The 70,256-nt window shown below is 50.8% G+C and overlaps 4 protein-coding genes and 1 long non-coding RNA gene across 5 annotated transcripts in view; 3 read left to right on the top strand and 2 right to left on the bottom strand.

Moving 5' to 3' along the window:
• Positions 1 to 11,690, top strand: part of acadvl (acyl-CoA dehydrogenase very long chain) — a 61,803-nt gene extending 50,113 nt beyond the window's left edge. Inside the window, exons 18-20 of the mRNA XM_052044719.1 lie at positions 1,194 to 1,266; positions 7,132 to 7,207; positions 9,492 to 11,690. Coding sequence (XP_051900679.1) covers positions 1,194 to 1,266; positions 7,132 to 7,207; positions 9,492 to 9,629 — 287 coding nt within the window. The 3' untranslated portion in view covers positions 9,630 to 11,690. The remainder of the gene's footprint in view (positions 1 to 1,193; positions 1,267 to 7,131; positions 7,208 to 9,491) is intronic.
• Positions 11,691 to 21,452: 9,762 nt separating this feature from the next.
• On the bottom strand, positions 21,453 to 23,316 carry zgc:194312 (uncharacterized protein LOC794943 homolog). Its single transcript, XM_052044727.1, has one exon. It carries the CDS (start codon positions 23,230 to 23,232, stop codon positions 22,246 to 22,248), a length of 987 nt encoding a protein of 328 aa, XP_051900687.1. The 5' UTR covers positions 23,233 to 23,316; the 3' UTR covers positions 21,453 to 22,245.
• Positions 23,317 to 41,423: 18,107 nt separating this feature from the next.
• LOC127586618 (60S ribosomal protein L35a-like) lies at positions 41,424 to 41,756 on the top strand. The gene has a single exon (XM_052044729.1). The coding sequence runs from the start codon at positions 41,424 to 41,426 to the stop codon at positions 41,754 to 41,756; it is 333 nt and encodes a 110-aa protein (XP_051900689.1).
• A 9,135-nt stretch (positions 41,757 to 50,891) lies between these two features.
• LOC127586614 (aurora kinase A and ninein-interacting protein) lies at positions 50,892 to 58,537 on the bottom strand. Its single transcript, XM_052044723.1, has 4 exons — positions 58,330 to 58,537; positions 56,428 to 56,540; positions 53,849 to 53,993; positions 50,892 to 52,087 (listed from the first exon to the last, which is right to left on the bottom strand). Exons 2-4 carry the CDS (start codon positions 56,515 to 56,517, stop codon positions 50,979 to 50,981), a joined length of 1,344 nt encoding a protein of 447 aa, XP_051900683.1. The 5' UTR covers positions 56,518 to 56,540; positions 58,330 to 58,537; the 3' UTR covers positions 50,892 to 50,978.
• A 392-nt stretch (positions 58,538 to 58,929) lies between these two features.
• On the top strand, positions 58,930 to 70,047 carry LOC127586622 (uncharacterized). Its single transcript, XR_007958713.1, has 3 exons — positions 58,930 to 59,556; positions 68,665 to 68,751; positions 69,081 to 70,047. It is a non-coding gene; the product is annotated as an uncharacterized LOC127586622 (long non-coding RNA).
• Positions 70,048 to 70,256: the final 209 nt, after the last annotated feature.

The raw sequence follows: 70,256 nt of genomic DNA, 5'->3' as shown, positions 1-70,256 counted from the left end.
TGGCACAGAAGAGATGAGGTCTGGGGCAGATCAGCTACGATCATGTTGAACAGTGGGGCAGGCTTGAGGGGCCAAGTGGCCTATTACTACTGGGGCCCTTCACGTTGGTGAGGAAGTTCGCACACTGCCAACAGCTTGCACCTCTGACTCCACGCCAACATTTCTCCCTCCACCAGCACCACACAGAGCAGATGAACTGTCCGTTCATTGTATTGCTGCCTGTGGAAGCTTGCTGTGCGTAATTTGGTTCTGTCACTTCCCACATCGTAGCAGTGATTACACTTCAAAACCTGCAGATACTGAAATTCTGAAATAAAAACAGAAAATGTTGGAAACACTCAGCAGGTCAGGCAGCGTCTGCGGAGGGAAGAGCAGAGGTAACGTTTCAGGTTGAAGAACCTTGCTCAGAATTGGGAAAGAGACAACAAATTGGTTTAAGCTGCAAAGAGGGCAGGGGAGGAATGGACAGGACAAAGAGAATATCTGTGACAGGGTGAGGCCAGGGTTACCGTGGGGATAAGCCGTCAAAGAGATCTTTGACTATTAAAATAGTTTTCCAATGGTGTGCTACAAAAAAGTAGATCCAGTCTTTGTTATTTCAAAGGGGAGTTTATGGGCATGGCTGAGAGAGGATAGGTTGCAGGGGAGCAGGGAAATAGGAGAGGAGAATGGGACTGCTGGGGTTGATCCCTGGGATCCAGCATGAATCCGATGGCCGAATAGCCTCCTGTTAGAAATACAGGATAAACCTCACTCACAGCATCCCACCCCCTCCTGGGACACAATTCTGCTCGGAACCAACACAACAGATAAGATGATCTCTGAGTCAGCACTCCTCCCTCCACCAAGGTTGGTGTAGGCAGGTGAACAGGGCAGCTCAGCTAACCATCGGGCAGAGCTGGGGAACAAGGGCAGAGGAGCGAGAATGTTTTCATCTCCCTTAGCTCTGCTGCCACGCTCTACACTGTATCAGCACTGGCCTTCAGACAGTGTGGTCCTCTTTATTAGTATTGCTGGTAGTGTCAGCCTGCATTAGGTGATTGTGCTCCTCTGGGCAACTTGGGAGACAAATGACCATTTGTGTCAGTGTATAGAACATAGTCAGCTGCACCAGCTCTTCCCCAGGGCGCTGAGGTCGGTGCACTGTGAGCTCCTCACAGCCCCTAACCCTCTGCTGTCTTGGGTCTTTGCAGATGAGCAGTTCTTGCTGAAGAGGGTGGCAGACAGCGCCATTGACCTATACGCCATGATTGTTGTACTGTCGAGGTAAGCCCAGCCCGTCCCTGCCCTGCCCTACCCTGCCCTGCCAATCCTCGTCTCCCATCCTTCCCCTTCTTTTGAAGAAGTTGGCAGGCAGGAGCACCATGTTCTCTGAGGGGGGTGGTGCGGGGGGAGCGCCGCGCTGTGGGAGAGGCAGCGCCGGGGGGAGCGCCGCACTGTGGGAGGGACGGCACCAAGGGAGTGCCACGCTGTGAGAGAGGCTTTGCCTGTCAGAGGGCTGATCTTTCAGAGGAGCTATTAAACCCAGCTCTGCTCTCAGGTGGAGTTCAGCACGACTGAGGTTTTCCTCCGTCACTGCCTGCTGATGTTTATTCTGGACCAGAATCAGTAAACACAGATTAGTTGGTGACCCTTCACATTGCTTCTTGGGGAGCGTGGTCTGAAAACAAAACGTTTCCTCTCGCAGAGCATCAATGACACTGCCCAGCTGTGATTTGTCCTGAAGTGCTGCGAGATGTTGTAGAGGAACAAGCTGTGGCGGCTGCAGTGTTGACACCCCCTGGGCGGTGAGATGGTACTCGCGCGTGGTATCCTCACCGTAAACTGTGTCCATTCTTTTCCTTTCCATTAACCTCCCCCGCAGCAGCGCCGCTGGCAGCACCTCTCCCTCCCACACACCACCTCGTACTGCAGCGTGCAGTTTGCTGAATGGAATTTTTTTTATTGAAGACTGCAGTTCAGATCCGTTTCACTGAACCACTCAGCACCTTTGAAACGGTTTCCTTGACTTGTTGTTTCCATAATGGTATTTGTGCTCAGTCGTGGTTTTTGCAACCTGTGTCTGATCCCTGTTAGGTTGTCTCACATGTAGACAAGGTTTAACATACTGCTCCTGGGTGAGGGGCTTCTGTTTCGTGGGGACACCGGGGAACTGGGGCTGCTCCCTCAGAGCAGGTTCGGGGGAGGTTTAATGGAGACGTTGGGAATCAGGGAGGGTTGGGGCGGAGTGAATGAGGGGGAACTGTTCCCGGGGCAGGAGGGTGGGTGCCCGGGGGACACAGAGTGAATGAGGGGGAACTGTTCCCAGGGCAGGAGGGTGGGTGCCCGGGGGACACGGAGTGAATGAGGGGGAACTGTTCCTGGGGCAGGAGGGTGGGTGCCCGGGGGACACGGTGTGAATGAGGGGGAACTGTTCCCGGGGCAGGAGGGTGGGTGCCCAGGGGACACGGAGTGAATGAGGGGGAACTGTTCCTGGGGCAGGAGGGTGGGTGCCCGGGGGACATGGTGTGAATGAGGGGGAACTGTTCCCGGGGCAGGAGGGTGGGTGCCCGGGGGACATGGTGTGAATGAGGGGGAACTGTTCCCGGGGCAGGAGGGTGGGTGCCCGGGGGACATGGTGTGAATGAGGGGGAACTGTTCCCGGGGCAGGAGGGTGGGTGCCCAGGGGACACGGAGTGAAGGGGGTTGGCAGAAGAACCAGAGGGGGGAGGAGGAGAACGTTTCTCCGCGGCGAGTTGTTGTGATCAGGAACGCGCTGCCTGGAGGGGCGGTGGGAGCAGATTCAACAGGAACTTCTGAAGGGAATGAGGGGAACACAGGAATGGAAAGGGAAATGTGCCGGGATGTGGGGAGAGAGCAGAGGAGGGGGGCTGATTGGACAGCTGGGTCACAGAACTGGCACAGGCTCTATGGGCTGAATGGCCTCCTCCTGAGCAGCTTTAAACTGTTTGGCTTCCATCTTCACAAGATTGAACCTTGGTTAAGAGGCTTCTTGCTTCAGACTAATGCTTAGTCCTGGGACAGTGACCAAGTGGAGGAGTTTGGGACAGCACCCACCATAGTGTCGGGAGGTCGGTGTGACCAGGAGGATTCCCCAGAGACCTGCCTGGTCAGCAGAGCCGCTGGGGGAGCCCTGGGTCAGCTGGTTAGTGCACTCTCCTGTACAGGTAGCAAGCTCCACAGGGCGGGCCGTTCTCCCAAGTTCCACCAGTAAAGCACTGGGGTTGTGGAACCAATGGCAGGAAAATGGGGTGCTGATGTCAGGAGCATCCTAGCCCACTGATTGCTCTGAACACACAACAGACCTTTATTTTCATGACTTCTGATACTGATACCAGATTTTTAATTCCAGATTTATTTCATTAATTAAATTTTAATTGCCTAACTGCCACATTCAAACGTACCTCCAGGCCTTGACCTATTAGTGCATCAACCTAACCACTCCACTACTGTAGACCATGAGGGTTAAACAACAAGGACACACTAGCTAAACATGGCTCCTTCCGTTAATTTTAGGAGACTGAAAAATCTGATTGAGGTACCAAGATTAAATGGTTAAACGGTTCAACAGCGAGAAACTTTCTTCTTGTTACACTATGAGGAAGAGTGACCATAACCTGATACAGTTCTTTATTGTGAACTAATTCAGGCTGAAACCAGGGAGCTGGTTGCAAACAAAGGAAAACTACGAAGTGTGAGTTGGCTCTGATAAATTGTGGAGCTTCATTGAAAGGAACTACAACTGTTAGTCCCAGCCACAAAGGAAAAGCAACCCGGCCATTGTTAACACAAGACGTTAAGGATTGTATCAGATCCAAAGCGGAGGTATATAAACTTGCAGCCCTGACGACTGGGAGCAGTGCAGAATGCAGCCACAAAGTACCAGGGAGAAATAGAGTAAACTTCCAAAACAACAAAAGGTTCTCCAAGTATGTGAAAATATGGGGTGGCACGGTAGCGTAGCGGTTAGCGCAACGCTATTACAGCACCAGTGATCGGGGTTCGATTCCCGTCACTGTCTGTAAGGAGTTTGTACGTTCTCCTGTGTCTGCGTGGGTTTCCGCCGGGTGCTCCGGTTTCCTCCCACATTCTAAAGACGTACAGGTAGGTTAATTTGGGGTTTAAGATGGGCGGCGCGGACTCGTTGGGCCGGAAGGGTCTGTTACCACGCTGTAAATAAAATATTTTTTTTTAATTTTAAAAATAATTTAATATTTTTTTAAAAAATTAGTGAAGACTAATGTAGGTCTATTAAAGCAAAAAAGCAAATTGCTGGAGGAACTCAGCAGGTCAAGCAGACCTGTGGAGGCAGGGGCATGGTCGACCTCTCGGGTCAAGAAAGTCAGAAACAGGTGGATTTGTGCTGGGGATCAAAGTGGCAGAGCAGTAAAACTAGTACTTTGGCTGTGTTGTTACGGAAGAGAACTCGTGTGAGGGAACCAAGAGTCAAGTGAAAGGGAGGAATTAGAGAAAGTTAGTATCAGTTCAAATAAAGTGCCGGAGAAATTACTGGGACTGAGAGAGAGAGAGATTCCAAGGGTCTGATAATCTGCATCCCAGGGTGGGAGCCATGGAAATGATGGACACATTGCTCGTCATCTTCCTGCAGATCCCCAGTGGCAAACGGAGCCCCACAGTAAAGGAGGGTCAGAGAAAACAGAAAACTACAGTTAGCCCAACAGCCATTGTAGGGAAGGTGCTCGAATCTGTCATATGTGGGATTAGATAAAGACGGGGACATAGTATCTGGCAAACGTAATGGATCCTTTTGAGGATTTAACTGGTAGAACCAGTGAACATGGTGTATTTGGACTTCAGAAGGCCTTTGACAAAGTCCCACACAAGAGGTTGGTGCATAAAATTAAAGCAGAAGTGATTTTGGGTAGTATCGTGAATAGATGGAGAGTTGGTGTACAGGCAGGAAACATTTGGATTAAATGGGACTTTCTCAGGGATTTTTAAGATGGTGATGATTAGTGGGTCCCTGGGAGGATCAGGACTTGGGTCCCAGCTATTCACAGTATAAATAAACCATTTGACTGAGGGAGCTGAGTGTAATGCAGGTCGAAACTCTCCAGTCTGACATTCTGGTCGGGCAACTCCTGTGGTCTGGCATGTTTTGAATCTGTAGTTCAGACCTATTCTAAGTCACTAATTATAACTGAGATCTAAAATTAATCAAGATCTGTATTATCCTGTAGCTAACTAATCTACCAGTGCAACTTCCGTGACCTCAGCCAACAATGTTTCCGATTTACAGGTTTCTTTGAACCCTTGTGTGACCTGGAGAGTGTCAGTACTTGGAAAAACAGTTCTCCTGCTAGGGGGGAGGGGGTTCTGTGGTCTGCCACCAGTCGTGTGTCCCAAGGCTGCCGGACCAGAGAGTTTCAATGTGTGGATTTTAGTTTGCCAACAATACAAAACTGGGTGGGGTTGTCAGTTGTGAAGAGGATGCAGAGAGGCTTCAAAGTGATCTGAGACAAGTTGAGTGACCAAGCAAATGCTTGGCAGATATAGTATGTAGATAAATGTGAGGTCTGTAAAAGGGCAATACACTGCTAGTGGCAACACCCCTGTCAGTGCAGAGGGATATTGGGGAGTTCATGGCTCCCTGAAAGTGACTGCACAGGTGAAGAAGGGCATACAGCACGCTTGCCTTTATTAGTCGAGGCACTGAGTTCAAGAGTTGGGAAATTATGTTGCAGCTTTATAAAACTCTGGTTGGGCCGCAGTCCTTCCTGCAGTCAATTCTGGTTGCCCCATTATAGGAAGGATGTGGAGGCTTTGGAGAGGGTGCAGAAGAGGTTTACCAAGATACTGCCAGGAGTAAAGGGCATGAGCTATGAGGAGAGGTTGGACAAATTTGTGTTGTTCTCTCTGGAGTGGTGGAGGCTGAGGGAAGACCTGATAGAAGTTTGAGAAGTTATAAGATCATGAGAAGCATCGATAGACAGTCAGTATCTTTTTCCCAGGGTTGAAATGTCTAATACTAGAGGGCACACATTTAAGGTGAGGGGGGGTAAGTTCTGAGGAGATGTGCGGGACAAGTCTTTTTACAAAGTGTGGTGGGTACCTGGAATGCACTGTCTGGGGTGGGGGTGGAGGCAGATACAATAGGGGCATTCAAGAAGCTCTTAGGCACATGAATGTGCAGAGAATGGAGGGATACAGACATCGTGTAGGCAGAAGGGATTAGTTTAGTTAGGTGTTTAATCACTAGTTTAATAAACTCAGCACAGCATCTTGGGCCGAAGGGCCTGTTGCTGTGCCATGTTTTATTTCCACTTGAGTTTGCAAAACAGAAAGGGAGAGTATTGTATAAGTGGTGATAGGTTAGGGAATGTTGATCTACAGAGGGCCCTGGGTGTCCTTGTTCAGCAATCACTGAAGGAAACCTGCAGGTACAGTGAGCAGTTAAAAATGCAAATGGTATGCAAAAGGTTTTGAGCACAGGAGCAAGGATGCATTGCTGCAATTATACAGGGGCTTGGTGAGATGGCAGCTGGATATAGTGTGCGGTTTTACCTTCCTTACCTAAGGAAGGATGTACTTGCCATTGGGGGAGTACAGCAAGGGGTAGATTCCTAGAGACAAAAAAGCACCATGGCGTAAGGGGTGAGAGCAATAGGGGCATTCAAGAAGCTCTTAGACCAGCACATGGATGTGCAGAGAATGGAGGGATACGGACACCGTGTAGGCAGAAGTTGTGATTCAATGGCAGAGCAGCTTTGAATGCTGTCCCCTACTCCTGCTCCTGTTTTCTAAGTCTCTGCTTTTGGGAGGGGTCTAGAACAAAGGACAGAGCCTTAAATCAGAGGTAAAGTCATGGGGGAAGTCTGCAGCTCTCTCCAGGAATGTGTTCCTGAGGATCAAGGGAGCTATCCAGAATGGATATTGACAAATTTTCATCGGGTAGTGAGCAAGGGCAGGCAGATGGTGATAAGGTGCAACAGAACAACGATTTAAGTGAAGGATAGGATAGGCTTGATGGGCTGAATGGATTATTGTTCCTACTGTGCCTGAGATGTGAGCCTGTCATCCATCAGGAGTATGTTTCTGATTTGACTCGGTATCTTGGGGGTTTTGTTTTGCCAGAACTGTCTAACCCTGTTGTCCATTGGTCACGGACAGGGCTTCCCGATCTCTGAGTCAGGCCCACAGGACTGCACAGCACGAGAAGCTGCTCTGTGAGACCTGGTGCATTGAGGTTAGTGCCTTCACCGTTGTTTCTTCATAACCGTTTCGCACTTCACCTGCTGGAGACCCAACCTGTGGCAGAATCCCACAGAGGGTGGAAATTTGAGCTAAAAGCCAGCAGAACAGGCAGCATCTGCAGAGGGAGAAACAGAGAACGTTAAAGATTGCCCATCTTCCTCCATCTCTCACCCACCACCACTTGTATCACTCGGTCTCCTCCCTTTCACCTTCCCTTTTGATCTCTGGGCTCTCCACACCATCCCTGCTTCTTAATGGCATCTAGATTTTCACACTGCTCAACCACAGAAGCTGCTTGACCTGCTGAATATTTCCAGCAAACTTCTGCTTCAGATTTAGAGCTTGAATTAATCAGATTCTATTTTTGGTTCAGGTTGGGGATATTTCCCAGTCATCATTTAACAAAGCTAAGTATTTCTAGTTACTTGAGGAGAAAACAACATGAGGCAAATGCATAAGCTTTCGGTTTCTGTAGCATATTGCAGTTAAATTGGTGAAGGCAATGAATAATCATGGTTTATTAACCTGAGGGTCCGTCCCCTCCCTAGAGTCACAGGTCACATCGCTGATTCCATTCCACCTTCACCAGAGGTGATTGATAATTACTCTGCATTGAAAGGGCTGCATTTTTAAAGCAGAAAATACACTTGATACTATAAAATACATTGCCCATAGATTATTAGAATTAATTTTTGAGTAGGGCTTCTGGGGTATCTCTCAGGAGAGAGAAAAGATTCAGGCCACGTTTAAACAACCCCCACTCCTTCAATACAAAGGGACTGATCCTTCCACAACAAGCTGTCTGTTCCTCAGTCACCCACCCCTTCACCCAGTGTATCACTGCTGGTGTTGCACCACTTCGAGCTCCTCCCTTCCTACCCATGCTCTCTGTGGGAGATTTGCTTCTCCCTGCCCACCGATCACTGAGTCCAGGCACGGGCTGGGTGATCACTTTGCAGAACATTCAACCTTCAAGGCTCAAGGACCTGAATCTCCAGCCCCGCTCCCTGTTTACTTGTCAGCGTCCCTCCCTGTTTGCTCCGCCATCACAAGGTGAACAGACCTGGTTCCCAACCTGCATCCACAACAGGCAATAGAGCCACGGTGCCTTTGTTGTGGGCGATTTCCCACCACCACGTCCCACTGACTGCAGCCCGGAGTGAGATATGACGTAATGAAGGCCACCCCAGTGATACCAAAGAGGAGGCCATTCAGCCCATTGAGCCTGTAACATGGGAACAAGAGGCCATTCAGACCTTGAACCTGTTTCACCATGGAGTTAAACCATGCCTGACCTGTGCACAAGAACACAAGGAAATGGGAGCAGGAGTAGGCCACTCAGCCCCCCCAGCATGTGCTGCTGTTCAGTATGACTGGCTGATCTATGCTGGCCTCAACCCCACTTCTGTGCCAGTTCCCCAAACCCTCAATTCCTTGTTCAAATATTTATCCATCTCCACCTTAAATATATCCAATGATCCGGCCTCCTCCACCCTTGGGCAGAGAATTCCAGAGATTCACAGCGACCCGGGTTCAATTCCGGCCGCTGTCTGTAAGGAGTTTATACGTTCTCCCCGTGTCTGCGTGGGTTTCCTCCGGGTGCTCCAGTTTCCTCCCACATTTTAAAGATATAAGGGTTAGGAAGTTGTGGGCATGCTATGTTGGCGCCGGAAGCATGGCGACAGTTGCGGGCTGCCCCCAGAACACTCGACACAAAAGATGCATTTCACTGTGCATTTCGATGTACATGTGACTAATAAAGATATCTTAAGACATTTCTTCACACCTCAGTTTTAAATGACCGGCCTCTTACTTTGTAACCATGTCGCCTCGTTTGTGACTCTCCCACTGGTGACAGCATCTCAACATCTGCCCTGTGAAGGCCCCTTAGGATCTTGTATGTTTGAATTAGTGCACCACTCATTCTTCTATAAGGATCACAGGAGCCAAACTGTCCAGCCTCTCCATTGCCTTAACTCCATTTCCCCTCCGTAGTTCATTAATCCATTTGGGAGGGTGAATTCCCAGGCCACGGGGCTTCCTGACTCCACCCTACAGGTCCTGCCCCCTTGTTTCGGACTTTTCCTCCCCCTCTCCCCCACCCCCACCCCCACCAAAGGAAGCAGGTTCTGCCTCACTCCAGTCCCTCCATCAGAGCCCTCCCTGGTCCTGTGTCCCTGAGGGAGCACTCACCCAGTCAGGAGGTGGGGTTGCAGTAGGCTGAGGAGTGGTTCCAGCAACGCTGTGGTAATGGCAACTTCTCCCTTTTGTTTTAGGCTTCGGCACGCATCACGGACAACCTGACTGCCCTCAGTTCCAGCTCAGCCAAGCTGCTCTTCAGGAACATGAGGGCCATCTCTGCTGCGGTCGTGGGCAATGGGGGCACCGTCACTCCTCACCCCCTGGGCTTTTAAGTGGTGAACCTTGCCGGTTCATTGCAGCAGCCGTGGGCCCACTGACTCGGTCTTGTTTATCAGGGTTTAACCACACACACTGCAGACAGCAGGTCTGATTGGGACTCTTCACAGCAGTGATTTCTGCAAAGGTTTAATTGGTGTTAATCTACCCAAATCAAGTTTTCATGGACTTGTAGACATCAGCATCATCACCAGGGTTGTGATCATAGGTCTGTTGCCCTATAACGTTAGTTTTTATACTGGTGACTACAAGTCTGGGACAGTGTAGAGGGAGCTTTACTCTGTGTCTGACCCATGCTGTCCCTGCCCTGGGAATGTGTGATGCTGATGTTTGCCAGTCCTTGATACTAGTAAATATTCCTGGTAAAATTAGAAACGAGCAATTATCCTGGGCTTTCCAAGGGATTTTCCAGAGGCTGCAGCCTGGTTGGGTCTGCCCTGGTAAGGTGGAGTTGAATTCCACAGAATATGTGGGTGCCAGTTCAATGCAATGTCCCAGCTGGGTTCATGGCTGTGGTGTGAAGTGGTGGCCTCTCAGGTGCTGCCAGCTTTGTCCATGCAGCTTCTGAGCTCAGCGTCTTCCATTTTGCTGATTTAAACCCATAAATGAGAGGCAGGAAGCAGAGAGTGATTCAGGGGGTTGTGAACGCTCCTGTTTTGTGTGTCTGTGTGCCCGGGGCAGTGGTTGTACATATTGTCAGCCCTGCTCTGAAGACCCCTGACTGTTTACACCCACAGACTCCAGTAGTCTTGTGAGCTGTGATCACCCCTGAGGCTTCTCCAACTCCCACCTGGGGCTGGGGAGAGCCTCCCAGCTCATCGACCCCTCATCCTGTTGGGGATCTTCAGTAGGTCAGCTCCTCATCCAGCATCCTCCCTGTTTGTCCCAGGGGTGTCTCAGGCCAGCTTCACAAGAGGGTTCAAACCCAACCTTTCGCTCAAAGAATTAACCCATGGTGCTTCATTAACTCAGAGCCATACTCTTACATACCAGAAAGAATGTGTTTAATCTTTGAATTCAGGTGTGGCCTTTTTTGGGTTGGAGTTAGGAGAGGGAGGTTTGTGATTAACCCAATCCATGCTGGCCCTCAGAGAAGCAATGTGTTGGTGTGGAGAGATGTCCCTCCTGGATTGGTGCAGAGCACGCACACCAGGACAGAGCAGGGAGGGGAGTGGCTGCGCACCTCTCTGGGATCTGTGTTCTGTAAACCCTCCGCACATACATTCTATTGTGGATTTTGTAAGTCGTCAGGAGATGACCTCTGTCCTGCAGGGTGCGTCAATTTTAAAACCAAAACGCCTTTTTGTCAGGTTTAATTCATGTGTCAACTTTACACCCTGTAGTTTAACCCCTCTTCACCTTAGTCTGAGAGTTGGGGAGAAGACTGAACCAGGCATTGAACTCTCCTGGGTCACAGCTCCCTCCATCTGCCCTTCTCCTGCCTCTGACCCAGGTCCTCTCAAAGAGAGGAGGCCATTCAGCCCCTCAAACCTGCTCTGTCATTTACTGAGATCATGGCCAATAATTCCTCATTCCATTTGCTGCCATCCCTTGATCATAAATTGAAATTTATTCACTCCCTCCAGTTTCACACTTTATATAATGGACAGTTTCTGAGTCCCTCTACTGATGGGATTGGAGCAGGACAACCCCTCGTTCTATGGTTCCATCCATCAAGAGGACACATCTCTCTCTGTCCATCCCATCAGTGCTTCCAAAACCCCGAAGATCACCTTGACTCTTCAAAGCTTCATGGAGCAGAAGCTAAGTTTCTGGAACCTTGCTGAGGTTGGCAGGGCCGTGGGGATGATTGGAAGCCTTACACAGGGACAGTGAGCTGAGTACACGATGGTGAGCAAGGATGAGTAGGAGCTGCTCGAGGTTCTCCCTTTTCATCAGGGAAGCGACCCATCCTACCCAGTGCAGAGCTGGGTCAGTGGAGGGGGAGGGTGGTTCCTGGGTGCCTGCAGCCCCTGCCTTAAATACAGTTCTCAATCCTTACAATTGTTTTGTAGAGAAGATCAGGTCTAAAATAAAACAGCTTCCTTTCCAAATCATGCCCACCAGAGTCTTGTTCCGAATTGACAATCCTACAGCAGGTTATAAAAGTAAAACCCTGTGGGTGCTAGAAACTAAATAAAAACCGAAACTGCCAGGAATTCCCAGCAAGACAGGCAGCATCAGTGGAGAGAGGAATGGTCATGTTCCAGACTAGCACTCTTAAATATTGAGAGTCTCTACCTCTGCCGGGGGAAAGTTTCTCCCTGTTCACCCAGCTGCTGTTCTCTGTCACTTCCTGCTGAATTATCAGTCACTTGGAGTGAGCAAGAGGTGAGTGGGTCACAATCGGCCCCTCCTTCCCTCCCTCAGGCCAAGGAGAGAGGCAGCAAGGACTGGGCAGGGGCTTAGTGTCTCACCACACACCAGTGCCCTGTGATAGATCGTAAAGTGAGGCACTTGATGGGGGCAACTGAATCCACTCAGCCAGAGACACCACAGTCCATCAACACTTGCATTGGGATGGTGCCTTCCCGTCGTCACAGAGGGACTCCGAGACACGGAGTGTTTGAATGAGGAGATTGAGGGAAGGAGCCTCAGGGCCCAGGCAGCTGAGTTCAGGAGGTTCCAGAGACAGGGAGGGGTGCAGGGGCTGGGAGGGAGTACAGGGTTGGGGTGTAGGGGCCGGAGGGGGTCACAGAGATGGGGTGGGTGTAGGGGCCAGAGAGGTTTACAGAGACGGGTGGGGGGTGTAGGGGCCGGAGGTGGTGACAGAGACGGGGAGGGGTGTAGGGGCCGGAGGGGGTTACACAGACTGGTGGGGGGGGGGGGGTTACAGAGACGGGGAAGGGTGTAAGGGTCAGGGGGGTTATAAGGTGGGGTATGGGGGCAGCAGGGGTTATAGAGACAGGGAGGGGTGTAGCAGGGTTACAGACGGGTGGGGGGGCTTTGGCCCTGTCCACAGACAGGGCAACAGCTTCGACACACAGTGCTGACCCTCTTCCCTCCGCCCCCCCCCCCCCCCAGCTGACTGTGGGACTGGGGGTTTAGCTGAGAGCTGACGGTGGCGGGAATGTGAAGCTTTCTCATTTCCTGGAAGCTGCTGAACGCTTCCCCTGTCATCCTGTCCCGCAGCCACAGACTGCGAGATGTGGAGATAACGTGAAAACCCAACACACACACAGAACTGCGCGCTCAGCACTGTCACACAGGAGGCCGCACTCTCAGGGCAGCACAGCCCAGTTCCTCACTTCTCTCGGTCCCCCACCCCTCCCCTTTCCTCTGCTCACTCTCTCAGGAGGGTAGGTGTGCAGAGAGTTGGGGGCAGATGAGGGGGTGTTTGGGACAACAGTGGGTGGGTTGTGGGGAGGGACTGGGATCCTGCCCACGAGAGGCTGGACACACTGAAAGGAATTGGGTCTGACCGGATTGTGCAACAGAGGGATAGCACGCATTCAGGGGGCCAAATGTCTCCATCAATACTCCAAGTGTCATCTCACCAACATCTTGTACAGCTGTAACCTGATGCCCCAACTCTTGTACTGAGTGCCCTGACTGATGAAGGCAAGTATACCAAATGCCCACCACCACCTTGTCTACCTGTGTCACCACTTGCAGTGAACTATCTGCTTGTACCCCTAGGTCTGTCTGTTCCACCACACTCCCCAGGGCCCTGCCCTCTCCTGTGCAAGTCCTGCCCTGGTTTAACTTACCAAAATGCAGCAGTTTGCACTTGTCCGAGTTAAATTTCATCTGCTCTTCCTTGGCCCACTTCCCCAGCTGATCTAATCTTAGACGACCTCTTCACCGTCCACCACACCACCAGTTTTGGTGTCATCCGCAAACTTAATAACCAGGCCACCTGCGTTTGCTTCCAAGTTGTAAATATAGATGACAAACAACAGTTGTCCCAGCGCAGATCCCCACGGCACACCACTGGTCACAGGTCTCCAATCTGAAAACCACCCCCCACCACCTCCCCCCTCTCTCCACCTCCCCATGACTCTCTCCACTTTCCCCCCACCCACCCCCCGACTCTCTTCACCTTCCCCCCACCCCCCCAACTCTCCACTGAGCTAATTCTATGTCAAATTGGCTGATCTCCCAAACCAGTGTACCACGTGGGACCTTGTCAAAGGCCATGCCAAAGTCCAGGTAGCCAACATCCACTGCCCTGCCCTCCTCGAGCCTCTTGGTCACCTCCTCAGAAAACAATAAAATTCGTGAAAGACCAGTTTCCACAAAGCCATGCTGACTTATCCGTATACAGGTAGATCCTGTCCCTCAGAATTACCTCCAGTAACTTACCTGATATCCGGCTCACCAGCCTGTAGTTCCCCTGGCTTGTCCTTGCAGCATTTCTTAAATAAAGGCACAACATTAGCCACCCTCCAGTCATCCAGTACCTTGGCCTGACGTGGCGCTCCCTCAGTACTGCCCCTTTTGTTTTAAACAAACGTTTATTCGCTAAAAGCACTACAAAAGGACATCCAGTGGCAAAACAAAATATACAAGAAAGTAGAAAAACAAACTCTGCAAACTACATAACTACAGCAAAGAACTAACAACTGCTAAATGTGCCTGCAACACTTCAGAGAAGAATCGCCTTCTCACCGTCCATGACACACGCGATCCCCTGAGGGGCCCACTGAGCGCAGAACTCAACCAGGGTGCCCGCGGAGACGGTGTGCTCCCTCTCCAAGGACACCCACGCATGCACGTAAGCTCGGAAGACAGGCAGGCGGACCAGCCGGAACTCTCGGCTGCCCGCCACCGCAACCCATGGATGACCAGCTTTGCCAGACCCACCAGGAGATCCCCTGCACGACCCACCCCTCCCACAGTGTGACCCTCCCTCAGTACTGCTCCCCCACAGTGTGACCCTCCCTCACTGCCCCCCTCACAGTGTGACCCTCCCTCCTGCAGTGTGACCCTCCCTCAATACTGCCCCTCCCACAGTGTGACCCTCCCTCACTGCCCCTCCCACAGTGTGATGCTCCATCAGTCGCTCGAGTCTCCAGGTGGGGATGGGAAGCCAGGGCAGAGACCACTGGGGTGTCCCTGAGCCCAGTCACAGAGTCGGGAGAGGCTGGTGGACGGGGTCAGAGGGTGGGGAGAGGGAGGCAGTGGGAACAAGGAGCCCGGGGAGGGGGGTAGTTTGGGTGAAGCTATGGGAACGCGGGTAGAGCGGTGATCAGTGGAGGCAGTGTGTAAACACTGATCTATAGAGAGATGGGGAGAGCAGAGCGCGGTGGGTGGTGGGGAGGGAGAGGGGCAACGGGAGGGTGACATGTCAGACCAGGGGAGCAGGACACAGCTTGGGACAGCTCACCAATCAGTCAACAGAGCAACGGGAGTGCCCAGAAGATTTACGAGGATGTTGCCAGGACTCGAGGACCTGAGTTACAGGGAGAGGTCGGCCGGGCTGGGTCTTTATTCCTTGGAACGTAGGAGAATGAGAGGAAACCCTACAGAAGTGTTTAAAATCATGAGAGGCGGAGATAAGGTGGACGGTAACAGTCTTTTCCCCAGGGTAGGGGAGTCCAAAACTTGGGGAATAGGGTTAGGGTGAGAGGGGAAAGATTTAAAAGGGACCCGAGGGGCAACTTTTTCACGCAGAGGGTGGTGAGTGTGTGGAACGAGCTGCCAGAGGAAGTGGGTGAGGCAGGTACTACAGGATCATTTAAAAACATGAGAGAAAGGAGCAGGAGGAGGCCATCCGGCCCGTCGAGCCTGCTCCGCTATTCAATAAGATCATGGCTGATCTGGCCGTGGACTCAGCTCCTCCTACCTGCCTTTTCCCCACAACCCTTAATTCCCTGACTATGCAAAAATCTATCTAACTGTGTTTTAAATATATTTAATGAGGTCGCCTCTGCTGCTTCCCTGGGCAGAGAATTCCACAGATTTACTACTCTCTGGGAAAAGCAGTTCCTCCTCATCTCCATCCTAAATCTATTCCCCCAAATCTTGAGGCCATGTCCCCTAGTTCCAGACTCTCCTACCGGTGGGGACAACTGAAGCACTTGGACAGGTACATGGAGGGGCGGGGCTTGGAGGGATATGGACCGAACACAGGAAATTGGGACTGGATGGGTGGGCACTATGGTCAGCACGGACTGGATGGGGCGAAGGGCCTGTATCCGTGCTGAATTGCTCCCTGACTGTAAACAATCTGCTGGAGGAACTCAGCGAGTCAAGCAGCATCTGTGGGAGGAAAGGAACTGTCGATGTTTTGGGTCAAGATCCAAAGAGTTGTTCCGGCTCCATTACCTCCCACAGGCACATTCCCACAGCATATTAACAGGACACTTTTCCCCAGAGCTGGCCCTTCCCATCTCATGCAGAGAAGCCAAGGGGGAAACCACAATCAGAGGTCTGATGCCAACGCCCGTGAGAACGGTGGCTCATCACCACCACAGCCCCAAAATAGAACAAGATTACAGGCTGCCAAACTCCCTCCGCCGACCAGGGAACCAGCCCTGGTCTCTGGGGCACTCGGTTCAAACAAAACATTGTCCCAGTTCAGATCCAAACTCCTCAGCAGTGATGGCTGTTGGGGCCCCGCTATTGATCGTGGACAGACAACCTCAGATCAGATTCTGGTCTCTGTGCATCACTGAGTGCTCCTCACTGCACTTCACAGAAGCTCTGAGTCCAAATCAGAGGCAGGAACAGCCTCTGACCCTCCACCATCAGATTTCTGAACGATCCATAAACTCATGAACACAACCTCGTTACTCCTTTCTTTGGCACTATTTATTTATTTTTGTAATTTATGGTAATTTTATGTCTGTGCTGTACTGCTGCCACAAAACAACATTTCACGAGTACAAGTCAGCGATAATCTGACTGGGAACCACTCGGCCCATTGAACCTGTGCCAGCCCTGTAAATGATCGTCCCCTCTCCTGCTGCCTCCTCACATCCCGGCACGTTCCCCCTTCCATTACCCCCCCCCCCCCCATTCCCTTTGGGAAGTTCCTGTAGAATCCACTCCCACCGCCCCTCCAGGCAGCACATTCCCGATCACAACTCGCTGCGGAGAAACCTTCTCCTCCTCCCCCTTCTGGTTCTTCTGCCCACCCCCTTCACTCCGTGTCCCCTGGGCACCCACCCTCCTGCCCCGGGAACAGTTCCCCCTCATTCACTCCGCCCCAACCCTCCCTGATTCCCAACGTCTCCATTAAACCTCCCCCGATCCTGCTCTGAGGGAGCAGCCCCAGTCCCCCAGTCTCCCCAAATCTGACTCCTCATTTTGTTCACACATTTCCTGTCAGTTCACTGATCTCCACCCAGAACATCGAACAGCACAGGAACAGGCCCTTCGGCCCACAATGTTGTGCTGATCTAGTTAATGTAATGACCCAATCTCTTCTGCCTGCACACGGTCCATATCCTTCCATTCCCTGCACATTCATGGGCCTGTCTAAGAGCCTCTTAAACCCCTCTATCGTATCTGCCTCCACCCCCACCCCTGGCAGCCCGGTCCAGGCACCCACCGCTCTCTGTGGAAAAATCCTGCCCCACACATCTCCTTTGAACTTCCCCCACTCACTTTAAATGCATGCCCTCTTAGTCATTTTGATCCTGGGAGAAAAGATACCAGCTGTCTCCTCTGTCTGTGCCTCTCATGATTTTATAAACCTCCTTCAGGTCTCCCCTCAGCCTCCGCCGCTCCAGAAAGAACAACCCACGTTTGTCCAGTAGAGACACCGGAGGATGCAGACGCTGGAATCTGGAAATAACAACCAATCTGCTGGAGGAACTCAGCGGGTCGAGCAGCGTCTGTGGGGGGAGAGGAATTGTCGACGTTGGGGTGGATTCTCTGCATCAAATGCCTCCCTCCCCCACAGACGCTGCTCGACCTACTGAGTTCCTCCAGCAGATGTTTTGTTTCCCTAGGTTGTCCAACCTCTCCTTAGAGCTCATGCCCTCTAATCCAGGCAGCGTCCTGGTGAACCTCCTGCACCCTCTCCAAAGCCCCCACACCCTTCCTGTAATGGGGCGACCAGAACTGAATGCAATACCCCAGATGCGGCCTGACCAGAGTTTTATAAAACTGCAGCAAGACTTCCTGACTCAGTGCCTCGCTAGTAAAGGCAAGCACGCCTTCTTCACCACCAGGTGTTGGTTCTTCACCATTCCCACCGCCCCACCACCACACACAATGTTGCTGTCCAACCAATGGGAGATCTCTGTCAAAGAGCCAACAGGCTGATGGGCTGAATGGACTTTCTGCCGGCTGTAATCGAAATGTAACATTGGGAGTGGGACATTTGAACGTCATGTGAGGGGGTCTTGTTCAGAGGAGCCGCCAAGCGGAGCTCCGATGCAGATCAGGAGATAGGACGGAGGCGCTCAGGACCACGGAGGACTTGGAGGTGAGCTCAGCAGCTCAGCTTCTCTCCACAGACGCTGCTGGACCTGATGATCATTTCCAATTTTTATTGCAAAGATGCACGGTAAGAGGCCGTTTGGCCCATCATCTGTACTAGCTCTAGGTCAAACCACCCAACTAAGTCCCTGCTCCCTTCCCTCTCACTGCAACCCTACAAATCCTTTACTTTCAGCCACTTACCAGCCCTGTGGGTGTGTGATCTGCCCGCACTCCCCTTCGGAAACTTGTGAAGATTCTCGCATCAACTTGACCTCCTTTCAGTTCGGGGAGAAAGTCCCTGCAATGTCTCTGAAGAGCAGGACAAGTCCGATAGAAGGTTTGGAGCGACCTCTGAAGCAGGTTGTGAGCCGAAATGTTTCGATTGAGCAGCTTTTCCAACGCGGTGAACAACTGCCCACTGGGCGTGCAAAGGCGGGATCTTGCATTATGTAACACCTGTCTCCATTGAATCCAGCAGAAATGTACTCAGAGAACGTGGATTCAGATCCCAGCGTGGGCAGTTTCATTAACACGGTCACAAAATAAACTCCGAGTGCCTGGTAAGATTCGCTGCAATTTACAGAACATTGAGGCCATTCAGCCCATCGTGTCCCATGAGCTAGCTGGACTATCCCAAATCCCAGCTCCCAGCCGGCCAAAGCTCCCTGGGTGGGGACCTGCCTCCACTCCCTTCTGATACTTCCCAGGGCTTTGGCACCGCAGACGAGGCCGGGACCTTCTACCTGTCGTTGTTCTAGCCCTTGAGTGACGGCGAACCGCTGAGGAAGGGAGTCCAGGATAGACCCAGAGACGGTGAAGGACGGGATGTCCAAGTGAGCAGAGAGGGAGAGAAGCGGGGGACGGGGAGGTGTTCCCTGTCCCCTCTCCTTGTCCTCGGTGGTGGGTTCGGGAGGTGCTGAGGGTGTCTCACTATGGAAGGGGCGGTACTGATGCATGTCTGAGCTTCCGTCTGTGGGACTTTGGTTTTTAAAAATGACATTTTTTTGCTCCAACCCAGTTTGGCTTTTGAAACTCAACACCACCAGTAGGGAGTTCAATATGGTGAAGTTGAAGTTTATTGGTCATTTGGTTTTTAAAAACCTGGCATTATCATTGGTTAAACTAATGTCTAATAATTTAATTTGACTTTCAGAAAAAAAGGGGCGGTACTGAGGGAGCGCCTCTGTGGGAGGTGCAGTGCTGAGGGACTGTGGGAGGTGCAGTGAGGGAGCGCCTCTGTAGGAGGTGCAGTGCTGAGGGACTGTGGGAGGGGCAGTGAGGGAGAGCCTCTGTGGGAGGTGCAGTGCTGAGGGACTGTGGGAGGTGCAGTGAGGGAGCGCCTCTGTAGGAGGTGCAGTGCTGAGGGACTGTGGGAGGGGCAGTGAGGGAGAGCCTCTGTGGGAGGTGCAGTGCTGAGGGACTGTGGGAGGGGCAGTGAGGGAGCGCCTCTGTGGGAGGTGCAGTGCTGAGGGACTGTGGGAGGGGCAGTGAGGGAGCGCCTCTGTGGGCGGTGCCGAGGGACCGCCCATCTTTCCGTTAGACAGGTAGATGGATAGGAAAGGGTTGGAGGGATAGGGACCAAACGCAGGCAAATGGGACTGGCTCAGAAAGGTCAGCATGAAGGAGTTGGGCCGAAGGGCCTGTTTCCGTGCTCTCTGTGACTCCATGAAGTGGTGTCCAGAACACGACAGGGGCCATGTCCCGACAGTTTGGGGCGACATCTGTCCCGAGAGTTTGGGGCAACATCTGTCCCTCAACCCACACTGGGACCCACCCACTGGCCCCTGATTGGCTGCTTCCCGCGTCACTGATTGGCCCTGGAGCTCGCTGGGCCGGGGTCGGTGGGGAGGGGGGTCCCTGAGCTGTGGCCTGGGCTGGCGAGAGGCACTGATGTTTAACGCAGAGCCAGAACAGGTTGGATGGGCCGAACGGCCGGAAGAAGTTGCCAGTGAGAAGTGAAATGTTTTGAGAGAAATGTAAAACAGATGTCAAACTATTTTTATCTTCTACTAAATATACACACAATACTTCCTCCGAACTCTCCGAAAGGCAAAGACAAGTGTTTTCTCCTCTCAGTTTAACCTCTGCAGTGCCGGTCACCCCTCCCGGCCAGTGGGCGCACAGCAAGCTCCCACACTGCCGTGTCAGTGATCCCAGTGAGGGGTGAATATTGGTTCAATGCAGCGCCCAGGGGTCATTTCACAGCCCCAGAGAGCGGACGGGACCTTGTCTGAGAGCGCAGCTCTCCCTCGGGCCCGCCCCTCCCACAGTGCGGCGCTCCCTCAGTACTGCCCCTCCCACAGCGCGGCGCTCCCTCAGCACTCCCCTCCTCGGAGCGAGACTGACTGAGACTGAGCTGTCAAACCCGTGTGGAGCCTTGATCCTGAGAGGAAGGCCTGGGAGTGAGGAGTCTTTCCTGGGAGTGATTGAGTTAGAGGAGGGTAGGGGTGAGGGGGGGTGTGTGGGAGGTTGGAGAGGGGTGAGGGAGGTTGGGGAGGGGTGAGGGGGTGAGGGAGGTTGGGGAGGGGTGAGGAGTGTGGGACAGGAGGGGAGGGAGGTTGGGGAGGGGTGAGGGGGTGTGGGAGGTTGGGGAGGGGTGAGGAGGGTGTGGGAGATTGGGGAGGGGTGAGGGGGTTGTGGGAGGGGTGAGGGAGTTGGGGAGGGGTGAGGGGGTGTGGGAGGTTGGGGAGGGGTGAGGAGGGGTTGTGGGAGGTTGGGGAGGGGTGAGGAGGGGTTGTGGGAGGTTGGGGAGGGGTGAGGGGGTGTGGGAGTGGAGGTTGGGGAGGGGTGAGGGAGCTGGGGAGGGGTGAGGGGTGTGGGAGGTTGGGGAGGGGTGAGGGGGGTTGTGGGAGGGGTGTGGGAGGTTGGGGAGGGGTGAGGGGGTGTGGGAGGTTGGGGAGGGGTGAGGGGGGTGTGGGAGTGGAGGTTGGGGAGGAGTGAGGGAGCTGGGGAGGGGTGAGGGGTGTGGGAGGTTGGGGAGGGGTGAGGAGGGTTGTGGGAGGGGTGTGGGAGGTTGGGGAGGGGTGAGGGGGTGTGGGAGGTTGGGGAGGGGTGAGGGGGGTGTGGGAGGGGCCGGTGGGCAGGAGAACTTTCCGACCAACACTGACATTGACCCCACGCCAGGAACAACACCAACCCCGGATCTGCTGACAATCCAAACGTCCGGAAATGATGAGGCTCATGTTCCTTCCCCCTCAACCGACTGCCCCATTCCCATCCCTCCACCGCTCTGCCCCTCTCCCTCTGCCTCTCCCCCACCCCTCTGTCACCAGACACTGGGCCACCTCCGCCTGCCGTTGGGTGGTCCATTGCGACGCTCCCGGAGTTCCCGGCGCCGGTTCCACCGCGGCGGCCGCTGTTTCTGCGCAGACGGATTAACCTACAAACCAAGTGACCACCCCACCCCCGTCCCCTCCCACAGCAGCCAGACACGGACCACAATGTCGTTTAAAAACCAACACCTACTTTAATTAGAAAACACCACAGACCTCTCGCCACGAAAGCCAGTGGACTTAAGATGCAAAATCCATCCTAAATAAGTTAGTCGCTGGTGCGGTTCAGCGACGGGTGGTGCCCTTCCATTCACAGAGTGGGCTTCCCCAATCCCCCCACACTGGGCAGCCGTCCCAAGCGGAGGACCCGGTCCCTCTCGGGAGACGGGTGGGCCGCCATCCGCCGTGACCACACTCCCGTCTGCCAAGGACGTGAAGGTCAACGGCGAGTCCTCCTCGGCCCTGGTGTGAACCATCTCCTCGCTGCCCAACGCCGCCTCGCCGCGTTAATGTTCACATCTGGCTGCTGGTTGTTGGGAGGTGGGGGTGGGGGTGTGAGACGTGGGGTTCAGTTTAAGGTTGGCGCCATGAAACGAAAGAATCCCAAAGGTGGCCGTTGTTTCCTGGAAGCGGGGTTGGCCACAGACATCCCGCGGTCCCGAGGAACCTCCAGCCCACGCTGCCCCTGCCCCGAACGGCCGCCGTGTTTGATTCTCGGTCAGTGGAGACCAGGGAGAAGCGATCTGGGATTCTGGTGGCGGGGCAGTTCCACGGCCGGCCCGCCACTGGACTGTATTCCCATTCGGAAGTGTTGGAGCCGACAGCTCAGCCAGAAGGTGGGTTGCACGCACTCCCCCCTCCGGTGGGGGGACGTCGCCGGGGTCCCCTCGCCGCCGGGACACCCTGTTGCCCCGCCGGGTAAGGTGGGAACGGCCTCGGCCTCCACGCTCCCCCATCCCCTCGCTCACCAGGGCGCGTCTGTCGGGGCCGGCGTGCGCCGGGGCAGGCAGGCCGGGCTGGGCAGGCAGCGCACCAGCCGCTCCAGGGTCCGCTTGAAGTCCCAGTGGAGGCAGGGGTACTTGTGGCAAAGCAGCTCCCACAGCTCCTCCTTGCGCAGCCCGTAGATGACTGGGCTGATGCACTGCGCCAGGCTGAAGAAGGCGAAGTTGGCCACCTCGAACCGAGTCTTGGTGCAGTGGGTGAGCCTCCCGGAGCGCGCCAGCACCTGCAGGAAGAAGGTGATGAAGGTCGGGATGATGTAGACCACGAGCTGTACGCCGTGCATCAGGATGGTGCTGCGAGCGCGCCGGTTGAGCCGGTTGAGCGTGCCGATGCGCCAGCTCTCCGCCAGGATCTTCAGGTAGCTGTAGAGGATGAGAATGGTGCACCCTCCGATCAGCAGGATCTTGGAGGTCTGCTTCATGTTGTGGCTAGAGCTCAGGTTGGCGGAGGAGCAGCACCTGGCGGGCTCCAGCTGCGTCTGCGACCCCGTCTGCTGGGACACCAGGATGAGGGGGAGGACGGAGGAGCAGAGCCAGATGAGCGGGCAGAGGAACCAGACCGAGTGGCGGGCGCAGAAGGCGCTGTACTTGAGCGGGTGGCAGATGGCCAGGTAGCGGTCCACGGCCATCAGGGTGAGGGTGAGCAGGATGGTAGAGCCGCTGACCATCAGGGCGAGCAGCAGGGCCAGGCACCAGGAGGCGGAGACGGCGGCGCCCAGGTAGATGAGCAGGTAGAAGGTGCTGCTGATGCCGAAGTAGATGACCCCGGAGAGCAGCAGGTGAAGCAGCAGCACGAAGCGGGCCTGGGAGCGCAGACGGTCCTCGCTCAGGATGGCGCTGTCTATCACCAGGTTGAAGAAGGCCAGGAGGACGAAGGAGGCGACCGAGGCGAAGACGCGCACCTCCACCAGGTGCTCGTGGGTGCCCGTGCAGTTCCCGGTCACGTTCATGGTCAGCCGGGCCCGGCGACTCCAACACCAGCCTCTGCTCAGCCCCAGGCTCCGGCTCCCTCTCTCACACACACACACACCCGCTTCCGCCCTCTGACACTGCAGCAAGTTCAAGGCCAGCGTTAACACTTGCAGCGCCTCGCCAGTGCGCTCACTTGGTTTCGTTCAATATTCTTCCGAGGTTTCTGTTCAATTCCGCCTACCAGCTCGAAACAGGCTAAAAATTACCAACGTGACTTCCTGGGGTTGGGGTTCAGACACCGCCACCTCACTCAGCGGGTGGGAAGGGTTCAGGGGGACCTGGGGCGAGCTCACACGGACCCTCCCTCTCGGTGAATTCCTCACTGCCTCTTCAGCGTTCCTTTCCGCACTATTTCGGGCTGCGGGACGGTTTTGCTGCTGTAGTTATTGTCATTGCTACACGTTTACTGTGGCAGCTTCAGGTGAGGAAGGAACTTCAGTGCTCCCCTGGTGTGTCTGACAAAAAGAAGGATCTAATCTTCCCTCATCTTTGTCACCTCCTCAGACATTTCAATCAGGTTTGTAGGACACGACCCACCCGCACTAAACCATCCCGACTGTTCCAAACAAGGCCACGCTTTTCCAAATGGGAGTTAATCCTCCCCAGTCGCTCCTCTACCCCTAATGTGAGGCCCGCTGGCCCATCCTCCCCTGCATTTTCGCTGCTGGAACCACTCTGGCTTCTGGCACCTCACCTGTGGCTGCACAGGACACAAATATCTGTGTCAAGGCCCCAACAATCTCCTCTGGGATAGATCCCACCGGGCCCCTGGGGACATCCACCTCAAGGGAGCCAACTCCATCTCCTTTGTGACCTCAGGGGTGCCCCAGACTATTCGCATTCCCCTCCCCGATCTCACTATCCTCCACGTCCTTGTCCGTGGTCAATAACAATGCCAAGTACTCGTCTAGACAGGTGAGGGAGAGGGGTATCTCAGACCAGGGCTGCTCCTCAGTGCCCGGGTGACCCGGCTTGAGACACCTTCCTTCCACTGGGCCCCTTCCCTACTTGCCAACCTCTGGCCCTACCCGCGCCCCCACAGTTCGAGGGCCGGGCGGAGGGGGAGTGCCAGCACCCTGTGTTGTGGAGGAGGAATTGGTGGCTCAGCTGGAGGGACAGCTCTATCAAACATGTCCCACCTTCTGGTACGGTTTGAATTTATTGTTATTCTCTCATGTACTGAGATACAGTGAAAAACTTCTGTTGTATTTAAGGTGAGAGGGGGAAGTACAAAGGAGATGTGCGGGGCAAGTTTTTTACACAGAGTGGTGGGTGCCTGGAATGCGCTGCCGGGGTGGGGGTGGAGGCAGATACGATAGAGGCATTCGAGAGGCTCTTAGATAGGCACATGGATGTGCAGAGAGTGGAGGGATGCAGACATTGTGTAGGCAGAAGGGAGTAGTTTAGTTGGGCATTTAATTACCAGTTTAATTAGTCCAGCACAACATTGTGGGTCGAATGGCCTGTTCCTGTGCTGTACTGTTCTATGTTCTATGTTTGCCTGCCATCCAGACAGATCATTCCATACATAAGTACATCGAGGTACTGAAAATGAAAACAGAATGCAGAATGTAGTGTTACAGTTACAGAGAAAGTGCAGAGCAGGCAGACAATAAAGTGCAAGGGCCACGATCAGGAAGAGTGGGAGATCAAGAGGTCCATTCAAGAGTCTGATAACAGTGGGATAGGAGCTGTCCTTGAGCCTGGTGGTACGTGTTCTCAAGCTTTTGTACCTTCCGCCTGATGGGAGAGGGGAGATGGGAGAAAGACTGGGGTGGGGGGGGGTCCTTGATTACATTGGCTGCCACCCCTGAGGCAGCGAGAAGTATAGACAGAGTCAGTGGAGGGGAGGCTGGTTTGCTGCATTCAGAACTCCTTGCAGACACAGCACAGCTCTCTGCCCGAGATCTGCTCGAGCTCCAGAGCACCTGTAGGCTGGCCCTTGAACAGTGTCTTCCTCCCACACCAGCCAGCAGCAGTGGCGGGCTGCCCTCACGGCCACGCTCCCTGATCTCACCTCCACAGTCGGAGCAGGAAGGGGAGGAACTCTCCAGGAAGGAAGGGCGGGATAGATGATACAATGAACCAGGGAGTCCAGCAGCAGGGAGATGCCACCCACCATGAACGCCTTCCACAGGGAGGGAGACACAGCTTGCTCAGTCCTCGGGAAATATCGAGCCTTGCTGTACAATGGCTGACAGGCTAACAACCTCGGCCATTGCCTCTACACAAGTTCCAGTTGTCAGGTTGGAACGATTGCAGCCTTTGCTGTCTGAGGGTTAACGGTGACTGGAGTGCACAACTGGACAGCAGGGGGAGAGCACACAGATGGGAGCAACACAGTACACCCTGGTGGGAAGGTGGCAGCCCCACCTCCTGCCTCCCACGTCCTGCTCACTGGCACCAATGTTACAGCTCCAAGGCTAAAGTCTCTTCCTCTCCCCCTTCCCACCAACAAATCCAGTGGGGAAATAATCACCCTCTCACCAGCGCTTCTCAGTCCCAGTGTCTGTCTTATGCTCCACTGCACTGTCAGATGTTTCCAGTCAAGTAACCCCTGGTGTCCCTGCCTTGAGAGTGGAGAAGGGATTGTGTAGAGGGAGCTTCACCCTGTGTCTGACCTCGGGAGTGTGTGATGGGACGGTGCAGAGGGAGCTTCACCCTGTGTCTGACCCCGGGAGTGTGTGATGGGACGGTGCGGAGGGAGCTTCACCCTGTGTCTGACCCCGGGAGTGTGTGATGGGACGGTGCAGAGGGAGCTTCACCCTGTGTCTGACCCCGGGAGTGTGTGATGGGACGGTGCGGAGGGAGCTTCACCCTGTGTCTGACCTCGGGAGTGTGTGATGGGACGGTGCAGAGGGAGCTTCACCCTGTGTCTGACCTCGGGAGTGTGTGATGGGACGGTGCAGAGGGAGCTTCACCCTGTGTCTGACCCCGGGAGTGTGTGATGGGACGGTGCGGAGGGAGCTTCACCCTGTGTTCTTTTTTTATTCAAAAAAAGCTTATTACATTACGGAGCCTCTGACGATGATCTTTGCATCGTCGATGGAGATGGGAGAGGTTCTGGAAGATTGGAGGGTTGAGGATGTTGTTCCCTTATTCAAGAAAGGGAGTAGGGATATCCCAGGGAACTATAGACCTGTGAGTCTCACCTCAGTGGTCGGTAAGCTGATGGAAAAGATCCTGAGAGGCAGGATTTATGAACATTTGGAGAGGTATAATATGATTAGGAATAGTCAGCATGGCTTTGTCAAGGGCAGGTCCTGCCTTACAAACCTGATTGAATTTTTTGAGGATGTGACTAAACACATCGATGAAGGGAGAGCAGTAGATGTAGTGTATATGGATTTCAGCAAAGCATTTGATAAGGTACCCAATGCAAGGCTTATTGAGAAAGTGAGGAGGCATGGGATCCAAGGGGGCATTGCAGTGTGGATTCAGAACTGGCTGGCCCACAGAAGGCAAAGAGTGGTTGTTGAAGGGTCATATTCTGCGTGGAGGTCGGTGACCAGTGGTGTACCTCAGGGATCTGTACTGGGACCCTTGCTCTTTGTGATTTTTATAAATGACCTGGATGAGGAAGTGGAGGGATGGGTTAGTAAATTTGCAGATGACACAAAAGGTTGGAGGTGTTGTGGATAGTTTGGAGGGCTGTCAGAAGTTACAGGCGGACAAAGATAGGATGCAAAGTTGGGCTGAGAAGTGGCAGATGCAGTTCAACCCAGATAAGTGTGAAGTGGTTCATTTTGGTAGGTCAAATATGATGGCAGAATATAGTCTTAATGGTAGGACTCTTGGAAGTGTGGAGGATCAGAGGGATCTTGAGGTCCGAGTCGATAGGACGCTCAAAGCGGCTGCGCAGGTTGACTCTGTGGTTAAGAAGGCATATGGTGTATTGTCCTTCATCAGTCAGGGAATTGAACTTAGGAGCCGAGAGGTATTGTTGCAGCTATATAGGTCCCTGGTCAGACCCCACTTGGAGTACTGTGCTCAGTTCTGGTCGCCTCACATTCAGGAAGAATGTGGAAGCCATAGAAAGGGCACAGAGGAGATTTACTAGGATGCTGCCTGGAATGCGGAGCATGCCTTATGAAAGTAGGTTGAGGGAACTCGGCCTTTTCTCCTCGGAGCGACGGAGGATGAGGCAGGACGGAGGATGAGGTGTATAAGATGATGAGAGGTATTGATCGGATAGATAGTCAGAGGCTTTTCCCCAGGGCTGAAATGGTGACCACAAGAGGACATAGGTATAAGGTGCTGGGGAGTAGATATTGAGGAGATGTCAGGGTAAGTTTTTTCCTCAGAGAGTGGTGAGTGCGTGGAACGGGCTGCCAGCATCGGTGGTGGAGGCGGATACGATAGGGTCTTTTAAGAGACTGCTGGATAGGTACATGGAGCTGAGAAAAACAGAGGGCTATGGGTAAGCCTAGTAATTTCTAGGGTAGGGACATGTTCGGCACCGCTTTGTGGGCCGAAGGGCCTGAATTGTGCTGTAGGTTTTCTATGTTTCTATGTGTGAATTTATTACCTGATGATAGCAGTACATTACTGCACTTTCTTCAATTCATATTGTTTACATTCAAACAAACTTCGAAGTAAAACATGGTCATCCTTACCAGGATGCACTCAGTCCCCAGCCGAGTTGGAGCTAGTACAGTGGGAATGACCCCACACTCACGACCCCCCCCTCATCTCCCACTGTGACGTAATGGCCCGAGGCTTCAGCCACAAGTGTAAGTGACAAGCAGTTCTGTTCTGTGCCTTGGTCCAGCCACTCTTGTGGCCACAGCACCTCCCTCCACCGGAAGAGGAGCAATGGAGGGAGCACAGCACCTCCCTCCACCAGCGGAGGAGCACTCTGTCTGGAGGTGGCCACGTCCCAGACTCTACATAGGTCCCAGTAAAAACTAGGTAAGTCCCGCAGAACAGTGTGGCTGATGGTTACCACTGGGAGCTGTGTGTCCTGAAGGCACTGCCCCCGAAGGGAGAAATACGTTGCCGGTGCACTCCATCTGGGAGGATGCTCAGTGTACAGGTACCTCTGCAGGTTCTGAAGGTGGAGAGGCACCACCTGGGAATGGATGCCCAGCACATCGATACAGTCACAAGGAAGGCACGCCAGCATCTTTACTTTCTTAGGGGGTCAAAGAGGTTCAGCTTGTCACCAAACACTCTAACAAATGTCTACAGACATACAGTTGAAAGTATCCTGACCACTTGCATCAGGGTCTTGGACGGCAATTCGAATGCGCAAGAATGTAAGAATCTGCAGAGAGTAGTGGACTCAGCCCAATACATCACGGGCACATCCCTCCCCACCATCGGTAGTATCTACAGGAGGCACTGCCTCAAGAAGGCAACATCCATCATCAAAGATCCCCCACCATCCGGGCCGTGCATCTTCTCACAGCTCCCATCGGGCAGGAGGTACAGAAGCCTGAAGTCCCCACACCACCAGGTTCAGGAACAGCTACTTCCCTTCAACCATTCGGTTCTTGAACTGACCTGCGCACCCCTGATCACTACAGTTTAGCAACACGATGACCATTTGATCACTTTCACTAAAATACTTTCTTTTGTTGAAATTGTTTTCTTGTAAAAATTGTGTATAATTGATGTATAATTTATGTGCTGCTTGTCTGATGCTCTGTGCCTGTGATGCTGCTGCAAGTACATTTTTCATTGCACCCGTGCACACATGGACTTGTGCAGGTGACAATAAACTCGACTTTGACTTTGTGACACAGACAGTGAGGGACACTCCTCAACCGGGTGCAAAAATAACAGGGTTGTTGTCACAGGAGAGTTGAACTTCCCTAGTATTGATTGGCACCTTCTTAGTGCAAAATGTTTAGATGGGGCAGAATTTGTTAGGTGCGTGCAGAAAGGATTCCCGACACGGTATGTGGACAGGCCGATTAGAGGAGAGGCCACACTGGATCTAGTGCTAGACAATGAACCTGGTCAGGTGACAGACTATCGGTGGGCGAGCATTTCAGAGACAGTGACCACAACTCCCTGACCTTTAACGTAGCCATGGACAAGGAGAGGAGCAGAGGATATGGGAAAGTTTTTATATGGGGGAGGGCTAATTACAATGGTACTAGGCAGGAACTTGGAAGCATAAGTTGGGAACAGATGTTCTCAGGGAAAAGCACAGCAGAAATGTGGAGGTTGTTTAGGGAACACTTGCATGGTTCTGGATGGGTTTGTCCCACTGAGACAGGCAAAGGAGGGGAGGGGTGAAGGAACAAGAGAGGTGGAAGGTTTAGTCAAGAAGGAAGAACGAGGCAGACTTAAGGTTTAGGAAGCAAAAATCAGGCAGGGCTGAGAATTATAATGTAGCCAGGAAGGAGCTTAAGAAGGGACTTAGGAGAGCTCGAAGGGGACATGAGAAGGTCTTGGCGAGTAGGATTAAGGAAAACCTACCTTTGGCGTCTCCCCGAAACTTTCCTCCACTCACCTTAGACAGATGTTCTCAGGTATTCATCCTCCCGCAGCAGCTGCACAAACAGCTGGTGCCGGATGAGGAGACGCGGTGGGGGCTGCTCCCCTGAAGACCGAGGTGGGGTTGGGGGAATCTCCCACCACACCTCCCCCAGAGGACGCAGGTGGGGACGGAGGGACTAGCTGGGAATGAAGGGCAGGATATGCGGAAGGACGACCCTCTGCACGGCGGCCCCCAGCGGGTCACCCCCCACCATAATCCCCTAGCTCAGGGTCAGTGACACCGCCCCCTCGGCAGCCTTCCCGGGCACCAGTGAAGGGACAACACCCTCGGCACCACTGTCACACACACCCCACCTTCGTGCTGGGGGCACAGAGCCCTTCACCCTACGTTTAGGTGTCAGGCCGACAGGAACATCTGCCCCCACCGGACAGGATTAGTTCGACGTTGTTTTCACCGACACCCCTACAGAGACTAAAACCCCGCCGACACCGGGACACAGAACCATGGTGGGTGGCGTGGTAGTGCAGCGGTTAGTGTAACGCTATTACAGCGCCAGCGATCGGGGTCCGACTCCCACCGCCGTCTGTAAGGATTTTGCATGTTCTCCCCGTATCTGCTTGGGTTTCCTCCGGGTGCTCCGGTTTCCTCCCACATTCCAAAGACGTCCGGGTTAGTAGGTTAACATGGGTGTAATTGGGTGGCACAGGCTCGCTGGGCCAGAAGGGCCTGTTACCCTGCTGTGTAAATAAAGTAAATAATGTTTTAAAAACTAGCAGTGCAGGCAAGGCACAGCACAGGAGAGGGAGGAGAGGGAGGGAAGGTCCCTGAAGGTGGTGCGTCGATGATTTTCCTGCACTGACCCTTCACCCCGGGAGAGGCTTTTACACCAGGTCAGCCTGAGGCCTCCGAGGCCGCACAAAGTCTCTCCACCCAACGGCCTCGGCTGATCTGACCAAGTAACCGGGGTGGGAGGGTCGGGGAGGGTGGGGGAGTGACGGGGGTCAACGACTGAAACAACCACGGCCTTCCTTCCCTTTTGGCACACAGTTCACCGTGAACTTCTCGATGCTGTTATCTTCCCCAGACAGGTTTCTCCCCAGCCGCAGGCACAAACCTCACAAGGGCAGGAATTCTCCGAAAAGAAATTCCACTGTGCTCCACATTCAACCAGTAAACGTTTTTCAGATTGTTTGCAAACAATCAGTCCCTCCTTCCTTCAGTTTCTCCCAGCTTGGCGACAGAACTCCACTCTGCATGGTGCCTGGGAGTGTGTGATGGGTCGGTGTGGAGGGAGCTCACCCTGTGTCTGACCCCGGGAGTGTGTGATGGGACGGTGTGGAGGGACCTCACTCTGTGTCTGACCCCGGGAGTGTGTGATGGGACGGTGTGGAGGGACCTCACTCTGTGTCTGACCCCGGGAGTGTGTGATGGGACAGTGTGGAGGGAGCTTCACCCTGTGTCTGACCCCGGGAGTGTGTGATGGGACGGTGTGGAGGGACCTCACTCTGTGTCTGACCCCGGGAGTGTGTGATGGGACCGTGTGGAGGGAGCTTCACCCTGTGTCTGACCCTGGTATGGAGGTTGGCACGATTAGTAGGAGCTGGGGACTGGGCCTGTCTGCTTCCTTTGGTTATTTTGCTTGCAGCTGATCTGCCGTGTGAGACAGTTACTTCCCCCTGCAGCAGTTGAGGAATGACTTGTGATTCACAGCCCCTGAGAGAGTACAAACTGTGGTGTGAACTCTGTCCAGAGGGAGAGGCTGCATAATAACTCCCCTTTCACTGCTGACCCCTGGCTGGTGAGTTCAGTTTCTGGTACCTGGTGCCCAGGCAGTGGGGGTCTATGGAGGACTAGACCCTGGGCTAACCCTCTCCCTCCAACCCAGTGCAGGGGGTTCACACCTCTCCCCAGCTTGGATCAGGCAGCTCCTTAAACCACCTGCATGACATCAGACAGAGACTTTACATCAGTCACTGGGCTGTTCTCTCTCTTTCCGGCTCCTGCCTCAAAGTCATGGGTGGAAGGGATATTTCAAGGTGCCACACTGACACCCCCACTGGGACTGCACCCTGCAGAGGGCCTGCCTTTTGGATGAGATGTTTAACCACAAAGCCCCCCTGGAGCTGGGGAGATCTTGCTGTACCCTGGGGCCAATATCTCCCCTCTCATTAACCAATAGAACAGGTGATCTGCCCGCTGCTGCTTGTGTGATGTTGTACACACAGAAATGGGCCCTTCAGCCCACCACATCCATGCCATCCCTTATTGGCCATCTACACAAATCCTATTTGCCCACATTAGGAGCACCTCCTTCCACAGCTTGCCTATCGAAGCGTCTGTCTCTCTTAAATGGTTGTAGCCGATTCTGGCACTTCTCCTGCTTACAACCTTCGTGAGCGCAAACAAATTTGTTGTGTTTCCCACGTTACAACACCGACCGCAGTTCAAAGCACACACCTCACTGGTGGGGACATCCTGACAAAGTGGAGAAATGCAAACCATAAGTGAGGTAACGGTGCAGAGTACAACAGCTTTACCCACGTGAATCAGAACTTATCTGGGCTGTGGGCTGAGAGCAGAGGTAAATGAGTAATCCAACTGAAATGCATTCTCAGTATGAGTTTCTCATCACCCTTGCCTTCCTTGCACCCACCCAGTATGCATCGCAACTGTGTCTCAAGGCTTTGCTGGGGATGCAAATTTACATCAAAGCCTTGCTGATGCAATAGTTCAGTAAAGCTACAGGCACTAGCAAACCCAGCACCAGTGCCTCCAGTTTTACACGGAAACTCCCCCTCTCCCAGTGTGCCTGCAAACTCTTCACACAGGACGTAAACTTGGGTGTAAAATTAAACCCTACCCGACTACAGTCACTCAGAACCCTGAGCCTGAGGGTATAACTTTCTACACACTGGATTCACCTGTTGCCGTAAATGTAACCACCTCTGGTCTGTTTGAGGGTGAAGCAGTGATTATTGATGGACACACAGGGATAACATACCGGTTGGCACAGCTGGTCAGACCTGAGATTGGCACATGCTGTTGGGCTTGGGACTGGGGGGGATTGGTGAACTACCGAGCTGTAGCTAGTTCATCCTGTGGTACCTCCACTGCAGAACCGAGGTCCCTCCAGCCCGTGGCATCAAGCTGCTGTCCTCACATGGGACAAGTTTCAAGTCATCATTAAGTCCCTCAGCAAGTACAGGAGGATGGGTCTCCCACTACTGTTTCCAATGACCGAGACCCTTCTCCCGCCATCTTCCACAGCACGACACTGCCTCTCCCTCCTGCCCCCCCAGCACAGAACAACACAAGCAACAAGAGCAAGAGGAGGCCCCTCATCCAATAACATCACAGCTGATCCTATGCCTTGGATCCTCAACCAATCGCTTAGTGTTTGAGGATCTACGGCGCTCAATAGCAGTAGGTATTGAAGAATTGTATTGTATAATAGGTATTGAAGTATAGTAGTATCAAGTACGTATTGAAGTAGGTAAGGAAGAAGAGGGCAGCATACATAAGGTGTAAGCAGCAAGGATCAGACAGGGCTCGTGAGGAATATAGGGTAGCAAGGAGGGAACTTAAGAAGGGGACATGAAAAGGCTTTGGCGAGTAGGGTTAAGGAGAATCCCAAGGCTTTTTACTTGTACGTGAAAAGCAGAAGGATGACGAGAGTAAAGGTGGGTCCGATTAAAGACAAAGGTGGGAAGATGTGCCTGGAAGCTGTGGAAGTGGGTGAGGTTCTCAATGAATACTTCTCTTCAGTATTCACCAAGGAGAGGGGTCTTGATGATGCTGAGGACAGTTTTGGTGAGGGTAATGTTCTGGAGTTTGTAGATATCAAGAGAGGGGATGTGTTGGAGCTGTTAGAAAATATTAGGACAGATAAGTCCCCAGGGCCTGACGGAATATACCCCAGGCTGCTTCATGAGGCGAGGGAGGAGATTGCTGAACCGTTGGCTAAGATCTTTGAGTCCTCGTTGTCCACGGGGATGGTATCGGAGGGTTGGAGGGTGGCGAATGTTGTCCCCTTATTCAAAAAAGGTAGTAGGGATAGTCCAGGGAATTACAGACCAGTGAGCCTTACGTCTGTGGTGGGCAAGCTGTTGGAAAGGATCCTTAGAGATAGGATCAATGAGCATTTAGAGAATCATGGACTGATTAGGGACAGCCAGCACGGATTTGTGAAGGGAAGATCTTGCCTCACTAGCCTGCTAATGTTTTTTGAGGAGGTGACCAGAAAGATTGATGAGGGTAGTGCAGTAGATGTGGTCGGCATGGATTTTAGTAAGGCATTTGACAAGGTTCCAAATGGTAGGCTTCTTCAGAAGGTCAGAGGCCAAGGGATCCAGGGAGGCTTGGCCGTGTGGATTCAGAATTGGCTTGCATGTAGAAAGCAGAGGGTTGTGGTGGAGGGAGTACATTCTGATTGGAGGGCTGTGACTAGTGGTGTCCCACAGGGATTGGTTCTAGGACCTCTACTTTTTGTGATATTTATTAATGACAGATGAGGGGGTGGAAGGCTGGGTTAGCAAGTTTGCAGATGACACAAAGGTCGATGGTGCTGTGGATAGTGTGGAGGGCTGTCGAAGCTTACAGAGAGATATTGATAGGATGCAGAGCTGGGCTGAGAAGTGGCAGATGGAGTTCAATCCAGAGAAGTGTGAGGTGGTACACTTTGGAAGGACAAACTCCAAAGCAGAGTACAAGGTAAATGGCAGGATTCTGGGCAGTGTGGATGAGCAGAGGGATCTGGGGGTTCATATCCACAGATCACTGAAAGTTGCCACACAGATGGATAGGGTAGTTAAAAAAGTTTATGGGATGTTAGCTTTCATAAGTCGTGGGATCGAGTTTAAGAGCCACCAAGTAATGATGCAGCTTTACAAAACTCTGGTTAGACCATACTTAGAGTACTGTGTCCAGTTCTGGTCGCCTCATTATAAGAAGGATGTGGAGGCGTTGGAGAGGGTGCAGAGGAGATTTACCAGGATGCTGCCTGGTTTAGAGAGTATGGATTTTGAGGAGAGACTAAGGGAGCTAGGGCTTTACTCTTTGGAGAGGAGGAGGATGAGGGGAGACATGATAGAGGTACACAAAATATTAAGAGGAATAGATAGAGTGGACAGCCAGCGCCTCTTTCCCAGGGCACCAATGCTCAATACAGGAGGGCATGGCTTTAAGATAATGGGTGGGAAGTTCAAGGGAGATGTCAGAGGGAGGTTTTTCACCCAGAGAGTGGTTGGTGCATGGAATGCGCTGCCTGGGGCTATGGTGGTGGCAGGTACATTGGTCGAATTCAAGAGATTATTAGATAAGCATATGGAGGAATTTAAGATAGAGGGATATATGGGAGGAAGGGGTTAGATAGTCTTAGGAGTGGTTTGAGGTCGGCACAACATGGTGGGCCGAAGGGCCTGTATTGTGCTGTATTGTTCTATGGTTCTATGGTTCTATAACCTGAGCACGCACAGGCCTCTGGGATTCGAAAGATTCACCACAGCTCTACAACAATCCGTATGAGGGATCATCGCTGCAGGCTGGAACCTTACCCCTCCTTCTGGTCCCATAGAGCACAGAACAGGACAGCCCAGGAACAGGCCCTTGAGCCCACCATGTCTGTGCCAAACACGACGCCAAATTAAACTAAATCTCTTCTGCCTACACGTGACCCACATCTCTCCACTCCCTGCATATTTACCTGTCTAACAGTCTCTTAACACCATTATTGTATCTGCTTCCACCACTCCCCGGCAGCCTGTTCCACTCCCTGAGTAAAAAACTTGCCCCACACATCTCCTTTAAACTTTCCCCCTCTCACTTTAAGTACCTGTCCTCTAGGACTTGAGCTCAGGGGAAGGAGTATTGGTATTGGTTTATTATTGTCACTTGCACCGAGGTACAGTGAAAAACTTGTCTTGCACACCGATTGTACAGGTCAATACATTACACAGTGCAGTTACATTGAGTCAGTACAGAGTGCATTGATGTAGTACAGGTAAAAACAATAACAGTACAGAGTAAAGTGTCACAGCTACAGAGAAAGTGCAGCGCAATAACGTGCAAGGTCACAACAAGGTGGATCATGAGGTCAGAGTCCATTTCATTGTATAAGGGAGCCGTTCAATAGTCTTATTACAGTGGGATAGAAGCTGTCCCTGAGTCTGGTGGTACGTGCCCTCAGGCTCCTGTATCTTCTATGTGATGGAAGAGGAGAGAAGAGAGAATGTCCTGGGTGGGTGGGGTCTTTGATTATGCTGCTGCTTCACCAAGACAACAAGAGGTGAAGACACAGTCCACACACCTTGTCCAGAGTCACAAAGGTAATAGGGCCTAATATCTATTTTGGTGGTAACTACCATTTTAACATTAGTGTGCATTAACTTTGTGTGTACAGAATGAACTGTATTTCACCAGATGGTGTCAGATTAAATGACAAAGTTCATATCTTACATCCTGAGACCATGCCTCTGCCTCCAAGCTGGAGAAACAGTACCTCACCATCCACTGTCAAGCCCTACAGGACTTTATGCCTTTCAAAGAGGTGAGGTCTAATCCAACCCATGTTCTAGCTGACTTTGAAGTGCTTGTTATTGCCATGAATGCGAATCAGTTGACACAACAGAAATGCTTAGCAAGGGGAAACGTGACCTGAAACAATTATTTTGCTAAGAGGAAGTGGCTTCTGAGCCGGGCATGAGAAGAGGTTCAGCCTGTGTGGAGTGTAAATGGGCAGAACATTTTGTGGCTTACAGCTTGAACAACACACAAAGTGCCGGAGGAACTCAACAGGTCAGGCAGCATCTATGGAGGGAAATAAACAGTTGACGTTTCGGGCTGAGATCCTTCACCAGGACTGGAAAGAGGGAAGAAGCCAGAATAAAAGGGTGGGGGAGGGGGAGGAGCACGAGCTGGCAGGTGATAGGTGAGTCCAGGTGAGGGGGGGGGGGAAGGTAGGTGGGTGGGGGAAGTGGGAATGATGCGAGAAGCTGAGAGATGATGGGTGGAAGAGGCAAAGGGCTGAAGAAGGAGGAATCCGAGGAGAGGACAGTGGACCATGGAATAAAGGGAAGGAGGTGAGGAACTAGGGGGACAAAGATGTAGGTGATGGGCAGGTTGTGAGGGTAGGGAAGGGGAAAGAAAAGAGGTAAAGTGGCCAGAGGGATGAGGGTGAAACAGAGGGATGGGTTACCGGAATCCAGGCTGGAGACTACCAAGATGGAATATTAGGTGTTGCTCCCGTAATCTGTTTCCAGCCTAATGTGGCGGATAGAGGAGGCCGTGGACAGACATGTCAGCGTGGGAATGGGAAGTGGGCGGCCACCAGGAGATCCGGCTGTTGGGCGGAATGGAGCAAAGGTGCTTGACCAAGCGATCCCCCAATCTGCATCAGGTCTCACCGATGTAGAGGAGCCTGCATTGGGAGATCCAGATGCAATAAGTGACCCGGATGGATTCACATGTGAAGGACTGCCTCACCTGGAAGGACGTCCGGGGCCCTGAATGGTTGTGAGGGAGGAGGTGTAGGGACAGGTGTAGAACTTAGCACGGTTGCAGGGATAAGTGCCGGGAGGGGGATCAGTAGGGAGGGACGAGTGGTCAAGGGAGTTGTAGAGAGCGTGATTCCTGTGGAAAGCGGAGAGGGAAAGTGGGGGTAGATGTGCCTGGTGGCGGGATCCCATTGGAGATGGCGGAAGTTGCAGAGAATGATGTGTTGGATGCGGATGTTGGAGCCTTGTGTCTCCATGTGGCTTATGTCTTGTCTGGTGATCCTGCCCTAGATACCTGGACTGCTCAATCAGGTCTCCTCTCCCTTCCTCATTTTGCAAACCATCCCCCACCAACCCATGACCTCCACCACCAAGGACAGAGGCACCAAACACACCAACTGCAGACTCCCCTCCTGGTCACGCACCAGCTTGACCTCACTGTTCATTGACTGTGCTGGGTATAAGTCCTGGAACTCCCTGCCCAACAGTGTTGTGGGCACACCGTCACCAAAAGGACTGCAGCGATTCAAGGAGTCGGCTCACCCCCACCTTCTCAAGGGCAATTAGTGTGGGCAATAAATGCACCAGTGATATCTGGGATGAATTAAGGACGGGCTCCAGTGAACCTTGCAAGGTCTCACTCCCAATCACCACCAAGGTCTGAATCAAACTTTGTGAAATCTTCTTGTGTACACAGAGCCATTTGGAACAAGGTCACTGTGGCTACATGGCCCCTGCATCCATGCACCAAACAATGCTGGGCCCCTTTAAGAGGGGAGGAAGGATAGAACTGCCTACGAACAGAACTCTTGGAATATATCATCCTTCAAAGTAGAAACTGAAGGGGAAAAAAAGGGGGTGAAACGGAAAATCTAGAGCAAGTGTGAGAGTTATTTAATATTGCAACTTATTTATGGCTAAGCTGAACTTACTGGTAAGCGATTTATGGAAATATATTTATTCAAGAAGAAGTGAAATTGAAACTACTTTCCATCACTGCCTCGAAATGTCAGCATTAACTGTTGAGAGGTGAGAACCTTGGTAGTGTGTGCTGCAGTGTTCTCAAACTTCCCCTTTGTGGTGAACTCTGGGTGCTCACACACTCTCCAGCAACCTTTTTCTTTAAATTGGAAAACTTTGCCAAATTGCCCCTATCCACAACCTCCAGAGGTCAAGAAGCATTGTGAGGACAAGGTCACAGTTGTAATGCAGGAAGTGCGTTGGCCAACCTGCACACAGCAAGTACCTACAATACTGGCTCAAGGATAAGTATTGGCCATGGGACACCGTGGAGAACCCCCTCCCCCTGCTCTGACCTGGTTCAATGCCTCCATGGAGGGACAGTACCTCTGACCGTCCTGCACTCTGCCTACAATTTTGTTCTCGAGTTGGCAGAGTGAGCCTTCAAACGATGATCAGTGGTTCCTAGGCTCCCTGACCTCTCTCAGTGTAGTTCTCTCAATCTCTGACCTCCCTCTCAGCTGCTCCTGAGGTTTCAGAACCCCCTCTACACAGATCCCAGGGTCTCTGTCCTCCCTCCTGGCCAATCCGAGGGTCTCCAACCCTCTTAGATACTCCTGGTGTTTTTGGATCTGATGGATCCACCTCAGATGGATCCACCACCAAAACCCCACGAACACTACCTCGTTATTCTTTTTTCATTGCACTATTTATTTATTTTTGCAAGTTATAGTAATTTTATGTCTTTACATTGTACCACTGCCGTAAAGCAACATAAGTCAATGATAATAAATCTGATTCTGATTCTGGACTGGGACTATTGGATCCAGCAGATTTTCCCTGAAGCTGATGTGAGTGAGGAGGGAATAGTGAGACGTGAGGGCGAGAGGCAACAAAAGAGGGAGGAATTCTGGATGAGTTGGGCTGAATGGCCTCCTCCTGTGCTTTAGTCGTTACATAGTTGGAAAGGCAGCCAGCTAGCCACTGTTGTCACGCTGTAGGTGAGGGGATAGATCATGTTCTGTTTTCCAGAACGTCTCAGTATTAAGTCTTTACAGAGCTCCTGTGCATCTGTCCCAAAGTAACCCAAGGAATTGGGTTAGGCTCTGTATAAACTGCGGGATGAACTTGCAAAAAAATTCTGCCTGACCCTTGTGCAGACAATTGGGGAGGGTGATATTTACTTGTACTACTGTGGCCTTTTGATAAAGTCACTAGATATACCTGAAATGTGGAGTGAACAGTTTAAACAAAGATTTTTTAAAACATTTAAATGATCCTGTGGAGCACTTTATCTCAGTGACCGTCACTTCCTCCCCTTGTTCATTATTCCAGCTACTAAAAAAGCAAAAAGCTGCAGATGCTGGAAATCTGAAGTGAAGACCAAAAATGGTAGAAATAATTCACGGGTCAGGCAGCATCTGCAGAGGAAAAACAGCATGAACGTTTCAGGTCGATGATTGGTAAATTGGTTTATTATTGTCACATGTACCGACGTACAGTGAAAAACTTGTCCTGTATACTGTTCATACAGATCAGTTGATTACAACAGTGCATTGAGGTAGTACAAGGTAAAACAATAACAGAATGCAGAATAAAGTGTTACAGTTACAGAGAAAGTGCTGTGCAGGCAGACAATAAGGTGCAAGGTCATAACGAGGCAGATTGTGAGGTCAAGAGTCCATCTTAACATACGCGAATCGTTCAATGTTTCTTTGGGGTCATGATTGTTTCAGTGTGCAGGCAAGTCTGAGCCTGGGATTGGGTGGGCAACCCTGGAAGTCAGAGATCCCAGAGGTGGCTGAGAACACCTGGAATGAGGAGCGAACATCACCAAAAGCCTGTACTGGTCCAACCATGACCAGGAAAGCTCACCAGCGCTTCTACTTCCTCAGGAGGCATTTGGGGAGAAATTTGGCATGTCCCCTTTTATCGATACACCATAGAAAGTATCCTATGCGGATGCATCACGGCTTGGTACGGCAACTGCTCTGCCCGGGACCACAAGAAACTGCAGAGAGTTGTGGACACAGCTCAGCACATGATGAAAACCAGCCTCCCCTCCATGGACTCTCTATACTTCTTGCTGCCTCAGTAAAACAACCGACATAATCAAGGACCCCACCCACCCTGGACATTTCCTCTTCTCCTCCCTTCGATCAGGCAGAAGATACAAAAGCCTGAAAGCATGTACCACCAGGCTTCTATCCTGCTGTTAGATGACTATTGAACTGTCCCCTTGTATGATAAGATGGACCCTTGACCTCACAATCTATCTTGTTATGACCTTGCACCTTATTGTCTGCCTGCGCTGCACTTTCTCTGTAACTGTAACACTTTATTCTGCATTCTGTTATTGGTTTCCCTTGTACTACCTCGGTGCACTGATGTGATGAAATGATCTGTACAGATGGCGTGCAGAACTAAGTTTTTCACTGTACCTCAGTACCTGTGGCAATAATAAACCAATTTACCAATTTAGTAGAGCAGAAATATCAGGAGTGGTGAGGGATCCCGGGAAGGTGAAAAGAACTTCCACCCTAAACCATTATTCCATCTGTTGAAGGCTACAACATGTGAAATCATCCTTTCCTTCTGGAATTCCCCTTCCACGAGGTGCATGAGGCTTTGGCAACACAATAGGACATTTTGGGGGGTTTCTGTGAGACTTCCTTCATCACTGACTCCATAGAAACCAAACCACAATACATTCCTGAGTACTGGCTTATGGAGCTCGTGGACCGTGCTAATGCAGAGATCGAGGGTGGTGAGCTGGAGCTTGGGAAGAACTTTGCAGTGAGTCAGTCGAATATTTAAAATCAAACGCTTAACGCGTTGGAGGGGCAGTGCTGAGGGAGGGTCACTGTGGGAGGGGCAGTACTGAGGGAGGGTCACTGTGGGAGGGGCGGTACTGAGGGAGGGTCACTGTGGGAGAGGGGCAGTGCTGAGGGAGGGTCACTGTGGGAGGGGCGGTACTGAGGGAGGGTCACTGTGGGAGGGGCAGTGCTGAGGGAGGGTCACTGTGGGAGGGGCGGTACTGAGGGAGGGTCACTGTGGGAGAGGGGCAGTGCTGAGGGAGGGTCACTGTGGGAGGGGCGGTACTGAGGGAGGGTCACTGTGGGAGAGGGGCAGTGCTGAGGGAGTGTCACTCTGTGAAAGGCGTGGTGAGGAAGCGCCACACTGTTGGGGGGTGCTGAGCAAGTGCTGCATTGTGGGAGGGGCACAGGAACCTCTTCAGATTGCTCCAGCTGCCTGGCGCACAATCACAATGCCGGGAAGATTGTGGTACAAGGCTGTTTTTATCGGCTATAAACGTGGCCTTCGAAACCACAGAGAGCAGACAGCTCGACTGAAGATTGAGGGTGTTTCCTGCCATGATGATACAGAACTTTACCTGGGTAAAAGGTGTGATTATGTATACAAGGCAAAGAACAATACCGTCGCTCACGGTGGTAACCCAAATAAAACCCGTGTTATTTGGGGTAAAGTGACTCGTTCCCATGGTAACAGTGGCACGGTCCGTGCCAAGTTCAGAAGTAAGCTGCCTGCAAAGGCTATTAGGCATAGAATTCGTGTGATGTTGTACCCATCAAGGATTTGAAGCAAGGCTGTAGATAAATGGAAAATAAATAGTAAAATGGTCTTAAAAAAAGGGATGGTACTGAGGGAGTGTCACACTGTGGGAGGGGCGGTGAGGGAGCACCGCACTGTGGGAGGGGCGGTGAGGGACACCCGCACTGTGGGAGGGGCGGTGAGGGACACCCGCACTGTGGGAGGGGCGGTGTTGAGCAAGCACTGCAGTGTGGGACTGGCACAGGAACCCCAACGGTGCCTGTTTGGAAGAGCAGAGGAGCTCCTGCTGGGGTAAAAGTGTTTCCCTCAACCAACAGCAGTAAAGCAGCAATGGTTAAACATAGATATGAGTGCAAACCCACATTAAGGGGAATTTAAATTCAGTGAATTAACTAATTTCCACATTAAAGAAGCTGGTTTCATTAATGGTGACTGTGAAACTATTGGAGTTTTGTTAAAACCCCAGCTGGTTCACCAGTATCCTTGCAGGAAGGAAACCTACTGTCCCACAGCTGCGCGTGCTCCATCCTGACAGTGCGTGCTGAGGTCCACACTGTCATCTGAACGGTTCTGTGCACTGATGGTACACACCAGAACTGTCCTCTGAATGCGACAAACAATCTGCTGGAGGAACTCAGCAGGTCAAGCAGCATCTTTGGGGGGAGATAAGGAATTGTTGATGTTTTGAGTCGAAACCCTGCATCAGGACTGAGAAAGCTGAGTTGACCCACTGAGTTCTTCCAGCAGATTGTTTGTTGCTCCAGATTGTAGCATCTGCAGTCTCTTGTGTCTCCTGTCCTCTGAACAGTCCTGCCCAGGGTCGGTACATGCCAGCACTGCCCTCATCCCATGAACTGTGATTTACATTTTCATTCTCATCCAGCTGGAAGGAGTAAGGTCCCCCTACCTTGCACACAGCACTGGGGCCATGGATTTCATTAGCCTATGTCCATCAGTGTGAGCCTAGTAGGATGTACGCAGTTCCATTCACTACCTTCACCTGCTCAGTAACACACACGTGTATCGCTAACCTGATGAAAAGATAATTGGACAGTTGGCCTACATCTTGGGCCTAGAGGGAGGCTTTCAGGAGAACTGAGGGGTGTTATAAAGAGAATTCCAGAGCTTGGGGCGCAGGCAGCTGAAGGCACGGCTGCCAGTGGTGAAGCAAACAATATCAGGGAAGAATGAGAGGCCAGTGATTCTGTGGGTCAACCTCTCCCCTCTGATCACCTATAGAAGTTGGAGAAGGGCAGCCAACCACTGGAGCAAGACTTGAACCCACAACTTGAAGCTACCGCACCACTGGTGCCTTCATCCAATTCAGTTATATAAGTTGTGCGATGTTGAGTCCCTGGCTCCAATCCCTGTGGCACAACACTCATTACATCTTGTCAAGCAGAGAAATACCCATTCATGCCTACTCTGTTTCCTTCTTCTATCTATGCCGATGTTACCTCCTACGCCAAGAACTTTCATTTTCCACAATGAGGCATCTTATTAAATATCTGCTTAAAATCTAAGTATAGTACACCCACCAGTTCTGCTTTATCCACAGCACATGCTTACTTTAGAAAGTTGTGGGTTCAAGTCTTGCTCCAGAGACTAAAGCTCAGGGCCGGCACGCCAGGGCATATAGATCAAGGACAGCACTGCTTTCACCTGAGCCAATACATTGAGGGCCCCATTGCTCTCAAGCGGATCTAAACAAACCCCAAGGAACTATTGCAGAAGAACCAGGGTGCCCTCTCTCAAGAGGAAACATTTTCTCCCATGAAAACCCCTCAGGATTTTATGTGCTTCAACCAAGTCCCCTCTCACTCCAGAGGATACAAGCCAAGCCTGTCCAACTTTCCTTGTAAGACTAATTGGCCATTCCAGGTGTAAATCAAGTAAACCTTCTCTGAACCTCTCCCAACGCATTAACATTCTTCCTTAGATAAGACCAACACTCATACAGTCATACAGCCCTTCGGCCCATCACGTTCATGCCAACCATCAAGTAGCCATCTACACATCCCAATTACCAGCCCTTGGTCTGTAGCTTTCTATGCCTTGGCGAATCAAGTGCTCGTACAGATACTTGTTAAACAGTGTGAGAGTCTCTGCCTTCACTCCCTTTCTCAGGTAACATGTTCCAGATTCCAACCATCCTCTGGCTGAAAAGATTTTGCCTCAGTTCCCTCCAATTGTCTTATCCTCAACTTAAACCTGTCCCCTGTTTTTTACAGAAGTACTGTACACAGTGTTCCAAACGTGGTCTCACTGAAGTATAACCTCCCCACTTTTGTGTTCGATTCCTCTCACCATAAACAATAACATTCTGTTAGTTTTCGTAATTACTCATTGTACCGGCACACTAGCCTCTTGTGAATCATGCACTAGGACATCAATTCCTCTGTATATCCCAGCTCTGCAATCTCTCACCTTTTAGATGACCTATTTCTTTATTATGTTTTCTTACCAAAATCGACATTTTCCCCTGTTGTGCTCCATTCTTCAGATCTCTGCCCATTCACTACACCTACCTCTATCCCTTCATAGCCTCTTTAGGTCCTTTTCACAGCTTGTTTTTCTGCCTATATTTGTGACCGGCAAATTTAACAACCATAACTTTTATCTAAGTCAAGTCAAGCCGGGTTTATTGTCATATGCACAGGTACATGTAGGCACAGGTGCAATGAAAAACGTGCTTGCAGCATCACAGGCACATAGCATCAGAGACATGACATTCACATGAAAAACAAATTAAACATAAATTATACACAATTAGAACAAAAAACATCGTCCATTGTAGTGCAAAGAGTTGCTATACTGAGTTAGTGATTAGGGTTATGCAGGTCGGTTCAAGACTTAATGGTTAAAGGGAAGTAGCTGTTCCTGAACCTGGTGGTGTGAGACCTCAGGCTTCTGTACCTCCTGCCTGGTGGAGGCTGTGAGAAGATGGCATGGCCCAGGTGGTGGGGATCTTTGATGATGGATGTTATCTATTTGAGGCAGTGCCTCCTGTAGATACCACCGATGGTGGGGAGGGATGTTCCCGTGATGTATTGGGCTAAGTCCACTCCTCTCTGCAGCTTCTTACGTTCCCATGTATTTGAATTGCTGTACCAGACCATGATGCAACCAGTCAGGATACTTTCAGCAGTACATCTGTAGAAGTTTGGTAGACTGTTTGGCGAACCTCCTTAACCTTAGAAGAAAGTTATACATTGTTAAAGGGTACAAGTAAGGCAGCAAAAGTCTGGCATTTAAACAGGAACAGGCTTGAATTAAACCCTCCTTGAAAAGGTGCAATGTCTCCACTGAATCCTGGGATTCTCAGGTGCACAATTAACAACTGAGCAACATTGATTGCCATTTACAGACAAGAATTCCAAACATTGGTGTGTAGAAATACTGACAGGTTACATTCTGGTTTTTAGACTGCCCACTAGACCCAGACTCCCCGAAAAGGAGGACCAGTCTCTTTCTACTCCCTGCGTACTGACAGTGAAGCACTTCATGAGTAATTCCCCACTTGTGGTGCAGTGCTCCCTCAGAACTGTCCCTCCCACAGTGTGGAGCTCCCTAACCACCCCTCCCACAGTGCGGGTGTCCCTCACCGCCCTTCCAACAGTACAGTGCTCCCTCACCACCCCTCCCACAGTGCAGCGCTCCCTTAGCACTGCAATAAATTATCAATCTGGTAATGTTAAGTTTCCAAGGACTAGTTCAAACCACAACTCATGACTCAGAGGCATAGCTGTTGCAGCTCGCTGTGACACAGCTTGGACTTTGAAAGCTTGAGGAGAAAGTAAGTCTAAAGACCCGTTTTATGATCCTGATAAAGCTGGGGCAGGAGATGATGTGGCAAGCATTCATTATGACAGAGATTTCAAACCCTGTGATCACAGCCACTGAACTGTAAACTCAATGGCTGTTAGCGATACACTGAACGGTTGGGTGCATTAAGTGGAAATAGCAGAGAACCAATATTTTTCAACTTATGTCAAACCCACCAGACTTTACAAAAAAGTCCAATTGTTGGAAATCAAGCTGCATATTAGGTTATCTGGTCCATCATTGCTTCAGCTCTGAAGGTGCTCTGCCTTGAATTCTGCTCTCCAGGGTTATCACATAGCCATTCAGAATTAATTCTCCTCAGGTCGAATGCTCCCTCTGAATCCAACTTCCATCAACCACTGTACCTGAGGTCTCATTTGTTTCTTGTTCCAAATGTACGTTTTGTCAATACACCTTTGTCAGTGAGTCACCGATGGCTCAGTGGATAAAACTCCCTAGTTCTGAGATAATCACAATCTATTCCTCAAATTTGAAGGGAAACGTCTGGACAGAGTACTGAGGGAGCGCTGCACTGTGGGAGGGGCAGTACTGAGGGAGCATGACACTGTTGGAGGGGCAGTACTGAGGGAGGGTCACACTGTGGGAGGGGCAGTACTGAGGGAGGGGCTGTACTGAGGGAGTGCTGCACTGTGGGAGGGGCAGTGGCCAAGATTATAGTTTTTCCTCAAATTTTACCCCCCCCATACCTTTTTTCCCCTGATTTTAAATGTGTCCCCTGGTCTTGGGATAGCAACTATTGGGAGCACCCCTCTAGTTTCCCTGAGTAACCATCACCATCTCGTACACCTGCACAAAATTTCTGCTCAACCTTACTTTCTCCAGGAACAACCCAATCTTCTTCTGTGTAACCTTGATGCTGTAATCCTTTTCTGTGGAATTACTCTGGTAAATCCCTGAACCGTTTCTCAGACCTTCACATCCTCCTCAAGGCATGAAGACGAGAATTGGTCACAACGCTTGTTGGGGCCTAATCATGTTTTATAGAGGCTTGGCATACATTTCTGCTTTTGTATTCCAGGCCCTGTTTCTGAAGTCCAGAAATGCATATTCTTTATTTTCTTAAAACATTCTTAATACACACACATTCATCTTGTATTTCTGTACTTAAATGACAGGCCATTCAGCCCATTGGGTCTCTGCCAATTTTCATTGCTCTGTGCTTATTTCCCTGCAGACTGCAACTTATTCGCTCTCATATGCTCATCAACTCCCCTTTGATTCTTTTTGCCATTTACCTAGAGTAATTTATAATTGTGAATTAATCTACCAGCACATCTTTGGGATGTGGGAGGAAACTACAGCACTCAGGTCAAATCCACACTGTCAGGGAGGGCAGCACTGGAAGTCAGGATTGAACTGAGTCCCTGGAGCAGTGAGGCAGTAGAACTACCTGCTGCATCGTCGTGGCATCCATTTGTTCTCTGCAACTTCCTCCAACCCTATGACATCTCTGCCCCTTAAACAGCCCGAATTTCCATCACTCCACCACTGGCCCCTGTGTCTTCACCTCTCCTTCCTCTTAGATGCTGCTTAAATCTTAGCTCTGTGGCCAAAATTTGGTCAGCTGTCCAATATCTCTATGTGGCAGTTTCAGATTTGGTAACGTTCCTTTAAAACTCCTCATGCCATAGTAAATATAATCAAGCCATTCACATTTAATGAGAATTCCAGCCTACTGTAGCTCACCGAGGCTCCCTGGTGGTACACCCAGGCAGTGCAACACTACGCATGAGATCAGCTGATGATATGGAGCTGATCATGAACTGGGGGAGCAGAGACGGGGGCTACAGCTGGGCGAAGGAGGAGTATATTGCTCCTGAATGTTAGGCTTGTTGTAAGGAGGTTAAAGTTGAGAGGAGATGGAAAAAGGATAAGGCAGTGCTGTGATACTTTCAATACCTTTCATCAGAATTGATAAAGATAATTTCATGTTTAGAATCATGCAGAATGTAAAGTAACAGGCCAATCAACCCCTCTGCTCCCTGCAGGTGTTTCTGCTCTCCCCACCATTACCACATCCTTCCATTCCTCTCTTCCTCCATACTTAGGGTGAGAGGAGAAAGATTTAAAAAGGACCTGGGGGGGCAACCTTTTCACACAGAGGGTGGTGTGTATGTGGAATGAGCTGCCAGAGGAAGTGGTTGAGGCAGGTACAACAGTATAATTTAAGAAGCACTTGGAGGTTCATGGAGGGACTGGGCTTGGAGGGACATAGGCTGAATGCAGGAAACTGGGACGAGCTGAGTGGGCACCATGGTTGGCATGGACTCGTTGGGCTGAAGGGCCTGTATCCGTGCTGTATTACTCTATGTTTATCCAGTTTCCCCTTAAACCCATCCCCACTGTTCACCCCAGCCCCTCTTTGTGGAAGTGAGCTCCTTGGTCAGGCGGGAGGAGATGAAGATGGTTCAGGAGACATTTTATTTACTGCAGCAAGTTGTGATCGGGAACACACTGCCCGAAAGGGCAGTGGGAGCAGAATTAAAAGGAACTTCTGAAGGAAACTGGATAACATAGAACATTACAGCATAGTACAGGGCCTTGGCCCACGATGTTGTGCAACATTTTATCCTGCTCTAAGATCTATCTAATCCTTCCCTCCCACATAGCCCTCCGTTTCTTTATCATTCATGTGTCTATCTAAGAGTCTCTTAAATGGCCCTAATGTATCTGCCCCCACAACTTCTGACGGCAGTGCGTTCCACACACCCACTCTGTGTGTAAAAAACTTACCCGACATCCCCCTTACACCTTCCTCCAATCACCTTAAAATTATGCCCCCTCATGTTAGCCATTGTCACCCAGAAAGTCTTTGACTGTCCACTCGATCTATACCTCTTATCATCTTGTACACCTCTATCAAATCACGTCTCATCCTCCCTCGCTCCAAAGAGAAAAGCCCTAGCTCACTCAAACTATCCTCATAAGACATGCTCTCCAATCCAGGCAGCATCCTGGTAAATCTCCTCTGCACCCTCTCTAAAGCTTCCACATCCTTCTTATAATGAGACGGCCAGAATTGAACACAATATTCCAAGTGTGGTCTAACCGGAGTTCTAGAGAGCTGCAACATCACCTTGCGGCTCTTGAACTCAGTCTTCCGACTAATGAAGGCCAACACACCATATGCCTTCTTAACAACCCTATCGACCTGCGCGGCAACCTTGAAGGATCTATGGACATGGACCCCAAGATCCCTCTGTTCCTCCGCACTGCTAAGAATCCTGCATTAACCTTGTATTCTGCCTTCAAATGTGACCTTCTAAAGTGAATCATTTCACACTTTTCCAGGTTGAACTCCATCTGCCACTTCTCAGCCCAGCTCTGCATTCTATCAATATCCTGTTGTAATCTACAGCAACCTTCTACACTATCCACACCACCACCAACCTTTGTATCATCAGCAAACTTACTAACCCACCCTTCCACATCCTCATCCAAGTAATTTATAAAAATCACAGAGCAGGGGTCCCAGAACAGATCCCTGTAGAACACCACTGGTCACTGACCTCCAGGCAGAATACGCTCCGTCTATCACCACCCTCTCTGTCTTCTATGGGCAAGCCAATTCTGAATCCATACAGCCAAATTTCCCTGGATCCCATGCCTACTGACTTTCAGAATAAGCCTTCCATGAGGAACCTTATCAAACACCTTACTAAAATCCATGTACACCACATCCACTTTTATCTTTATCAATGTGCTTTGTCACATCCTCAAAGAATTCAGTCAGGCTTGTGAGGCATGACCTGCCCCTCACAAAGCTATGCTGACTGTCCCTAATCAGCCTCTGCTTCTCAAAATGCCCATAAATCCTGTCTCTAAGAATCTTCTCCAGTAATTTGCCCACCACTGAAATAAGGCTCACTGGTCTGTAATTCCCAGGGTTATCCCTACTCCCTCTCTTAAACAAAGGAATCACATTTGCCACCAATCATCTGGTACTACTCCTGTGGCCAGTGAGGATCAATTTTCAGCACTCCGAGCAAAGAACAGGGGTGTGGGATTAACTGGAGGGCTCTCTCAAGAAGTCAGCTCTGGTTCCATAGGTCAAGGAGCTTCCCTGTGGTTCAAATTCCATAATAGAAAATGTTTCAATTTCATTTGGCATTCTGTAATTCAATACATCACAAGTCAATTTATTTTGAATTTACTTTTATTGGATTAGTCAGATCACTGTGATGCATGGCCCTGGTCCCTATGACTGTTGCTGTGCACTGTGCTCTCAGTGATTCACTCATTGGTGATCCACCACAGCAGTGTCAGTCAATACTCACACAGCGCAAGGGGAGGAGTGCCGTGCTGTTGAACATTTCCCACTTCAGACACTGCCCATTCCCAGGGCGTGTGTATTGCTCTGATCTGCCACTCCTTCCCAGGGAATGTGTTGTTGTTCAAAGGCTTATCTAGGATGTGGCATTTTTCACAAGAATGCCCATCAAGTCTGCTCCATGAGCTAAACTAATACTATTCCTACCTAGCCCCAATTTCTGGCCTTATCCCGATAGATCGATAGAAAGATAGTTAACATTTCAGTACATCTGATCCAAAATGTCAACTCTCCTCTCCACAGATGCTGGCTGCCCTGCTCTGTCTGTTCAGCATTTTCCTCCTTTAGTTTCTACTTTCAGCATCTCAGGTATTTTGCTTTTGTACTGGGAGTGCCAGGCTGGGTTAAATCTCTGAAGTGGAAGGAAATGTAGTTGACAGCTGTATTGAAAACAGAAAATGTTGGAAACACTCAGGTCAGGCTGGAGAAACAATAACTGGTTGCACCACAGCTTGGTATGAGAATTTCAATAAACAGGACCGCAAGAGGCTGCAGTGAGTCGTGGACTCAGCCAGCTTCATCACAGGTAGGGCTCTTCATCATTAGCAGAGCCAGGGCATCTTCTCAATGCTGCCGGCAGGCAGGAGGTACAGGAGCCTGAAGACCCACACCTCAAGGTTCAACCACAGCTTCTGTGGGCAACCACTGCCATCAGGTTCTTGAATCTACCTGAAAAACCTTGACACTACCTCGGACTGTATTTTTTCCTCTCTCTCGATCTTGCACTAGTGTCATCATATTTATTTTGCACACGTGTGTTATGTATAATTTATGTTAAGTTTATTTTAACATGTTTGTAACATGTTGTGTTGCTGCTGCAAAAATGCTAATTTTCATGGCATTTATACCCTGTGTATATATGCCTATGACAATAAACCTGAACTTAAATGCTGGTGCTTGATGTCTTTGGACTAAGCATGTGTGTGCTGCTCCAGTCCCTAGCTGGAATCCCAAAAAGCTCAAACGTTAAGCAAAAGTTTTGTTTAATGAAAATAATCTTTATTCCTTTTAACTTTTACATTTACCTTCAGGATAAGAAGGAGAAAAGCGATGATCCAAAAACAAAGCAAATAATTAATTCATTGCTCTTGAACTGTGTTTGATCACTGCATAGCCCTCAGAATCTTGTGTAAACAGTGGTGAGAATGTGATATCATCTTCCAGCCCCACCACAGGGGGTGATTGACACAGAGCACGCAGGGGACCACTGCCCCCGGAAGGGGCCACCCTGATCCTGCTATTCATGCTCCGATGGGAGATAACCTGGTTCCCCTGTGAATCTTGGCTGAACAAATCTGACAGCTCGCACTGGTCACTGGGCAGCCCTTGCCACCTCTTAAAAGCCATGGGTTTGTCATAGGGTACACTCAGACACTGCGGGAGGGAAACACTTCCCAAGGGCAATGGGGTCCTTTTCAAAGACGATTGATTCAGATTGCTCCTCTTTCCCATGAAATGAGACAATGCAGGCTTGAAGATATTTTCCTTATCGTCTAGAAATGAACCTTTGCCTCGGTCTGAGTTTAGTTTCTTGGGTGAAGGCACTGCCTTCCTTTTGAATAAACTCCGTGCTCTGCTTGCAGTGCACTGTGTCGAGGTGATGGAGTCTGATAACTCTGCTCTGAAGCTCTCGACGCACGGCGTTTCGGAGTCAGCGTGAGGCCAGGCTTCACGTTTTAGTGGGGAACTGACAGCAGCGGACCATGCTGACCCCCTGTGTGAAATCAATCTGTTCCCTTGTGAATCCTGAGTAAAGTCATGTTGGGTACTGTCATCAGGAGACAGAGTCAGACCTTTGATGGATGCAGCAGTTTCCCCTGTAGTGCTGGACTGCAACTCACTTGTTACACCATCAATACCTGTGGTAGCTTTGTGACGGGAATGCTGTGTTTGCTGTAATATGCCCGAAATCTGCTCATCTGATGTCAGTGCAGTGTTGATGTGTGCAGTTCTGGGAGGAGAGTCGTTCCTCACTGTGGCATGGCAGACCTCTCTCAGGGTCGTGGGCCCCATCTCCCTGCCATCCGCCATAGTGTTGAAGCCAAGGCCGTCTGCACAGGAATCGGCGTCAACAATCAGCTCAGGCTGATCTGCAAGCGTTTCTTCTTCACTGGTGCTAGAGAATGGAGAGGCAGTGTCCACTGCCTGCAGGTTAGAGGCATGTGAGATGTTCCCAGGCTTACCTATGAAGCACAAATCAAAGGTAACCAACAATAGTCAGCTTGAGTACCATGTCCACATCTGAGGGATGTGACAGCATGAGAGATGGTGCAGAGTGCAGAGGTTTAGGAGAATGTTGACACTAGAGACTGCCGATGCTGAAATCTAGAGCAACAAACAATCTGCTGGAGGAACTCAGCGGGTTAAGCAGCATCTGTGGGAGGAAAGGAATCGTTGACAGTCGTGATGTAGGGTTTCAACCTGATACTGAGTTCCTCCGGCAGATGTTGGCAGGATTACGGTCCAGAGGAGCAGTTATCTCAGTTGGGGGGGTGTGTTCCCTTAAATATAAAATTAATGAGGGACATTCACAGTGTGAACATGAAGGGAAGACAGGCAATAACCAGAGGCCACTATAAATTGCCCATTAAGTGTAGGTGAGTAGTAGAATCTGGGGGGAGTTGATGGGAATGTAGGGAGGATAAAATGAGATTAGTGTAGGATTAGTATTTATGAAAACTGAAGAACCTGTTTCAGTGCTGTATTAAGAGAACTGGTGGAAGGGACAGAGGATTTTTCTCATCCAGAGGGCGCTGGGGATCCAGAACTCATTGCCTGAAAGGGTGGTGAGGCAGATACACCACCTGCACCCGTGAGGTGCAGGGCTACAGTCAGTGTTGGAAAGTAGATTAGGGTCAATAGCCCAGATGACATGGACACAATGGATTCCATTGATGCATAACTTGTAATGTTTCTTTGACAATATAGAATTGAAGGTGTGGACTGTTCATCATAAGCCTACAGCTGTTCTACCTAGTGCCTTAGGCTGCACACAACTGCTTAATTGGCTCAAAGCATATTCTATCACTAGCATCACACCGTCGAGTACTGAGGGAACTGTACTGTGGGAGGGGTGGTGCTGAGGGAATGCTGCACTGGGGGAGGGGAAGTGCTGAGGGAACGTTGCAGTCAGAGAGCCAGTACAAAGCAAGCATTGCCCTGCCAAAGGGACTAAGGGAGTGCCCCACCATCGCAGGGGGAGCGCTAATGGAGTGCAACACTATTGGAGGGGCATTAGACTGCTAGCAGAGCACTGCTGGACTAAGAAACAGAATGTAGAAATGCAGTCTTGGAGGGACATCGTTGAGTGTTTCCTGCACTGTTGGAGGCCATAATAAGGGAGCCCTGGACTATCAGAGATGATGAGACATTAGAACAGATGACAAAATTCCATGGCCACCACTGTAAACTGTGTACGACTCTATGATTGTTTATCCCTCAACCAACAGAGAAGGTCATCTGTTCACCATCACATTGCTGTCGGTGGGCTTTTACTGGGGGTAAATCAGCTGCTGGTTTTCCTACATTACAACAGCAACCACACTTTAGAAGGACTTCCATTTTGAATACTTAAATCTTTCCCCTAAGCCTCTCTTCTTTCACCGGTTGAAGAGATTTGTATCTGAAGATGGATGTTGCCATATTCACTAACAAAACTTACAAAAACAATTATCTAACCCAAGAGGGGAGCCTAACTGAATAATACAAAAGTGCTGATACAAACACAGTGGGCGACGAGCTTCCTTTTGAGGTCGAGCAAACGCTATCAATAATCTAATAAACACCTCACCCCATTAATCTTCTTGTGAATTATTTGTCCATCAGAGAGAACACTTTAATATTTGAGAAGGGCTAGTTAAAGCAGATCTCTCCCACCTGCATATTTCTGAACCCATCCCAAATTCCATGGCTCGAAGGCACACAGAGAAGGAAAGTCACGGTACCTTTGGACTTTGGGAAGAAGAAGGAAGAGACCGTCGTCTGTTTGACACAGCGCTGGGGAGCCCTTGTCTGCGTGAGATTTAGAGAAACCTCAATGTTGTATTTGCTCCTAGACAGAGGATTCAGAAGCTCTGAAATGGAATGGGCCTGAAAACAGAACATTTTTGAGGTTAGAAAAAACAGTGTGAATTGTAAGTGGCAGACAAGAGATGGACAAGCTGGTCAGACTTCCAGGTCACCCTCAAAGTAACTCATAAATGCACCTTTTAATGAACAAATGAATGCTTAGTTAATCAGCTCCCCAATGGATCAATATGACAAGCGACTGACAGATGCAAATGAGGAGGGAGGTGATTAGACCTTGATTCTGGATTTGGGGTGCAGTTACAATTTGGTGCATGTACTGGGGGTGGTGTAATTACACCCTGGTAATGACTGAATAGTGGGAATGATCCAGCAACTGAACAAAATGTCTAACAACTGAATGCATGCTTGCCAGATTTCATTTATGTCGTGCCTTTGATGTAGTAAAGCATCCCAAGGCACTCCAGTGTGTGGATTTCCTCTGGGTGCTCCAGTTCCTTTCCAAAGATGTGCTGGTTGGTTAATTGGATACTGTATATTGTCAAGTGCAAAGGAATCAAAAAGGGGAAGTTTGTGAGCAAGTGAGAGAGAATACATGATGGGGCTACGGGGTGTATTGTGGAGGGTTGTGGCTGTCACGTGACAACACTACCCCTACCTGGTCGAAGGACACAACACTGTCAATCAAGGTTTGGCTCCGCCCCACCCATCAGTGCACACTGACCATTGGTCCCTTTAAGCACCTTTGTACTTGGCCTTGGGCCATTGGCCTGTTTGAACTACCTGGGCTGGACCCCCCAGCCCTCCAGCACTATAAAGAGTGCCACATGTGTTTGGTTCTTGCTCTTTTGTCTCTGAGGGATGCTGAGGTAAGCTGTGCATTGTTTAAGAGAAATTAGTTAGGATTCCTGGTAGCATAGAGCTGTGCCTGCACTGAATCAAGGGGTGGCAGGTATTGTATAGACTGTTCCTTGATTGTGTGTACCCAGTTAGTTGTGTGTGTGTATTTTCCCCCTGTTGCAATTTTCCCACACTCACTATAAACTGTGTGTGTTATTCCTGTTACCATTTTCCCTGGTCTGTCTTTGTAAATAAAATCCTTTCTTGCCAGACTGTGTTCAGAGTCCTTCACTTTTGAGACCTTGAATTTGTTTCCTTTCACTCAAAACAAGGGGAAGATCCCAAAGAGGAATGGGAATGCTCTGCTGGGAGCTGCCATGAGCTAAGTGGACTAAATGAACTCCTTCTGTGTCATAATACTGGTGTCAAACAAAATCTGACACTGAGTCACCTGAGCAGGTTTCAGGGCAGGTAACCAAATGCTAGGGCAAAGGGAGGAAGACCTTAAAGGAGAGGACTAAAGGGTTTTGGTTATAAGGAGAGGTTGGATAGGCTGGGATGTAGGAGGCTGAGTGGTGACCATATACAGAGGACTATAAAATCATGGAGGGGAGTGAATAGGAATCTGGGATGCCCAAGAAGCCAGGAATGGAAAAGTAGAGAGATCTCAGAGGGATCAAAAGTAAAATACTGTAGCTAATAGAAACCTGAGCTAAAAAGCAGAAAATGCCAGGAATACCCAGCAGGATAGCCAGCATCTGTGAAGAGTCAATATTTCAGGTTGATGACCTTTTATGGAGACACCAAGAGACTGCAGATGCTGGAATCTAGAACAACAGTGAAACTACTGGAGGAATTCAGCAGGTCAGAGAATATCTGTAGCGGGAGATGGACAGTCCACGTGCTGGACAATGGATCTTAACTTGAAATGCTGATGTCCATCTCCCTCCACAGATGGTGCCTGACCTGCTGAGTTCCTCCAGCAGTTTATTTTTTACTGATGATCTTGTATGTTGGGTTCCAGATCATCACTGCTCTCTGCACAAAAAAATGTCCTCACATTGATCCATACCTTAAATTTGTGTTCCCTGTGCTTCAAACAATCCTCTCCTGACATTGTACAAGAAGTTAACTCTGTTTCTCTCTTCATAAATATCATCAAACCTGCTGTTTATTTCCAGAATTTTCTGTTTTTATCAAGGAAGCATTAGGAAGTGTGACCAAAAGCTCAAGGAGCCTGAGAGCAAGGAAGAAGAGAGGTGGAGAGGTTTAGGAAGGCAAATTCTATAGGGTGGGGTTCAGGCAGCTGGAGTATGGTCACCAGTTCTGGTGCAATGAAAATCAGGGATGGCTGAAAAGTTGGAATTGGAGGAATGCAGGGATCTCAGTGGGTTATAGAGCTAGAGGAGACTGTACTGGTTGGGTGAAGTTAGGCCATGGAGAGATTTAAACAAAGGATGGAAGTTTTAAATCTGGGTTGCTGGTGGACTGAAGCTAGTGAGCGGAGGTGATAATGGGCACAAGGAACCACAAGCTTTGTCCAATAGATCACTCTAACAAGATATACAAGAGTGGCTGGCAAGTCAGAGCAAAGGGGACAAAATTAGAAAAGAAAGATCCACCCATACACAGTGACCCCAGCCCCAAGTTTTCTGACCTTCGCTCTCTTTCTCTTCAGCTCCTCCGTGTCCAACCAAATCCCACACTCCTCCACCTTCTGGTTTCCAAATTTCCTCCGGCGTTTCATTGTTAAGAGCACAGTGGGCGATGCTGCACGAGGAACCATAGAAAGAATCACAAGTGAGGCTGTGCTTGGTGGTGCCAGTATCGATATGCTTCGGCATTGCCTTTCCTTGGGACAGTGACGCCCATGGGCTCCAAGTCCCGTCAGCCCCAGGGGCCATGAAACTATGCAAGAGTCAGCCCAGAGGAAGGTCATTCGGCCCATCAAGTCTATGTTGAATTCTGGTAAAGAGTCCACTGGGCAGCAGAGTTTTAGATGGGCTTGTGAATATGAGGAATGTAGGATTGATTAGGAGAACATTGGAATAGGCTGTACCCCAGCAAGTCAGAGCAAAAGGGGGCAAAATGAGAAGAAAGATCCACTCTTTGTTGGATGAAGATGGGTGACCCCAGCCTCAAGTTTATTGACCTTTGCACTCTCTTGCTCCAGTTTCTCTGTGTCTAACCAAGTCCCACATTCCTCCACCTTCTATTTTCCAAATTAGTTGGATTCAGAATACCTAAAAGGAAGGTTTTAGCAGTTATTAAGTTTAGTTAATACTCAGGCAATACCATGGAGGAGGGAGGAGAGCTCACCCCAGCCTCAGGTAGGACATCAAGTCACAAGTGTTCTGATATAACCTCAAGACAATGACAGTGCTCCCCAGGGGAGGTGGGATAGACCCAATGGGCAGAATGGCCTCCTTGTGTGTGGACGATTTTCCTCATGTCACTGTTGGCCAACCTCCCCCATTCTCTGTACCCCTGTTCTCAACCCCTTTCCCAAGCAGAGGGGTCTCTCTATCCACCAGCTCTGTCCAAACCTCTGGCAACCCCCACCTCGGTCACAAGGCACGGTGCACCCCTTCCCCCCCAGCCCCCAACCACCACCCACATGCCCCCACTCCGCGTCGTTGTCCAACGCACACCCCTGCCTGTCCCCCTCTCGAAATTACCAGGCTTCAGAGCAGGCAACAGGGCAAGAAAGGGGGACCCGCTCCCAGGGCTGCGCAGGGCAAATGCCCGCCCACGCCAGACTATGCTTCATGCACCCGAAACCCCACACAGGAGGTTTCTGAGTACCGAGGGGATCCCTCCCTCACCCCTCCTGCCTCAGTCCCACCCCCCCCCCACATTCCCTCACCTTCATCCAGCCCTCTCCCTCATCCACCCCCTCACCTCCCACGCCCTCCCTCCCCCCACTCCCTCACCCACCCCACCTCCCTCACCACTCTCCCCCCTCCACCCCCACGCTCCCCGACCCCCCCCCCCCCCCCCCCCCCCCCCCCCCGCTCCCCCCCCCCCCCCCCCCCACGCCCCCGACCCCCTCACCCCCCCCGCCCCCCCACACCCCCCACGCTCCCCGACCCCCCTCACCCCCCCCCCGCTCCCCCACCACTCCCCCCCCACGCTCCCCGACCCCCCTCACCCCCCCCCGCTCCCCCACCACTCCCCCCCCACGCTCCCCGACCCCCTCACCCCCCCCCGCTCCCCCACCACTCCCCCCCCACGCTCCCCGACCCCCCTCACCCCCCCGCTCCCTCACCACTCCCCCCCCACGCTCCCCCACCACTCCCCCCCCACGCTCCCCGACCCCCCTCACCCCCCCCGCTCCCCCACCACTCCCCCCCCCACGCTCCCCGACCCCCCTCACCCCCCCGCTCCCCCACCACTCCCCCCCCACGCTCCCCGACCCCCCTCACCCCCCCCGCTCCCTCACCACTCCCCCCCCCACGCTCCCCGACCCCCCGCTCCCTCACCACTCCCCACCCACGCTCCCCGACCCCCCTCATCCCCCCCCAACCTCCCCGGCTCCCTCACTACTTCCCTCCCTCACCCCCCACAGATGGCGCGGGCCGCCGATCCCGGCCGCACGGAGCCGCTTTCCCGCCCGAACTGCACGACAACCGTCGCTCCGCCCACCGCCGGGCGCGCCTGCGCGCGACCTGCCTCCCCCGCTCGCGCCCGCGCGGCACGAGCACGCGCCCGTTCCCGAGACCGCCCGGAATATTTGCCGGGTGACGTCACTGAACGCGCGCACGGGCGTCCTGTCAGCACCGGGGGGGAGGGGGAGGAATGAGGGGAGGGGACCGGAGGGGGGGGGGGGAGAGAGGGGAGATGGAGTGGAAGAAGGGAGGTGGAAGGATTGATGAGGAGGGGAGGGGAGGGAAGGCAGGGAGGCTGTGGGCGGAGGGGAGTGGGGTGATGGGGAGGAGGAATGAGGAGAGGAATAGGGGAGACGGAGGGAGGGGGGGAGGGGAGACGGGGGGAGGGGAGGCGGAGGGAGGAAGAGGAAGGGGTGAGGGTAGGGAGAGGGGGTAGAGGGAGGGGGAAGGTGGAGGCAAATGGGAGTGGGGAGGGGAGGAGAGAAGGGGAGGGAGGGGGAGGAGAAAGGGTTGAAAGTAGAGGTTTAACAGTGAGGGAGGAGGGTGTAAGTGGGACCAATGGCCCGGGGTGGAGGGGGGGGGGTGTTGTTGCAGAGGTTTGGAGCCACTTGTGGGGGTGTAGTACAGCTAATGGAGTTGGCAGAGAGGGAGGTGTGTGGGGTTGGGATGGTTTGCTGACCGTGGCGAATAGTTGCACCAGGTACGGTTAACTTCTGGTACAAACCTGCTGGCTGCTTTAATCCGTCTCCGTCCACAGCGGAGAGTTGCAGGGTGAGGGAGTGACCTGTGTGAGGGGTTGACAACTGGCACCCCCCACCCCCCATATCCCCTCCCGCCCAACCACTGGGAGAACAGCATTGGGAGAGCAAAGATTTCCAAGTGCAAAATCAATCGAACTTACTACTTTCACCCCCATCCCATCCTATCCCATCCCACCAAAGAATAGTTGGTTGCACTGTATCCATACAATGCTAGGTAGTTCCTTGGCAAATTCCGTCACACTTCCCTCCGAATGGGCAACTGGTGACACACAAGGGGTAAGGAACAGAAGGAGATGGGGGGAGATGGAGAGGTTGGGAGGAGGCTGAAGTAGAGAGAAGCATCAGCCAGATACTGAGTGAACTGGTGGCTCAGTCCAAGGGGAAGAGTGAAGCTGGCTGGGAGAAGGATAAGATAAGGTAAGATAAGATATCTTTTATTAGTCACATGTACATTGAAACACAGTGAAATACATTCTTCACTCGCAGGGTCGTCATTCGTTGTAGCTCTTTTCCTCGGAGGGTGCTAAGTCACAGAGTATTTGAGGCCGGGATTTTGGGGCACTGAGGGATATCGGGACGGGTGGAGAAAGTGGACAAGGTGCAGGATCTGCCGTGATCTCGGTGGAATAGGCTCGAGTAGCTTCTTTCTGGGCTGTGAATCCACTGTCATGCTGTATTTGGTTTGGTGATTTGCCCCTCCCCTGACACCACCCCTCCACCCACCCCCCCACCCCCCCCCCCCCCACCCAGTGAGGATTGGGTAGGAGAAGTGGCCCAGTGAGGCGGCCCCACCAGAGGAGAGGGTGTGAAGATGTCCAACTCATCGCTGACGTAATTGTGTGCTTGGCCATCGGATGGCAGCAGGGTACAAGGCATTCTCCTGGTAGTAGAGGCTACAGAGGGATCTAGAAAGGTTAAAGGAACAAGCAAGACTTCTGGCAAATATATAATGTGGGAAATAGGACATACAGCTTAGGAACAGACCCTTTGGTCCATTGACAATGATGCCAATTTAAACTGCACATCTGCCTGTATGTGGTTTATATCCATCCAATCCCTGCCCATTCATGTGTCCATCTAAATGCCTCTGAAACTTTGCTCTCGTATCTCCACCTCCCCTGCCAGTGCCTTCCAGGCCCCTATCACACTCTGTGTGAAAACACTTGCCCCGTAGATCTCCTTTAAACTTTCCTCCTCTCACTTAAAGCTCTGCCCTCTAGTATTTGACATTTCTTCTCGTGATTTTATTTACCTGTCAGGTTTCCACTCAGTCTCCAACGCTCCAGAGAAAACAACCCAAGTTTGTCCAACCTCTCCTTATAGCTAACACTCTCTAATCCAGGTAGCATCCTGGTGAACCTCTCACATTTCTTAGTAACCCAATCTCTCATGCCCATCAACCCCCACCCCCCACTGGTCTTTCACTATTTTTAAGGCAATGATAGGTAGATACTCGATAAGTGGGTGGGGAGTTGGATGGGTATGCAGAGCTCAGGTTATAGTTAGTGTCATTGATTTATACAGCACAGAAACAGGCCCTTTGGCCCAACCGGTCCATGCTAACCATAATGCCCATCTAAGCTAGATCCACTTGCCTCCATTTGGCCCATATCCCTCTCAGCCTTTTCTAGCCACATACCTGTCCAAATGTCTTTTAAGCATTATAATTGGATCTGCCTCTTCCTCTGACAGCTCGTTCCATATACCCACCACTCCCTGTGTGGAAAAAGTTGCCCCTCAGGTTCCTTTAAAATTTTTCATCCCCCTCCTTAAATCTATTCCCTCCAGTTTTAGACTCCCCTACCTGGGAAAAAGACTTTGACCATATACCTTATCTACACCCCTCATGATATTAAAATAAACCTCCATAAGGTCACCCCTCAACCTCCTCCACTCCAGGGAAAACAGTCCCAGCCTATCCAATCTCTCTTTCTAACTCTAGCCCACCAGTCCCAGTAACATTCTTGTGAATCTTTTCAGTGTGCCTTCCGCTTAATGACACCCTTCCTTTTGCTGGGTGACCAGAACTGCACACAGTGCTCCAACTGTGGTCTCACCAACGATCTGTACAGTTGTAACAGATCACGATCTCATGAGTGTCATCTCCTCAGGGATCACACTATTTTCTGGGAACGTTATAGGGATCGAGCCTTGCTGAAGATGATCTGGATCTGCCTGGACACTAGAAAATATCCTCTAAATCAGTCCTCGGGGCTAGTGGTCTGAACCATGGATTATTCAGTAACACCACGTCTATGTGGACAACTAGCACAACCCCTCAGTCAGAAAGTCCCACTCCAAAGACTCCACCACAAATGTTTGGTCAACAGCCCAGTACTGAGGGAGTATTGAAGGAGTGCTGCACTGTGCCCCTCCCACAGTACCCTGCTCCTTCAGCACAGGTTGTGTCATTCACAGGCTGTTGTGCTCAATCAAGGGAGACTGGAAACCCATGATCTTTGGACGTAGGGGCGAGTGAGTGACCCATTGAGGTATAGCTGTCACCCAGCAGTCATTAGGGGTGCAAGGGCAGAACAGGGTGCAAAAGCAGAGAGAACGGAGTGGGGAGGTGAGGGGTTTGATGGAGTGGCGAGGAAAGTGTGCAAGGGGAGTGTAGGAAGTGGAAAGGAGAGAAGAAGATAACGAGTGTGGCCCTGAGATCCAAAAAGGTGTCAAAGAAATGCAGCAATGTGGCACTCCCTCTGAGAGATATCAAACTTGAGATAAGGCGATGAAGTAGATTGAGTCCACTGAGTGGTTGGACGATTATTTAGAGTGTGGGAGTCTGCTGAAAGACTTTATTTGTAAGTTGCCATCAGCAGGTTGTGCCTGAATTTTCCCTTCATTCACACCACCTTCATTTTCTCCTTCGGCTCTGAGCTGGTGGATGGTGCATGTGCCCAGAGATAGGCTCTCTGAGAGCCGTAATCCGCTCAAGCTAAAAGCAGCCTCTGATTAATTCTTTACCTTCCAAACAGGGTCAAACCTCTCCATCTGCCATGCAGATTGTTCCGTCGAAGGTTAGCCTGTTATTTTCTCTGCGCCTTGCCTGTGTGTTTCTGGATTCAGCTGGGTCATTCTCTCGCTGAGTCAGGCCAACACAGCTGTCCTTGGCGCTGAAACGTTGGAGTGTACGTCCACAGATCCTTAAAGGCAGCAGAGTAGCCAAGGTGATGGTTAAAGAAAGCTGACTTCCATTATTGTCTGGGCACAGAATGTAAGAGCAGGGAAATTGTGCTGGAACTGCGCACAACACTAGTCAGGCCTCAGATTAAGCTCTGCACACAATTCTGATCACCACATCATAAGATGGGATTGGACTGGAGGGGGTGCAGAGGAGATTTGCCAGGACATTGCCAGTACTGGAACACTGTAGCTGTGAGGAAAGATTGGATGGACAGTGGTTTTCCTTGGAACAGAGGAGGCTGAGGGGAGACTTGATTGAAGAGTGAAGAATTGTAAGTGGGGGGTCTAGACAGGGCAAAGAGGAAGGTCCTATTCCGCGAAGCAGAGGGCTCAAAAACCTCAAGGGCGTTGACCAGGGAGCATGGTTCTAATGTAATTGGGAAAAGGATTTAGAGGGGAGATGAGGAAAACTGTTTTCACCCAGAGCGCTGCAACTCGCTGTCCTCATCACATTGAAACAGAACATGGGTGTGTAATTGAAAAGCTGTTGTGGGAGAGAGTAGTCACACAGCATGGAATCAGGCCCTTCAGCCTATCATGTCCATACTGACCACCAAGAGGAATATAGTGGTAATAGGGAACAGTGCAGTCTGGCTGGTGGCAGGGTAAAGGACATCTACTTGGGGTTGGAAAGGAACTTGGAGTGGAAGGAGAAGGATCCCGTGGTCGCAGTCGACGTGGAAACCAATGAGATCACTGGGACAGAGGTTTGGAGAGCCAGGGTTCTAATTAAAAAGCAGAACACAAAGATGATAATCTCTGGATTACTGGATGAGCTGCGTGCAAACTGGCATTAGGCAAGTAAGATCAGAATGTGGCTGACAGATTGGTGTAGAAATCATAAGTTTCAATTCATGGAGCACTGGGGAAAGAGGGAGCTGTTCCACTGGGACAGGTTCCCAAGAATTGGGCTGGAACCAAGTAAATTGAATAACTGGCATTGAGATCATGGGGAGGGATAACTTAGTTCAAGAAAAGACAAGGCAATAGTGAAAAGTGTAATGACCAGAATATAACGGGAAGGCACAGAGCACACTAACTTTAGAGTTTACTTCCAGTTAGAGTCAGAGCAGGGAAAATTTGAAAGCTGTTTATCTGAGTGCACGGAGCATTGGAAACCAGGGATGAACTGATGCCAGAACTAGAAATAAATTAGTAAGGCTCAACAACTATTACACAGACGTCATTATAAAGTGACTGAGGTGGGGAATTAAACTATGCCCGGAGTGATAGGCAATGTGGAGCAGGAGATGGGAGAGCGCTGATGTTGAAGAATGGGATAGAACATAGAAAGTACAGCACAGGAACAGGCCCTTCGGCCCACAATGTTGTGCTGAACCAATTACATTCGTAATAAAATGCCCAACTAAACTAATCCCTTCTGCCTACACGATGTCCATATCCTACCATTTCCCTCACTTTCATGTGCCTAGCTAAGAGCTTCCTGAACACCCCTCTATCGTGTCTGCCGCCTCCACCACCACCCCAGGCAGCGTATTCCAGCACCTACCACTCTGTGTAAAAAAAAACTTGCCCTGCACATCTCCTTCGAATGTACCCCCTCTCACCTTAAATGCATGCCCTCTGGTATTAGACATTTCAACTCTGGGGAAAAGATACCGGCTGTCTGTCTGTGCTTCTCATAATCTTATAAATCTCTATCAGATCTCCCCTCAGCCTCCGCCACTCCAGAGAGAACAACCGAAGTTTGTCCAACCTCTCCTCATAGCACGTGCCCTCTAATCCAGGCAGCATCTTGGTAAACCTCTTCTGCACCCTCTCCAAAGCCTCGACGTCCTTCCTATAACGGGGCGACCAGAACTGAATGCAATACTCCAGATGCGGCCTAACTGAAGTTTATAAAGCTGCAGCTTAACTTCCTGACTCTTGAACTCAGTGCCTCGACTAATGAAGGCAAGCATGCCCTATGCCTTCTTTAACCGCCACTATCAACCCTGTGCAGCCACTTTCAGGAGCTATGGACTTGGACCCCAAGATCCCTCTGCTCATCAACACTGTTAAGGGTCCTGCCATTAACAATGTACTGTCCCTTTACATTTGATCTCTCAAGGTGCAACACTTCACATTTGGCCGGGTTAAACTCCATCTGCCATTTCTCTGCCCATATCTGCAACTGATCTATATCCCGCTGTATCCTCTGCCGGTCTTCTACACTATCCACAACACTACCAATCTTTGTATCATCTGCAAACTTACTAACCCACCCATGTACATTTTCACCCAGGTCATTTCTATACATCACAAACAGCAGAGGTCCCAGTACGGATCCCTGAGGAGCACCACTACTCACAGACCTCCAGCTAGAATAAGTTCCATTGACCACTACCCTCTGCCTTCTACAGGCAAGCCAGTTCTGAATCTAAACGGGCAATTCACCGTGGATCCCATGCATCTTAATCTTCTGGGTGAGTCTCCCATGAGGGACCTTGTCAAACGCCTTACTGAAATCCACGTAGACAGCATCCACAGCTCTACCTTCATCAATCACCCTCGTCACCTCGTCAAGTAACTGAATCGTTAGTAAGGCATGACACGCCCTGCACAAAGCCATGCTGACTGTCCCTAATTAGGCTATGGTTTTCCAAATGCTCAAAAATCCTACCCCTGAGGATCCTCTCCAGTAACTTCCCTACCACTGACGTGAGACTCACTGGTCTATAGTTTCCAGGATTATCCCCCTTTCCCTTCTTGAACAACATTAGCTACTCACCAGTCCTCCGGGACCTCGCCTGTGGCTGGAGAGGACACAGAGATCTTGGTCAAGGCCCCAGCAATCTCATCTCTTGCCTCTTTCAATAACCTGGGGTATATCCCATCAGGTTCTGGGGACTTATCCACTTTAATGCTCTTTAAGAGACCCAACACTACCTCCTCCTTTATCTTGAAATGCCCCAGCATATTAGCAAGCTCCATGCTGATCTCCCTATCCTCCACATCCTCTTGGATAAAGAGAGTGGGGAGGAAGGATCTCAGCTCAAGTAGTAATGTAGTAGATTCAGTGGAGTGGAGCTGAGACACAGCAAGGGGCAGAAAACACTGGTGGGATTTGTCCATATCCAAATCGTGGAGGGTGAGTTGTGGGGTGTAGAAGAGATGAGTTTCCCAGATCAATGTGTTGAGGAAGTAATAGACCATCTTATGTGGTATTGTGCAGTGAGAAAGGGTTAATTGATGATCAGGTGGTTCAGGATCCTTTAGGGAAGAGTGATAGAGATTTATGTAAAGATTGAAAGTGGTTTCATTCAAGCTGAAACCAGGGTCTTAAATCTGAATAAAACAAACTATGAAGATTTGAGGTGCGAGTTGGCTTTGGTAGGTTAGGAAACTACTTTTAAAGGAATGTCAGTAAATTAGAAAATATTTAAACATTTAATACATAATTTTTAAGTTATGCACTTCCCCGTAAGGGAAATATATTCAACAGAAAATGTGTTCCAGTCATGGCTTTCAAGGGAAGTTAAAGATAGTACTAGAGGAAGGAAAAGAGGTTATAGTGTATGAGGAGAGAAGTATGACAGGTGATCTCACTGCAACAATCAATATCCTGATGGGAAGATGGAGAGCTGATACTTTCCTTGGCTAGGGTGCCAGAACCAGGGGTCACAGTCTCAACAATGATGGGTTGGCCATTCCAGACTGAGATGGGAATGGATTTCTTCACCTGGAGAGTGGTGGATCATTGGAACTCTCTACCCAAGAGGGCAGTGGAGGTTCGGTGCCCGAGTACGTTCAGTCAGAGATCAATACATTTTTGGATACTAGAAAATCAAGGAGTGTGGGGTTAGTGCGAGAAGGTGATACTGAGGTAAAAGATTAGCCATGGATCTTAATGGATGGTGGGGCAGGCTTGAGGGGCCGAATGGCCTTATAGAGTCATATAGCACAGATACAGGCACTTTGGCCCATCCCGTCTATGCTGACCATAGTATGCCTCCCTACAATCCCTTCTGGGACATGCAGGGTAGTGCTAGAAGGTGAGATTAGGCTGGGGGAGCTCCTTTTCAACTGGCATTAACACAATAGGCCAAATGGCCTCATTCTGCATCTGATTCTAGGGATGGATATTCAGCCATTCCAACCTGTGTAGCTGCCACCTGACCCTTCTTTTCCACTGGAAAGATCCCATGAGTGAATAGCAACAGACACAACTCCTCCCAGCCATGCCGTCCTTCCCCATGACCCTCGCCAGCTGTGGCCAGGTAGAAAACTCTGGGTCAGGAGATTGTAGATTTAAATCCCTTTCCAGTGTGTGGACAAAATCCAGACCAATCCCCCACTATTGAGGGCCAATGTTTATCTGACAAGTAACCATCCAAGATTACCCCAACAGCATTGTTTATGAATAAGAGGTCACCCATTCCAGACAGAGATGAGAAATTTATTCTCCCTGAGTCAGGTTTTTGAATAGAGGACTCTATACCCATTTTGTACTCTTAGCTGGTCAAGGAGTAGACAAGGAAGTGGCAAGATTCCATCAGCTATGACCTTCCTTAAGGGAGGTTCAGAAGGACAGTTATGCTGTCAGGTAACACCTCCCAGTGCCAAGAGGGAAGAAGGTGCATGGGAACACCACACCCGGCAGGCACCCCTCCAACATGCACACCATCCTGCCTCACCGCTCCCATGGGTACAAACTGAGAAACCCCCTCCCTCCTGAGTCCAGTAGGACTGCAGCAGTTCAATAAGGTGGCTCGCCCCCCCCCCCCCCACCTTGTCAAGGGCAATTAGACATGGGCAGTAAATTCTGGCTTCACCGGGGGCAAACAGGAGTAATTGTTCTCGGGAGCTTCTTGGCTACAAATTGGATGCTACATTTTGTAAATTATAACTGTGACTGTACTTGGAAACAAAATATTAATGGCTGGGAATTGCTGGGGTCAGAAAAAGTGTTATTTCAACTCATCTTTAAGTTATTCCTGATCCCGAGGGATTGCCGAGGCAGAAAAACATTTCACTGGTTGCATTCCCCAGTCAGCAGGATGAGAATTTAATTTACAGAAAATGCACAGTTCAAATCAGGCTCCTTCCCTCTCTGTATTCTTGGAAAGATTTAGGCTCTGCTTATTTTTATCAAACAATCCGACTTAATTTAATCCTCAAAGGATTTTCTCTGGCAAATGTTTGATTGGCAGTTGCCCGCTTTCCTCCTGGGGTCTGAATATTAACGCCAAAGCTTTGAGCTATTTCCTGGAAGGACTCTGCAATTATTTTCAGAATTTATTCTTCAGAGTATTTTCTCTCCTCATCTTTTTTTAACCTGTTCATGGGATGCGGGCATTTACTGCTCATTCCTAAGCGGATGTGGTGACATTTTAAATTCATTTACAGGACGTGGGTGACCCTGGAAGGACCAGCATTTATTTCCTATCCCTAATCACCCCTGAAGTGATTCAGAGGGGAGTCACATAACCCAGATTGGATAAAGACTGCAGATGAGAACATTAGTGGACCCCATGAGTTTTCACAACAATCTGTCACTTCCATGGAACCATTTATTTAGTGACAAATTTAACTTCCCATCTGGTTGGTGGGATTTGAACTCGTGTCTCTGGAGTGATGGTCCAGAACTCTGGTTGCCGGTCCTGTAACTTAACCACAACACCATTACACCCCTGCTATCTGCCCAAACATCTCTGCAAGTCAAGTGCCTATCTAGTTGTCTTATGAAAGACCTGGCTCTGTTCCCACGACGCTAGGGCAGCGAGACCTAGATCACCCATAGGTATTTCCCTTCTCTTGGTCACTGAACCAAGCACTTACCTCTACTTAGCCTCTCAAAGCCTGTCAAAATCTTCTACACTTCCATCAAATCCTCTCACCCTTTCATCCAAGAACTACCCCAGCTTCTACTACTTAGGCAGTCCCTCGGAATTTCACAACATTTAAGGAGTATCCAGGCAAGCGTTTGAATTGCCAAGGTTTAGCAGGCCATGGACCCAGTGCTGGTAGATGGGGTCAGTGGAGATGGGTAATTGAGGGTGGGCATGAACATGGTGGGATGAAGGACCGTTTCTGTGCAGTATGTCTCTGACTCGCTTTAACTCCGGTTCTGTGAGTTCTGAGTTGACTGATCAGGCAGGGTGGGACCTGCAGACCCTTCCACAGATGGTCAGTAAGGACCTGATGGACAGGTGGGTGGGTAGTCTGCGGGACAAGGCGGTCCTTCTGCAGCGTATTCAGAACCTCTGTGTGCTCCCAATTCATGGCCACGAGGTTCTCAATATTTTATCAAGTGATTCTTCTCCACTTTGAGGGACTTCAGAAGGGATGTTATATTTCTTCAAGGAAGTCGTTGAATCTTTTTCTTTGTTTACCCAGAACAGAGCTTGGAATGGAGTGTCTGTATCAGGAGAGTGACACTGAGCTAACCCTGTGGCTGAAATCTTCGTTCCTTAAACCATTCCAGTAAGTCATTCCCGCACCCCTTCTAGAACCCTTACATCCGAGGGAGAGACGGAGACAGAGAGAGTAACTGGGAAGTCCCAAAGTGAAGGAGTGCCGCACTGAGGGAGGGGTAGTTGTGAGGGACTGTCATACTGTGGGAGGGGCAGTGCTGAGGGAGAGTCACGCTGTGGGAATGGTAGTACTGAGTGTGCTCTCCCGTCGAACTGATAATGTGATTGTGTAAATCCAAAGGTGCAGTTGTGGAGGATGTTGGGTGGTGGGGGATTGTGGGTTTCATCTGGAGCAGTGGGCTGGAGCAGTTTTCTTCTTGGAGGAATCTGTTTTGCCAGGTGTTGGAGTCTGTGATCCGAGCGCTGTGGAGGGACGGCGCTGGTGTTTCATCACACGGACTGTCTGCTTATCTGGAGAAGACTTCCACCTCTCCTTTCTCTGCACTGCTCTTTTGCGGGACTAATTACTGGTGAGCCCTGCAGGTTGTGTCGCTGTTTATCGCACTGGCAGTGTTTAGTGATCACTGACTGCGTAGTGCCTTGTCATGACGGCTGTAACGGCTCGAAGGTGGTGGGACCTACACAGCAGTTGCAGCTCCTGGAGGCATGGCTCCTGTGAAGATGTCACCTTTCAGACTGTTGACTTTGTAAAATGCTGTGCCTCTGTCTGTGCCTCCGTCAGTCAGCCTGGATGGTGGTTTCCAGGCCATGTCCGAGACTGTGGGGGGGGGGGGGGAAGCGAGGCAAGTGTTGTTGCGTTTACTTAGATGTTCTGTAATATTGAGTTTTTTGCTGTCTGAGATGGAAAATAATTTGAAGAGTGTGTGAAATATGCAATAAACTAACTGTTAAAAAAAAGGGGCAGTACTGAGGGAGTGCCGTGCTGTGGGAGGGGCAGTACTGAGGGAGGTGCCATCATTTGGATGATGCAAAACCAGGCGGTGTGTGTCAGGTGGATGAAAAGACCCCAGGGATACAATTAGGGTGGATAGGAAGTGAGCTTCTGCACAGGGCCCTGGGGCCAAAGTTTACCACCAACCAGTATCCCAGATGGACATCACAACTCTGTGGGAGCTTGCTGTGCACAAATGGATTACTCTGTTTCTGCTCTACAACAGTGACCACACTTCAGGAAGGCCCACACTGGCGGTCAGCAGGGGACATTCTGAAGTGTGCTGGGCACCGGGGGAACACCAAAAATTTTGGCATCTCTGACAAAGTGACAAAGTAGGGTTTGTTATGTAAAGTTCTCAGGGACAAGAGCGTTTTACTGAAATCCAGTAAAGGCAAGAAATGGCAAGTTAAGTGGAATGTGTGGGTCAATAGTCCAGCCAGCCGAAAGCTTCCCACAACAGATTCCATTCACCAGCTGGAACTGTCAGCGGAAATTGGAAAGAGACCATTTAATTAAATCGCTGAACCTTCAAGCCCGATAGGAATTGTTTTCTTTCTTTCTCACTGTTCCTTCAGCACTCACTCTGTCACTCCAGATCTCCCTCAGTACCACCCCTCCCA

Source organism: Pristis pectinata, chromosome 37, assembly GCF_009764475.1.
Source record: "Pristis pectinata isolate sPriPec2 chromosome 37, sPriPec2.1.pri, whole genome shotgun sequence".
NCBI classification, from domain to species: Eukaryota; Metazoa; Chordata; class Chondrichthyes; order Rhinopristiformes; family Pristidae; genus Pristis; species Pristis pectinata.
This window is presented reverse-complemented; position numbering and strand designations above follow the sequence as displayed.

Bases quoted from the DNA above. Each gene is read 5' to 3' on its own strand.
- zgc:194312 (XM_052044727.1), bottom strand. From the start codon at position 23,232: ATGAACGTGACCGGGAACTGCACGGGCACCCACGAGCACCTGGTGGAG.
- LOC127586618 (XM_052044729.1), top strand. From the start codon at position 41,424: ATGCCGGGAAGATTGTGGTACAAGGCTGTTTTTATCGGCTATAAACGT.
- LOC127586614 (XM_052044723.1), bottom strand. From the start codon at position 56,517: ATGAAACGCCGGAGGAAATTTGGAAACCAGAAGGTGGAGGAGTGTGGG. The intron at 53,994-56,427 runs GTCAGAAAACTT...TTCTGTTTTCAG, and splicing joins TGAAGAGAAAGAGAGCGAAG to GCCCATTCCATTTCAGAGCT. The intron at 52,088-53,848 runs GTACCGTGACTT...TGTGCTTCATAG, and splicing joins CTTCTTCCCAAAGTCCAAAG to GTAAGCCTGGGAACATCTCA.